Source organism: Anomaloglossus baeobatrachus, chromosome 11, assembly GCF_048569485.1.
Source record: "Anomaloglossus baeobatrachus isolate aAnoBae1 chromosome 11, aAnoBae1.hap1, whole genome shotgun sequence".
Taxonomy (NCBI): domain Eukaryota; kingdom Metazoa; phylum Chordata; class Amphibia; order Anura; family Aromobatidae; genus Anomaloglossus; species Anomaloglossus baeobatrachus.
In genome coordinates this window covers 104,603,998-104,664,945 of record NC_134363.1, presented here as the reverse complement: position 1 = coordinate 104,664,945, position 60,948 = coordinate 104,603,998, and the positions used below count along the sequence as shown (strand labels likewise).

Sequence of the window (60,948 nt, the reverse complement as noted above, 5' to 3'; positions counted from 1 at the left end):
TGCCACCTCATCTCTCCCGTGTGTCCCACGACAGCAGCGGTGGTGTCCAACTTCACCACACACCGTGGGTGGCGTCACAAACTTAATACGGCCAAGGCCGTACAACTACATCCCCCTTTTCATTTAGCGTGTCCGCATGACCCCCGGGTCGGGAGGATCCCTCGAGCCACACAGCGGGTCCGGATCCGAGCAGCCCGGCTGCTACAGGCGTGGGGGCAGCACAGATGTCTGAATGAGGCTTCACAGAAATAATATAAGCCGGACCTTTACTAGCCGAGGACCCCACCTCTGTTACATTATGTGGACTTACTACATATTTACAGTGAAAAATCTCAATTTCATTTGCCAGCTGTGTGGTGCGTGTGTCACATTCGGTAATATCTGTGAAGAAGATTCCCTAATGGAGCACTAGAGCAAATCTGCCCTCTACAAAGCTCAATTACGGTATTTCTTTTACTACTAACAGATGTGAGCAGCATCTGGAGAAAAGCCACCTCCACCCCTCTCATTGATTGGGTGCTGCAGTTACTCCCTAAACTTCTGAGAAATAGCAGCACCATAGGTCACTTAGTCCTGTGATCGCAGCAGACTGGAATACCTGCCCCTGGACAATGTGCACCCCCAGTGACTCGGCCGTCCTGCATGCCATATTTAATCCTAATGCTCCCTTCGGTGATATTTGTGAGGATAAAGACAACGACATACCAGAAGACAAGAATCTAGGTGAGTTCTTTAATACACAACCCATGATGATGACATAAGGAAACAGATATCAGTGCTTGTATGTTGTAGTTCAAAGGTGAGTGCGGCATCAGAGCGACTACATAGTGACTTATTTTTCTAGGCACTGCTAAATATTTTTTGCAGTTAAGGCTAGATTCACATTTCCGTTGTTTTGCATCAGTCACATGGGTTGCTTGACGCTTGTGACTGATGCATTGTACAACGGGTGACAAGCATTGGAATACATTGTCATGAGAAAGCGGATTCCGTTGTAAAACGAGAGAGAGAACGATCAGCTGATCGTTCACAATAGCCGGCCGCCGGCTTTTGAGAGCAATCAGATGATCTTCTGGTGGCCGGCTATTGTGAACGATCAGCTGATCGCTCTCATTAGCCATCCGCTGGGTGATCAGCTGATCGCTCACAGATGGCGGCTGCCGGGCGATCAGCTGATCGTTCGGACGCCGAGAGAGAGCATGCGCAGCGAAATCAAAAGGATTCCGCTGCTCAAAAAATGTTACATGCTGCGTTCCTGCCAACCAAAGGTCAGTCGTTCCACGACTGATCAGACGGTCGGCGGATGCAATGCAAGGGCATCAGTCAAAATCCGCCGCCCATACAAGTCTATGGGAAACAACGGAATCCGCCAAACGGATTGCATTGTTTATCAGAGCGGCGGATTGTGACTGATCATAAACAACGGAAATATGAACCTAGCCTAAAAGAAAATCACTAACAATTAAAGATTTGATATTATAAAATGAACTTGCTTGATATTGCAATGAGAAAAGAACAACTTTATTAGAAAAGTGATGTCCCATTTGAAATATGTTCAGACATATTTGAGCCGCCCCCGCGTCCGCAGCCGGGCTGCTCGGATCCGGATCCGTGGTGGCTCGAGGGGTCTCCGGACCCAGGGGTTGTGCGGCCACTCAAATAAAGGAGGGGGCTATGTACAGGGGATGGTGTGGAAAGTTCGTGACGCCACCCGTGGTGCGTGGTAAGGGTGAAGTACCACCGCATAGGCTGGGAGTACCCGGTGGCGATGGTGTGGATACCCAGGTGTTTAACCCCTCCACGGGTAGGGGGGATGCCCCGGGACTTGGCGATGGTGTCAGGAAGGTGCCGTTGGGCCGGTAAGGGTTAATTGCATACTCACTCAGTCCAATAACACTGATGCTGTCAACCGTGTCTTGATGCCACTGCAGCAGGGAGGGAGCACGCCTGGATCCCGTGCCTGTTGGTGTTGCTTGTTAGACTGTGACCTTGACCTTGGCACCTCTTTCTGTAGTTGGTCCCTTTCAGCTTAAAACTAAATAGGTCCCGCTCACGCGTATGGCTAACGGAGTGAACTTGCTCTCAGGGTTCACGCTTGGAATTTTCTGGACTATGCAGTGGGAAAGTCCTATCCCCCTCGTTGCGCTAGTACCCTGATTTTGGAGTGGGTGGAGAACGGATCTTGAAGGCTCCGTCCCCGTCGGGTGAATTACCAGGACACCTGAAGCTACTTCCTGGTCTGGGGTCCATGTACCCCGTCGTGCCCTGGCCCCTGCCCAGTGATGGCACAAGGCCGCCGGCTGTCCTCGACAGTCTGTGACCCTTCTCACGATCCCCTGTGACTGGGGTCCAGCTCCTACCAGGCTCAGACCAACGTCTGCCACCTAGTAAATGAGGAGCCCAGCTCCTGACCTTTCCTCTTGAGAGTCACTCCTCAACTGACTTGTGACCTCTCCTCATGAGAGTCACTCCTCAACTGACTGTCTCCTAACGCTCCTGACCTCCCCTTAACCAACCCCCCAAGTGGCCATTCCTATTCCCTTCAGGCTGTCCACTGGTGTGTCTGGTAGGTGTGGTGCAGAGTGCGCCTAGGGTTTTGATTAGCTTGTTCTTAGCAACACCAAAGGTCAGGGACCCGTAACCAAGGAGGAGGTGGATATCATGCAGAAGGGCAGATTGCACAATACCCTGTGACAACCTGATAGGCCAGGGCGTCACAGTCCCCCTTGGTTAAACGTAGCTCGTCCCCGAGCTACAGGACAACAGAGGTTTATTATTTATTTATTTTTTCAAAACTGTGGAAAAGGTAGAAAAAGGGGTTAACATTTTTATTAACATTTTCATCCCACGCAGGGGAGGCACTTTTCTTAAACGTTACTAAACCTTTTATGAGTTCATCTCTCAACCATGGGACGCCAGCGGTTTCAATGGTACCGGAGACTCAACCTGCCTCTACCCACGGCAGTCCAGTCCCAATGTACCGTATCCCGTTAACCCGCCACCCAAACAACCTGAACCCCTGCAAACCTATGGTGGGTCCGTGACCAGGTTAAGGTCCCGGGCGTTGTTTTAGACGGCTCATGTGGGCACAGGAGGTGCAACTATATACAATACACAAGTTTGTGTTGGTCACGCCAGTCCTGTGACCGTGGTCCATGTTTACTTATATATGAAACGTAATGAAGTCCATGTACCGGGTGTACACACTTTAGCAATTTTCTAGCAAATCTGGTTATTTTCACTCTATTCATTCAAGCTGGTCAATTAAGCACTTATTTACTAACATTTCTATATGGAAAATTACAAACTGTGGAAAATAACAAACGAAAACACCGATATCTAACAGTTGTATGGCATCGTTAAACTACTGGCATTTAAATTTTTCAAACTACTAGTACCGCTCACTGGGAGGCTGTTAGTCGACCGCGGCAGCTGGCACAACTTGCTCATTCACCATAGCGAGCCATTTCACATCGAGGGCGTACCAGCCTCGCTCGCTCCAGTGCCGTGTATAAGTGACTACCTCCCCTGGCTCCAGATTTCGACCCGAGTGATCCCTCGGGAGATGCTGCTCGATATCTCTTCTAGCCACAAACACCTCATCAGGGTGACTTGCTTCCCAGAGGAAACCCCACCCCTTCTCAGGGTTGAAGCGCCGCACGAGGCCGCTTCGTTGCGGCCCTCAAACTCGAAAGGTGGCCTTCCTCAGATTTTCTTTCTCTCTCTGTCTACGGGCAACGATCTCCCGCTGCCGCTGGTCTGGAATTGTCATCGCTGGTGTCAGTTGTCGCTGGTTTCGGGTCGTGATCTCAGCTTGTAATCATTGGTTGTTGTCATTTCCAGTAGAGGGCGTCAGCGTCTGGCCTCAGCTCCCTAACTGGTTCTGCTTTGATATGGACTCTTGCGGCCCCAATAGCCTTCGGGATGCTGCGTGGCAGTGGAACCGGTGGATCTTCAGGCTCCACTTCCGCATCTGCAGATAGAAAGACGGACTGCTCCTCAGCCGGGGTTGCAGGGTCCGGGTGCTCTGCCTCTGAGGACGGGCCAGGTGATGCGGCCGGGTCTGGTCTGGCCGGGATCCGGATGACCGCTGTCATGACAGGGATGAGGGATAGCACTGTGGTTTCTGCAGCTGGAGCTTCCTTTGAAGAAACTGAAGGTTCCGCTGCCGGGATTGGTGTGGGCAGCTCGGCGTCCGCCGAGGACGGGGTAGGTGACGGTGCAGGGCTCACTGCGAGTGGGGGCGGTTCGGATCCCTCAACCGCTGTGGCCAGATTTGGGCAATCCAGGGACTGGGTAACCGCTTACCTCTCTTCACGTGTGATCTCAATCTCACAGGCTCGCACCGCCATCACCAGGCTCCTCATCTCTTCCCTCCAGTGGTTTAGGATGAACAAGAACTGCGTCCGCATTCTTCTGCACAGCTGCTCTGTCTCTTCCTCTATCCATGTCGCGGTCCCGGGAACAGCACGTTCCGGTGACCAGTCTCGCTCCGCCATCTTTCCTCTGCGTTGTCCAGGAATGTTATGGCATCCCTGCTTCACTTCCGCTGTTGCTACATTCCGACACGCCCCCTCGGTTTTCACTCAGCACTCTTTTGCGCTGTAGCCCTCTGGGAACTTCCGGTTCCGGCCTCACATGCAGGATGAAGGGCGGGGCTTCTGCTTTGCGCATTTTCACGGTGAAGATAGCGTTTTGGCATAAAAAGATGGTGGAAAATGTCGGAATTGGCAGGAAGAGGAATTTTTGACTCGCCGTTTTCGGCTTCAAGGCGCACGTCACCCAGGTAACTGGGTCCTGCTCGGATCCTGTTTGTGACGCCAGGAAATTCGAAGTGTGCCGACCCCGCGTCAGCGGCTGCTCGGATCCGGATCAACGGTGGCTTGAGGGGTCTCCGGACCTGGGGGTCGTGCGGCCACTCAAATAAAGGGGGGCTTGTGACAACACAGACTTTTTCAATGTGTGTCGTGGGTTTAAATATCTTACATTACCAGACGTATTGTTCTTCTGTGTGTTAACTCATGCTTGCTAAGCTATTGTTTCTGCCAGGTCCCTCTGAGCATTCATTGTAATGTAGTTGTGTATTGCTAATCTAATCTAAATTACCTCAGTGGCTATTGTCTAGTCTGGGGATTGCAGACTACATGTAAATATCCTCAGTCTTTCTGTCCACAATATTTAAATTAACATTATCCATGCAGCTTGAAACTCATCCAATAAGAGAAGCAACCTTGTACAACCATTCCGATAAGGGCATAGTATATCCTAAAGGAAGGCTATGGCTATAAAAAGGGACTTCTTGGAGTCAACAGTTGATGGATGTTGCATGATCCAGTCTAAGCTCTTAGGAGCTGGCTAGGGGATCAGAACCAGGATGCCTTGTGGACTCGGTCTAGGGACTTTGGCTCCGACTAGAGGATCACTTGGCTACATGGCTTCAATCTAGGGACTCTGATTCCGATTGGAGACCATAACCGCAGTCTTGGGATTTCAACTCCGGCTGCCAGGATTATATCATAACATCATACCAGAGACTACTTAAGGAAGAAACCCAGGTTGGGACAATTTGGTCACCTGGCTACAGACTTTGCAGACGTCAGCCAGCTTCCTAAATCTAGAATAGAATAAACCTGGCTCAACCGTGTTTAGGAGGTGCTCTGAAGTAAAACAGTAACAGAATATAGTAAGATAACTTCGGCAGTCAGAGGTAATGGAAATTCATAGACAAAAAGATTCGTGTACTTATTTTATTGTGAGAAAATAATTTTTTTGAAAATAACTTTCCTATATGTTACCAACGTTTTGGCCTATACAAAATGGCCTTAATCACGGTGATAGGAATCTATCAGAAAAACAACTTAATATTCAGTGGTTTTTTTTCAAAACGAGAGTTGCTGGAAATATGTATCACAATTTCTTGAAACATGCATGTATGTAGATATTCAGGTGTGTCCACCAGATTAAATGTCACTGGAGTGTGAGCTATTTTGCGCCCACAATCATCAAAAGTGTCCTTGATGACAATAGTAAATTCTAGAGATATGTTTCTCTTTCCCAAAGGGATGAATAATATCCTTCTACTGTAATCATGTACGGGTTTATATATATTAAATGACAGTACTATGACAGAGCGCATATGAAAATATGGGATCTGATATGGTAGTGCATTAATATAATATAGTGGGAAATAGTCTACTCCACTGGCATAAATGAATAATGCAGTAAAATGGGAAATGTTATAGGGCCTATATAGTGCTTGACATGTGAGCAATAGAGCCTGAAAAAAGTGCTGCTGTATCACTTGTTTGGATGAAGTCCCACTGTTCAGTTGAATTATACCAGGTCCAGCTATAAAAGGATTATAGTGCCGGGAATAGTGGCTGCAGTGACTCGTCTGGTGTCTGGGGGAACCGCCTATGCCTTGTGGACTCGGTCTAGGGACTTTGGCTCCGACTAGAGTATCACTTGGCTACATGGCTTCAATCTATGGACTCCGATTCCAATTGGAGACCATAACCGCAATCTAGGGATTTCGACTCCGGCTGCCAGGATTATATCATATCATCATACCAGAGACTACTTAAGGAAGAAACACAGGTTAGGACAATTTGGTCACCTGGCTACAGACTTTGCAGACCTCAGCTAGCTTCCTAAATCTGGCGTTATTCCATTCTCGTTGGGTGCCCGCCGAAAGCGGGGTGCTGCTGGATTGGATTAAGTAGCCCTGGAAGCTCTGAGGCAAGGACATTCTAAATCCCTGGTGAGCCAGCGGAAGGGTGAGACTCTGTTGCCTGTTACATTTGTGTGTTTTGCTGGTTATGTGCTATATGCCGTTAATTGTTTGGGGATCCAATAAAGTCTTACTATTGTGATTCCCTCACCCCGTGTTGTCTGAGTAGTGTTCCGCCCACGGTTAAGGAGGTCGGGTGTTCAGTTGGGATGAGCCCTAGGCCATGCTGTCTTTCTAAAGGCGGCCGGGCCAGCGGACGAGAGCACCCACTGACCCCCGTGTCTCCACAATTTATGTACAGGGGATGGTGTGGAAAGTTCGTGACGCCACCCGTGGTGTGTGGTAAGGGTAAAGTACCACCGCTGCGGCTGGGAGTACCCGGTGGCGATGGTGTGGGCTGCCAGGTGTTTAACCCTCCACGGGTAGGGGGGATGCCCCGGGACTCGGTGATGGTGTTGGGAAGATGCCGTCGGGCCGGTAAGGGTTAATTGCGTACTCACTCAGTCCAATAACGCTGACAACCGTGGAAAACCAAAGTTCTTGATGCCACTGCAGCAGGGAGGGAGCACGCCCGTGCCCGTTGGTGTTGCTTGTTAGCCTGTGACCTTGACCTTGGCACCTCTTTCTGTAGTTGGTCCCTTTCAGCTTAAAACTAAATGGGTCCCGTTCACCCGTATGGCTAACGGAGTTAGTTTGCTCTCAGGGTTCACGCTTGGGATTTTCTGGACTATGCAGTGGGAAAGTCCTATCCCCCTTGTTGCGCTAGTACCCCGATTTTGGAGCGGGTGGAGAATGGATCTTGAAGGCTCCGTCCTCATCGGGTGAATTACCAGGACGCCTGAAGCTACTTCCTGGCCTGGGGTCTGTAACGCCCTGCGGCCTCAGCTGCGGCAGCCGAGCCGCTCAGATCCGTGCTCGCGTTCTACAGGTGGTGGCTCGAGCCTCTCACAGACCCGGGGGTCACGTCGCTCTGCAAGGGAGGTTGGCGCTCCGTGCGGGGGATGCGGGTATTTGGTTTTGGGATGATTGTTCGTGACGCCACCCACGGGTTGTGGTGATGGTGGACACCACCGTTGCGGTGAAGGTACGGGGACTCCCGGGAGCGGTGTAGTGGCGCAGCTAGGTGTTGACCCCTCCGTGGGTAGGGGATGTTGGTCCTGGGGCACGGTTGGCGAGGACCGGGGTGCAGGTGCAGGGCGCAGTGTTGTGGTGCAGCGCGGTGCGGTGCCTGAGGGCACAGGTGTACTCACGATTATATCACACAGAGTCACTGGTAAAAGAAACGGGGTGATGAACGGGGCCCGCAGCCGGCTGCAGCTTCCCAGTCTGGTTGGCAATGTCCGCCTTTCTCCTGCACCTGTGTATGTATCTTGACCACTGTGCCTGGCCACTGGTAGTCCGCTCCCCGGCGTATATGTGTCGTAGGAGCCCGTTTGCCCGCAGACGCTGGGCCTTTGGATCTCTGGCCTTTGGCGGTGGCTCCTATCCAGACGGGTTGGGCTGTTGCCTTCAATCGGGACTTTGGTGGGAATGAACCCCTGAGGTCCAGACCGCAATCAGTTGATTTGACTATGGTGGTGGCTTATAGCCTAGTTCAGGGTCTGAGTACCCTGCCTGGTGCTCCGGTATCCAGTTGGCTCCCCGGTTCGGTTCCATCGGGCCACTACCCTGTCCCGGTCCCTTACGGTTCCACCGGTCGTATTCCCGGTCTCCTGCAGGCGGCCACTACGTCTGCCTGCCTGACTGATCAGGGGTCCTAGGCTCCAACCCAGGCCCCGCGCAGAACTGTACTCCTCTCTCTCTCTCTCTCTTTCCCTTTTTTCTCTTTCTGCTTCGGTCTGTGTTTTTCCTGCCTCAGGCTAGCAGAATCCTGGGAGGGCGTGTCTATCCGCCTGACTCCGCCCACCTGGTGTGCCTGTCTGACTCTGAGGGAAGCAATCAGGTCTTTGGTTGACTGATGGTACCTTACTAGGGTGTATGTGGAGAGTGTAGTGACCTGTGACCCCTGGGTGTCCAGGGCATCACATTCCCCCTTGGTTTAATGCAGACCGTCCGCGGGCTGCCCGTCCATCACCGGTTTTTATTTTTCTGTAAAATAAACAAACAAGTGAAAAACATTCAAAAAGCATTTTATTCATTTCTTCCCTCGCGGGAGGCACATTACTTAAACTGTTGCAAACGGGAACATTTTTATTAAACATACGCGGAACGGGTCTATGTCCTTCCGCTTTCCCACCCAAGCAACCCAGATCTTGATGCTGCCCCTAAGAAATGGGCAGCACCCCTGTTCCCCAGTCCGGAAACAGGAACCTGGCCAGGCTACCCAAGCGGGAACGGGTACGGTGCTACGCACCTGGCAGTCATTCAGAGGCCCCACGTCCTGGGGACCCCTGACCCGGAGGATGGTCACCGGTTCTGATGGTGACCGAACCCCAGCCTGCTCTGCTGCGGGTCCCTCCTCCAACCAGCCTCTCCGGAGACTGGCAGTTGCGGGAAGGGCAGTTGGGAAATATTTACAAGCCCAATAGTTATTGGGTGGCTTGCTAGTTCTCAGCCTTGTCTTTGGGAAAAAAGGGGACAACATCAGTCCCAACAGGGACGGGCACTTCAGTAGCCAACGGGCCACCACAAAACACTGTTGGTCCCAACGGGGACTGTCCTTTTTGAATCAGGTGAAAGCCTCAGGTGATTAGTGCTCATTCATTCAGATATTTACACAATCAATACATCGCACCCCTAAATAGCAGTTTCCCTGTACCTAAGCGGGGGCCTACTTAGGTTAGGTCGTGTGGAGCTTCTGGGGCCAGTGTCATCAGTGGGAGGTAGTGGGACAGAGGGGATAACTGGCCCCTCTTCCCTGGTGTCAGGTATGGCAGGTAGAGACCTACGGGGGCGTAGTATAGGTGCATCCCTGGGCATTGGTTCGGCTGGTGGATGTCTCCGTCTCTCTTTCTTCCATGGGTTGTGGGAACGTTATCACGGGAACAATCACCACGCCATTCTGCATAGGCCAGTCCGCTGGCAAGTCGCCCATTACGGTATGAATCACCTCTTTCTTCTTTTTCCTGCTTGGCACGTAAGCCGGAGTCCCATCTAACAGCCTTAGGGGATCTGGGCATCTCTTCAGGTGGTCCCTGGAAATGGTAGCCGTGGTCTTCTGGTCGCGACTGATCAGATAAGTCTTTTCATTCTCCCATCCAGTGGGTTATACTACATATGGTGTCCTCTCCCACTGGTCGTCGAGCTTATGTGTCCTTCTCTTGCGCTTTAGCACCACATCCCCGGGTACAAAGGGTGCAGCCGGAGCCCGCCTGTTGAAGCGCTGTTCTTATTTTTCCCGGCTCTGGTGCAGATTCCTTTCCACATATTCCTGGATCTGTCGATACTGCATCTGTCGCTTGGCATCGCAGCAGTTAGTGGAGGAGAGGGCTTCGGGTGCTTCTATGTCCATCTCCAGGTCTACGGGCAGCCGTCCCGGTTGGGCTCTCATTAGATATGCCAGCGTGCACTTGGTGGAACTACAGGGGATGTTATTGTACATATCCACCAGGTCAGGCAACTTCTCAGGCCACAGGTTCCTTTCCTCCAGCGGTAGCATCTTGAGGAGTTTCAGGACCAGGTGATTCATTTTCTCACACATCCCATTAGTCTGGGCATGGTATGGCATAGTCCGGATCTTCTTACACCTATACAAGTGACAGAACTCCTGGAACACCTCCGCTTCAAAGGCCGAGCCCTGGTCTGTGAGCACCCTTTCCGAGTAGCCGTGCGGTCGGCAGAAGTAGGCCTGGAAGGCTCTGGCTGTGGTACGGCCCGTCAAATCTTTAACTGGGACAACCACCATGAACCTGGAGTAATGGTCTACGATGGTCAGGGCATATGTGTACCCGCTTCGGCTGGGCATGAGCTTGACGTGGTACAGGGCGACCAACTCTAATGGCTGGTAGGTGACGATCGGCTGAAGGGGGGGCCTTCTGGCTGGCCTCATCCCGCCTTCTCAGTGTGCAGGGGCCACATTCTCGACACCAGGCCTCCACAGACTCCCGCATCCCACTCCAGTAGAACTGCTCTCTCAACAACATCTCCAGCTTCTTCCAACCGAAGTGCCCTGCCCCATCGTGGTAGGCCTTCAGGACCCTGGGCACACTGGCTTGGGGGACCCCCACCTGGCGAACCTTCTCATGGGTCTATGGATTGATCATTTCCCGACACAGCTTCCATTTATACAGGTGCAGCCGGTTTCTCTCCTTCTACAACCGTTGGGCTTCTGAGGGGGCCGCGGGATCCATCCTGGAGGAGCCCTGCGTGATCATGGCTTTAACCAGCTGGACCGCAGGTTCCTGATCCTGGGCTTTCTGCTACCCCTGGCCGGGCAGTGGGTCAAGGTTCACTTGGTTAACGCAGGGCTTCTCATCTCGGGGCCGATGGAATGCGGGTAGCTCAATTTCTTCAAGGTCGTCGTTCTCCACCCCGTCATCAGGTAGGTGCGGCATTCGGGACAGCGCATCTCCATTGGTGTTCTTGCGGCCGGCCCTGTACTTGATAGTGAAATCGTAGTTGGACAGTCGAGCCATCCACCACTGCTCCAGGGAACCCAGCTTGGCCGTGTCTAGGTGTGTCAACGGATTGTTGTCCGTGTAGGCAGTAAACTTTGCCGCTGCAAGGTAATGCTTGAACCTTTCAGTTATTGCCTACACAAGGGCTAAGAACTCAAGCTTGAAGGAACTGTAATTTTTGGGGTTCCTTTCCGTCGGCCAAAGTTTTCTGCTAGCGAAGGCGATCACCTTTTCCTTCCCATCTTGCACCTGGGACAGGACCGCGCTCAGGCCCACATTACTGGCGTCGGTATAGAGGACGAACGGGAGACTGTAGTCCGGGTAGGCCAGGATTTCTTCGCCCGTCATGGCTGACTTCAACTGGTGGAAGGACTCCTCATGGTTCTCACTCCAGACAAACGGGGGCCCGGGGGCTCTCCCATTCTTGGTCTGTCCCACGAGGAGGTCTTGCATGGATGCGGCCATCTTCGTGTACCCCTTGATGAAACGGCGGTAGTAGCCCACCAGGCCCAGGAACTGCCTGACTTCTCTCACCGTAGTTGGTCGCGGCCAGCTCTGTATGTCAGCAAACTTCTCCGGATCCGGGGCTATGCCTTCGGCGCTCACCACATGTCCGAGGTATTGCACTTTGGGTTTCAGCAGATGGCACTTTGACGGCTTCAACTTCATCCTGTACTTGGAGAGGGCTGCGAACACTTCTGCCAGGTGCTCCAGGTGGGCCTCGTATGTCTTGGAATACACGATCACATCGTCCAGATACAATAGGACAGTCTCGAAGTTGAGATGCCCCAAGCAGCATTCCATGAGCTGTTGGAAGGTCCCCGGGGCATTGCACAGCCCGAACGGCATACTGTTGAACTCGCAGAGTCCCATGGGGGTAGCGAATGCAGTCTTCTCGCGGTCCTCTGGTGCGACCGCCACCTGCCAGTATCCACTGGTAAGGTCAAGGGTAGAGAAATAATTAGCAGTTTTTAGTGCAGCCAGCGACTCTTCAATGCGGGGGAGAGGGTAGGCATCTTTATGCATTATCTAATTGATCTTCCGGTAATCCACACACATCCTCATGGTACCGTCTTTCTTCTTTACCAGCACCAACGGAGCTGCCCATGGACTACAACTATCCCGGATGACCCCTGTCTCCTTCATGTTCCTCAACATGTCTTTGGCGCATTGATAGTGTGTGGTGGTATTGGCCTATACCTCTCCTTGATAGGTGCATGTTTGCCTGTGGGGATATGATGTTGGACCCCTTTAATCCTCCCAAAATCTAGCGGGTGCTTGCTGAAAACCTGCCCATACTCCTGTACTACCTTGCATACACGTCTTTGTGATGTGCCGGGGTAGATTTGGTGCCGACATGTAGCTCTCGGCACCACTCCTGTAATGGCGGAGATGGAGTGTCACTACTCATGTCGGGTGTAAGGGTAGTGGGGGCGGTCTCATGGATAGTGTGGGGGTCGATGGTGAACAGCTTAGCTATGGTGGCATAGCAGGGAAGCCTAACCTCTTTCTCCCCGCAGTTCAGCACTCTCACAGGCGCCCTCCCCTTTTTGACGTCAATCACCCCCCTGGCTACCATTACCGTGGGCCAGTGCTCCGAAGGCGAGGGTTCTACCAATGCCGGGTAATCCCGTCCCTGGGGGCCTACTGCTGCCCTATACCAAATCATCATCTCGCTCCTTGCTGGGATCACCAAAGGGGCGGCATCCATCACCCGCACTCCACCAATTTCTCCACCTGTCAGGTTCACCAGCTGCCGGTGCAGGAGGGCCCAAATCTCACGCTGCAGGGCCCTCTGCCGCCCTCCTCCTGCAGTGGCAGACAGTTGTTGCAGCAAGTTCAACATCTCTCCCATACAGTGCTCAATCACATTGGTTCCCAGGACCACTTTCGGGTTACGGTCACTGGACTCATTCAGCGCCACAATCATCACTTGGCGTTTCAGTTGGGTCCCTCCCACGGTCAGGGTCACTTCCCTGAGTCCCACTTGGGTCATAGGGAGTCCATTGGCCGCAATAACAGTCATGCTATCATCGGGAGGGGCAAGTTCACTATCGGCCCATTATCGCTGGTACAATGAATAAGACATAGTGGTTACCTGCGATCCGGTGTCCAGCAGGGCCATGGTCGGGACGCCGTCCACCGCCAGGGAGATGATGGGGTGGCCTCCTACAAACTGGTCCCTCCAATCACCCGGGCCATGGGGGTCTACTCCTGAGGATTGGCCCTTGGCCTCAGGGGTTGCTCGTTTAACGGACATCGCCTAGAGTAATGGCCAGGCTTGTTGCACCTGTAGCACACAGGTGGTCCATACCGCAGGTCAGTGTTCTTCCTCGGCTGCATCCAAGGGACGTCCTCTGGGCTGTCAGCGAGCTGGATCTTCTCCTGGGGCTTGACTCTCGTCGGGAGCTGGAGTACGGCGAGGATCCGGGTAAGATCTTCATTCATGCGTTGGACCTGCGAGGCCAGCGCTTCTATTGTCCCGACAGGTGTAGCAGGGGCCGGTAGAGCTAAGGGAGGGGGTGCCACTAAGATGGGAGCGGTTTCAACCGGCCAAGGGGCCGCGTCAGGAGCGCCACCAGTTGGTGTTTGCAGGGCCTTGATGGCCCGCTCCTTTAGTACTGTAAAGTCTAAATCGGCGTGCTCCAGAGTCCATAACCGCAGCTGTTTGCGATCCTCAGCAGACCCCAGTCCCTGTAGGAACTGCTCCACTAACATCTTGTTGTTGTCGGCGTTGATGATGGTGTCCACCCGCCTCAGGGTCCGGAGGGCCGTCTGCAAGTGCAGGGCATAGTCTCTGATACTGTCCGCGGGCCGCTGCCCACATTGGTAAAACTGCATCCGCAACTCAGCCTCGGTTCGGGTCTCAAAGGCGGTCTGGAGTTTTTCAAAGATAGTGGCTACCGAGGCCCGGTCCGCGTCGGTCCAGGTCTCCGTCTCCTGCTCGGCTGCGCCGGTCAGCTGCCTGAGTACCACCGTCGCCCGCTGTCTGCCAGTCATGGCATACAAGTCAAGAATTGGGTTTATCTTTTTCCGGAACACCTGTAAGGCGTCAGGCTTCCCATCGTACTGGGGTAGCCAAGTAGCACCGGGCATGTATGGCAGGGAGATCGGCATTACCTGGGCGACCGCTGGACCTGCAGCCTCCCCCGCTCCTGCGACCGGAAAGAGGGCTACCACGTTCCCATCTTTGGGCGCCGCCACTCCTGCAGCTGACGCCCCCCCCCGCCATCTCCGGTAGGCACGGACATCTTCTTCCCGCCCCCCCCCTTGGTTTTTCTACAGCACTTTTCTCTTTTGGGGGCGGGGTTTCACTTTCGCGCCTTCACTGCTCGGGGAAGACGACTTGAGCGAAAAACTTTCGCGCCCAAGATGGCGGATCTTCAGATTTTTCAGCGGGACGCCGCTGACGGGAACCACAAGGCACACTTCTACCAGTAAGTAGACTGGTTCTACCCTGTTCGTGACGCCAGAGGAGTCCACGTGTAACGCCCTGCGGCCTCGGCTGCGGCCGGCGAGCCGCTCGGATCCGTGCTCGCGTTCTACGGGTGGTGGTTTGAGCCTCTCACGGACCCGGGGGTCACATCGCTCTGCAAGGGAGGTTGGCGCTACGCGCGGGGGATGCGGGTATTTGGTTTTGGGATGATTGTTTGTGACGCCACCCACGGGTTGTGGTGATGGTGGACACCACCGCTGTGGTGAAGATACGGGGACTCCCGGGAGCGGTGTAGTGGTGCAGCTAGGTGTTGACCCCTCCGTGGGTAGGGGATGTTGGTCCCGGGGCCCGGTTGGCGAGGGCCGGGGTGCAGGGCGCAGTGTTGCGGTGCAGCACGGTGCGGTGCCTGAGGGCACAGGTGTACTTACGATTAAACCACACAGAGTCACTGGTAAACCAAACTGGGTGATGAACGGGGCCCGCAGCCGGCTGCAGCTTCCCAGTCTGGTTGGCAATGTCCGCCTTTCTCCTGCACCTGTGTATGTATCTTGACCACTGTGCCTGGGCACTGGTAGTCCGCTCCCCGGCGTATATGTGTCGTAGGAGCCCGTTTTCCCGCAGACGCTGGCCCTTTGGATCTCTGGCCTTTGGCGGTGGCTCCTATCCGGACGGGTTGGGCTGTTGCCTTCAATCGGGACTTTGGTGGGAATGAACCCCTGAGGTCCAGATCGCAATCAGTTGATTTGACTATGGTGGTGGCTTATAGCCTAGTTCGGGGTCTGAGTACCCTGCCTGGTGCTCCGGTATCCAGTTGGCTCCCCGGTTCGGATCCGGCGGGCCACTACCCTGTCCCAGTCCCTTACGGTTCCACCGGTCGTATTCCCGGTCTCCTGCAAGCAGCCACTACCGTCTGCCTGCCTGACTGATCAGGGGTCCTAGGCTCCAACCCAGGCCCCGCGCAGAACTGTACTCCTCTCTCTCTTTCCCTTTCTTCTCTTTCTGCTTCTGTCTGTGTTTTTCCTGCCTCAGGCCAGCAGACTCCTCGGAGGGCGTGTCTATCCGCCTGAGCCCGCCCACCTGGTGTGCCTGTCTGACTCTGAGGGAGGCAATCAGGTCTTTGGTTGACTGTTGGTACCTTACTAGGGTGGGGGTGTATGTGGTGAGTGTAGTAACCTGTGACCTCTGGGTGTCCAGGGCGTCACAAGTCCACGTATCCCGTCATGCCCTGGCCCCTGCCCAGTGATGGCACAAGGCCGCCGGCTGTCCTCCTCGACAGTCCGTGCCCCTTGTCACGATCCCCTGCGACTGGGGTCCAGCTCCTACCAGGCCCAGAGCAACGTCTGCCACCTAGTAAACGAGGAGCCTAGCTCCTGACCTCTCCACTTGAGAGTCACTGCTCAGCTCACTTGTGACCTCTCCTCTTGAGAGTCACTCCTCAACTGACTTGTGACCTCTCCTCTTGAGAGTCACTCCTCAACTGACTGTCTCCTAACGCTCCTGACCTCCCCTTAACCAACCCCCCAAGTGGCCATCCCTATTCCCTTCAGGCTGTCCACTGGTGTGTCTGGTGGGTGTGGTGCAGAGTGTTCCTAGGGTTTTGATTAGCTTCTTCTTAGCAACACCAAAAGTCAGGGACCCGTAACCAAGGAGTAGGTGGATATCATGCAGAAGGGCAGATTGCACAATACCCTGTGACGACCTGATAGGCCAGGGCGTCACATATTCCCAAGCTGAGCTTCACGTCCCATCTCCGAGGTCAGTGCTGCCACATCACTGCTGTTCCTGCCTTTGTTGATTGGCTACAGCAGTGTTGACGCTGCAACCAATCACTCAGTCCAGTGGCTCGTTTTGTCTACATCATCTGAGACCCTGAGTTGATAGCCTCAGGTGACAGCTCTGGAGTTCAGCCCGGTCTGTCCACAGCTGTCATGAACTGAACTGCAATTGTGACGCCCTGGCAAAACCAGGTTGTCACAGAGACTGCACAAATCTTCCAGGTGCAAGACTCCATCCTCCGTGGCATACTAACACAAACCCACACCCAGGTACACAACATCAGCCAGCAAACCCTAGTCACCCCCCATGACAATAGGGTCACACCAGTGGGCGGGTCCAAGTGGATGGTGACGCCCACCTAGGGGTCCTGAGGTGTTCTGGGAGGGAACACGACAGTCAAGCTTAGGAAGAGGAAGTGAGAGGAGTGTGAAGTGACAGGGTAGTCAGGGGTTGGGGCCTCTGGACTACCGGACCACTGACTAGGTGGCAGTCGGCAGACAGGGCCACAGGCGACGGAGATCTGGTAGGCGGGAGACTTTAAGCAGAGCGGGGCAGGGTTGTAGCCCGCCGGTGCCGACAGCGGGAATCCGGTCCGGAGGCCGAGCACAGTCGGGGTGCCTGGACCCTAGGGCGAGGACTGCTTCAAGCACCTTGTCAATTAGCCAGCAGGGGACAAGATTCCACGTCTTGTCCCACCAGCAAGCCCAGAGAGCGAGACAGAAGCCCAACGAGGGGGATCGGGCTCCGCAATTGCCTGCTAATATCCCACGGGTCACTTCTCGCGGGCCACAGCTTACAACACACAGAATCACCGGTGAGTGGACTTCCCCGTTTCAAGCGGAGTAGTCAAACTAAGACCAATACTAAGTGCAGGAGGAAGGGACCCCTGTTTGCTGTACCAGGGTGTGGGACCCGAATACACCCGCCGGAGGTCACTGGTCACTGGCAATTTGGTTTAGCACTTGGACTTTGTGTGAATTCTTCTAGAACTGTGAGTACACCAACACCACCCGGTCCAGCCCTGCAGAATACGCTCCGCGGCATTCTTCCCCGTACACCTGTGCCCTGGGACAACACCTCCCCTACCCGTGGAGGGGATACCATCCTGCTGCCCCACTCCATCAGTCCCGGGCGCCACATACCAAGGCAGCGTCGGTGTCACCAACCATCACCGCAACCCACTGGTGGCGTCACTGACAGTCTCTTCCCTTGTAAATACCCCTTTTTATTGTTGTGGGCGGCGGACTGCTGCGCGAGCCTCTGATCCGGCTGCCACTCGAGCCACAGCCATGATCCCGGATCCGAGCGCCTCGGGTAGCCTTCCCTGTCGTGGTCAGTCACCCCTGCCCGTAACAAATCTTTCCGTCACGAACAGGATTCGAACTCCATCCGATGATTTGGGGGAAGTGCGCCTTTTTATGAACTGTTGAACCGTGAAACGCAGAAATTTTTGGACCGCCGCCATCTTGTCGGCCATTCTTGGCGCCAAACACAACAACCTCACCATCTTCTTCCTTGAAAAGAGCGTGAATCTGAGGCCCCGCCCCCTAAGAACGCGGGCGGAACCCGGTGATCCCCAGAGCAGAAAGACGTCTGCTGGAAAATCAAGGGAGAGGGCAAGAAAAGTGGCATGTAACCAGAGAAGATAAAGTGCAGGGACACCAGGACTCTGCAGAAACCCGTTCCTGAACACCAACGCAGCAAGATGTCACAGCAGCCTGGCAGAAAGCGCTTGGAGAGCCCCGTTCCCGGAACTGCAGATTGGATTAAGGAACAGACAGAGAGGATGTCCCGGGGGATCCAGGCCCAAGCCCAATTCATATTGGTGAGGTGGACGACGGAGATGAAGGGCCTGGCTGCAGCTGTTCGGGCGCGCGAGATGGAGATGGCCTCGGAGGAATGGGTAAGCAGTGACCCATGCTCCTATCTTCCCCGGGAACCGGCCTGCTCGGCTGACGGGTCCAGTCTGCTCCCGTCCGCCACGTCGTCTCCCTCGTCGCCTGTGTCCGCAGCCAATGCCCCGACCGACCCGTTGCCTCGACTCGTGGCAGCGGAACCCGTACAGTCTGCGGGAGAGGACACAGTTCCAGGGTCCTTGGGCCTTGTACTCACCATCGCCTTGGCACCCGTCCCGGCCCCGAGCCAGTCCGTAGCCCCGACGACATCTCATCCGGCCCCAAGCCCGGTCGTACCGGTGATGACGTCGGCTCCGGCTATCCGCCCGACCGCAACGGAGGCGGCACCCGACTTTAAATCTACCCCGGCTGCAGCGCCAACCACTCCCAAGCATCCCGTCCCGGCTGAAGAGCAGCCAGATTGTACCTGCAGGGAAGTGGAGCAGGCGGCTGATCGGTGGGGTCCACGGCAGTATGTGAGGCCAGTTGTAGCCAGCGCCGAGGGCATTCAAGTGGGCCTGGCTCCTGAGCAGGAGGAGGAGCACGGAACCCCGTACTGGGAGCGGCAGCAGCAGCAGCTACGCAGAGAAATAGCTGCTAGGGAGAAAAGCAAGGCTGATGTGCTTGCTCGTACCTACAGGGAAAAAGACTGCCTGCGTCAAGCCACCTTCTGGGTCCGGGCCCGACCTACCGAGGGCAAGTCCGCCATTTTGACCCCCAAAATGGTGGGGATTCATGTACGAGCCGGGACTGGAAGCAGAAATTTTTGTGTCCCGGAGGGCTGTAGCCCCTCATTTGCCGACTGGCCATCCAGATAGGAATCTGGAACCCGGGGACATGGTCAGCTACACAAGGCATTGTAGAGCGCGGGGGTGGTTTGTTATCGACATAAAGAAATGAATCGTGGTCAACGAGCAGCCATGCTTCGCTTTGTTTTGATGGACCAAGGCGTCTGGACTGGTAGAGGCCAACGAAAAACTCTCTCTTGGGTCATTGTACATACCCCTATCAACCTTCTTGTTACCACACCACCAGTACTGTAACACCCGCTGGAGAGGACTGGTTGGAGGAAGGGCCTGCAGTAGAGTCGGCCGAGGCCCAGTCACCAGCAAAACCGGTGGCTAACCTCCAGGCCAGAGGGTTCCGGAACTTTGGGACTCTTTGGGGTGAACTGGTGGGTAAGGAACTTAAATTCTGTCACCAAGGACACCGTCAGGAACTTGGGGTAGTGTGACACCAGAGCTAGCGGTGGCACCAAGGGTTCAGGTGTTTTGGGTGGCGAGTTGAAGGGAGAAGGAAAGTTAATGCAACGTTTAAGAAAATGTGTCTCCCTGTAAAGGGATGAAATGTTTAAATGTTATGTTTTACTATGTTATGCTTTTACCTTTTTACAGAAGCAGTTAAAAATAAACGTCAGTGGCGAGACAGCCCGAGGATGGGCTGTATTCTATCAAGGGGGAGTGTGACGCCCTGGCAAAAACAGGTTGTCACATCTTCCAGGAGCAGGACTCCATCCTCCTTGGCATACCAACACAAACCCACACCCAGGTACACAACATCAGCCAGCAAGGCCTAGTGACCCCCCATGACAATAGGGACACACCAGTGGGCGGGGCGAAGCAGATGGTGACGTCCACCTAGGGGTCCTGAGGTGTTCTGGGAGGGAACAAGACAGTACAGTGCTGAGAAAGGAAGTGAGAGGAGTGTGAAGTGACAGGGTAGTCAGGGGTTGGAGCCTCTGGACTACCGGACTACTGACTAGGTGGCAGTCGGCAGACAGGGCCACAGGCGACGGAGATCCGGTCGCGGGAGATCTTAAGTGGACCGGGGCAGGGTTGTAGCCCGCCGGTGCCGACAGCGGGAATCCGGTCTGCAGGGCCGTGCACAGTCGGGGTGCCCGGACCCTAGGGCGAGCAGGGGACAAGATTTCCAGTTTTGTCCCACTAGCAGCCCAGATAGAGCGAGATGGAAGCCCAACGCGGGGCATAGGGCGTCTGCAAGTGCCTGCAAAAATCCCAAGGGTCAGATCTCGCTGGCCACAGCTCCCACAGAAAAGTCATTGGGAGTGGACTTACCCCATTTCATGCGGACTAGTCAATACATAAGACAGCAACACAGAAGTGCAGGAGGAAGGGCCCCTGTCCTGTCTACCGGTGTGCGAGACCCGAGCACACCCCTCCGGAGGCTACCGTTATCCGGCACTTGGTTTACTATCTAGACTCTGTGTGCCTTTATTCAAAATAGTGAGTACACCAGTGTCATCCGTTCCAGCCCTGCAGACTGCGTCCCAGCACTCCACCTACGCCTGGGCCTCGGGACAAAACCTCCCCTACCCGTTGAGGGGATACCATCCTGCTGCCCCGCTCCATAAGCCCCGGGCACCCCATACCAAGGCAGCGGCGGTGTCACCAACAATCACCGCAACCCACAGGTGGTGTCACTGACAAACTCTCCCCTGTAAATACCCCCCTTTTCTCAGTTGTGGGCGATAGACTGCTGCGCGAGCCCGGGTCCGACTGCCATTTGAGCCACAGCAACCATCTGGATCCGTGCGTCTCGAGCAGCCCCCCTGCGGTGGTCTGTTCCCTGCCCGCAACATCAGCGTTATTGGACTGAATGAGTATGCAAGTGACCCTTACCTCCCCAACGGCATCTCCCTGTCATCATCACCGAGCCCCGGGGCATTCACCTACCCGTGGAGGGGTTAAACACCTGGCTGCCCACTTCATTGCCCCTGGGTACTCCCAGCCGCAGCGGTGGTACTCCACATTACCACACACCATGGGTGGCGTCACGAATTATTCCATGCAATACCCCCTGTAAACACCCCCTTTTTCTATTCGAGTGGGCGCGATACCCCCGGGTCCGGACGCCCCTCGAGCCACAGCGGGTCCGGATCCGAGCAGCCCCGGTGAATACCACATGCGTGGTGAATAGGATACCCAGTACATCAGGCAGAGAATCAGATACTTTGTATCAGTGGTGGTGGTGGCCATGCCTGGCCCATCCATGCAGTAGATAAGGTACACAGTTCTGGCGCCCTTGAGGATTCAGGCGCCACAGGTTACTGCACCCCCTTTACGGTGTAGTACTTATCCCGGGTCCAGGGAAGGTCAGCACCGGTTTCACCAACACATACTGTACATACAGTTACAGTGGGTTGCCCTCCCCAAAGGGGACCGGGCCAGTGTCGGGTCACAGAAGGGGGCCACCACAGCGGTTGGGTTTACAGGACGCCACCGCACTTAGGGGCTCCCTATCCTCTGGAACCAGGACTCAGGGTCAGGGAGAAGAAACCACCAGGGGGAGTTAGGAGCACACAGTGGGAAAAAGCAGGTTTTTCTAGTGAGAGTAGTGAACCAGCCGGTGGCAGCGGCTGGGGCAACAGCTTCCAACACACAACACAACTTGAAGGAGAAGAGCTATAGACGCCGAGCAGAGCGGATGTGCCGCGAGGCAGCTCTGTGGGCCAAGGCGTTTCAACATGGTCGCTGGGGAGAAGCAGGAGGCTGCTTCCACAGGATCGGCACTGTCGGGGTACAGAACCCTAGGGAGGCATACTACAAGTTGTCTACCAACTCTGCATGGGTCGCGGGAACAAGCTAGAAAAGTCACTGAATCTGTCCCACTATTCCTGGAGCCAAATACTATAAAAGATCTGGGGCTGAGGTCTTCGACCGGCCCCATGGCAGAATCACGCTATCAGTGTGAAGCCCCACAGGTGTTGTGTCGGTGCATTACCTTCAGGGACTCCACTCGGCTGGATCTGGTCACAGGTAGGAGATCTTCTTCTTGTCGTGACGCCACTCTCAGTATTGCGGCCAGTAGGGACCGCCACTGCAGGTTGAGGGACGCCTGGGGCTGATGGTGTGTGCAGTTAGTTGGAATAGCCTCCTGAGAGTGAGGCAAGCCCCAGGGCCCGGTGTAGGTGCGTAGTACCACAAGGCGCAGAATGACTCAACACAGGCAGGATGTCTTTCAGGGTTTTTACTCACAGTTGATGGCAGGGTGAGTGACCCGGGCGTAGCTGGGATGAACCAAGTGGGAACCAGGTGTCCTTCAGGCTGACTTGTGAGGGTGACTACTAACTCGCCTTCCTTAGCCCTTGGTGGTTTGGGGTAACCCCGACTTTGAGTCCCTATGGGGGTCACCCAGGGAAGATGCTGCAGCCTCTCTCCCCTTCGTTTGCCGTGTGCTTGTTGCCTGGGCCAGATCACTCCAGCTTCTTGCCTCCTGTGAGCTATGGGCCCTAACTGTGGCTACGTGGCTGCGGCTTTTGTGGTGTTGTGGCGTGGGCTTTGAGAGCCCCACACCGGCAGGTTTAGCAAAAGAAAGCTGGATCTATCTCCGCTTCGGGATCTGCCGCCCGTTTGGGCCTGGTACTCTCCAGCAGTCTCCTTACTTCCCACTCCGTGCTCTTCTCTCTAGCTGAGATGGGTTTCGGGTAGCACTCCTAGTTGACCGTTCTCCCCCGTCGGTAGCCACTGCGCGGACGCTGTCAGACTACAGCAGCCCAGGGGAAGGGGTCAGCTCTCCTCAGAGCTCCCTGGACTCTGCTCTGAACCGGCTCACATCTGGGACCTTCACTGCTGCTCCTGTCTGAGCTTCACTTTCCTGCTCCTCACTCCTCCACACTCTGCTGCAGACTCTAGACTGTTTACTCCTCCTCCTTTCCCTTTTGTGCCTGCCTACGCCACCTAGCAACCAGATTCTCTTACCACACCCCTTGAGAGGAGATGGAGGCTTTTGGCCCCCTCCACTATTCCAGTGAAGGTGAAGGCTTTTCCCCCTCCTGGGATCCCCAGGGGTCCTCTCATGGGTACATGTGTGAGACCTGATCACTATGCGCCTGTGTACCACACCCCGGTCAGCCTTCTGGATTACCTGTGTTGTACTGTCCCCAGCATGGGTGCAGTACTCAGTGGTGCCTGACCAGGTCAGGGGCGCCACATTCCCCCTTAGTTATCACCAGCACGTCCTCGGGCTGCAAGACAACATTTTAAAATGCATAAAACATTAAAACATGTAAAACATTTTTAAAAGCACCAGGTACCATACATCACCACCCTCCACCCACAAGTCCGTTAACCCACCCAAAACCCTTTCACGTTGGCCGCGACTTCAGCCACTTCTGGCAGGATGTAGAGGCGGCTTACATGGGCTGGTGGTTTCAGGGTATACCTGGCCTGGTGGATCCGCGCCTTCAGCCTCTTCTGGCAGGATGCAGAGGCGGCCTCCACAGTTGGTGCTGACCAGGTACCCTCTTTGTGGTGGAGAGCCAGGCCCCATAAACAGGCATGCTCTCTGGTCGCAGGTGAGCCAAGGCCCTATATACGGACGGGCTCCTCCTGGTTGCAGACGAGCCAAGCCCCTAAACAGGCTGACTCTGGTGGTGGTGGTGCCCTCTGGTGTAACTATTTACACTGCGAGAGTTTGTGGCTATAGCCAGTTCATAGCCTTAAGGTTTATTTCTCACATTAGTTTATGTGGGCACATTCTTAAACTTGTAAACGTTGCAAAACTTCAAAACTGGTCAAAACTTGCTGTACTTTACTTTAAACTTAGGCAGATTCCTCTTCACCAGGGCTTGGGCCTGTAAGGCTGCGGCACCTGTTGCTTTCTTGACCTTTTTCCTCATCTGTAGTTGTCTCTTCATTAGGTCTTTGGTCTTTTCTTTCTTTATGGCTGTCTTTCCTTTCTTCTTTGGGACATGGCACTACATCTAGGGCATACCAGCCTCTTTCTCCTTGATGCAGGGTAAACTGTACGGAGTCTCCCATCTTTAAGTTTCTGCCAGGGTGTCCTCTGGGCAGATGAGCTCTCACATCTCTTCTATTGACGAAGATACCTTCTTTGATACCAGGTGCAACAATGAACCCGTATCCTGACTTTAGGCTGAAGTCCTCCACAATTCCTCTACAAAGGGGTCCTCTGACCTGTGCTTTGGCTCTTCTCAGGAACCGTTTTTCTTCTAGGTCTCTGGCCGTTATGTCATCTCTTTGCTCTGGGGATGGCGGAGCAGGTGACAACTGGTTTCGGCTACGGCGCCGTGTCTTGCGGGCTGGATTCTGCGAAGTGCAGCTTACAAGCTCCCAAGTGAGGCTTTGGGGCAGATCTTCCTCAGCAGAAGGTGTCAGGTCTTCCTCGTCCCAGCGGGAATACGGCAGCATCTCTGGCTCGGGGCATGGATCCACTGCTGGTGGCTCCTGAGTCAGCTCCTCAGTTTCCTGGCCTCCTCTCCCCCTTAGTTCTTCTTGGCACTCCTTTGATGGCAGTGCTGGGGATGGGCTTTCTTCAGCAGGCCCAGGCGGGGGACTCTTTGGCGTGGTTGCTGCAGGGGTTGCTGGAATCCTCTTGGGGGTATGCGGAGGGAGCATGTACCGGTCCACCAACCATTGTGGAAACTTGGCTTCCATGTCAGCCTTTAGCTGCCAGTATGCGGGGTCCTCCCCCAGCGTGGGCTTTCCAGCAGGGACCTCTTTGGACTGGGGAGCGGTGTCTGCTCTGGCCTTGCAGGCCGGGGTAAATGGTGATGCAATCTCTTGGCGGGCCGCGCCTGGCATGGTGGCGGCCTGGTCTTGGCGGGCCGCGCCCTGTATGGCGGCGGCCTGGTCTTGGCGGGCCGCGCCCTGTATGGCGGCGGCCTGGTCTTGGCGGGCCGCGCCCTGTATGGCGGCGGCCTGGTCTTGGCGGGCCGCGCCCTGTATGGCGGCGGCCTGGATCGGCGTCGCAGCTGCGATGGGATCTGTGCAGGCTGGGCTGGGCGTCGCTGCAGGGACCGGGTCTTGGTGGGCCGAGCAGGGCATCGCTGCGGCGGCCGGGGCTTGGCGGGCCGAGCAGGGCATCGCTGCGGCGGCCGGGTCTTGGCGGGCCGAGCAGGGCATCGCTGCGGCGGCCGGGTCTTGGCGGGCCGAGCAGGGCATCGCTGCGGCGGCCGGGTCTTGGCGGGCCGAGCAGGGCATCGCTGCGGCGGCCTGGGCTTGGCGGGCCGCACCTGGCGTGGCTGCGGCCTGGCTCAGCGTCGCCGCGCCGGGCGCCTCTTCAGGGACCGCGGGCGTGGCAGCAGGGGTCGGGGCATCCGGGCCGGCAGGGGTAATACTGGACTCACCCATCGGTGGCAGCATCGGGGTCTGAGTCGTCGCCGTCCGGTCTGGCACTCGTCGTGCGGTTCCCCTCTCATAGGCCTGAACCGCGGCAGCCATCTCCAGAAGTTCCATGCGTTCTTCCCTGATCTGCTCCACGACCCGGGTCTCCAGTCGGTCGCAGAACTGGGCCAGCTCCCGATACCACCAGGCAGCGGAGCCCGGTTCTGGGTTTCTGCGGTCAGACGCCATTTCTTCTGCGCCCTCTTCTGCACGATTTCCCAGCAGTGGACTCGCCGTTGCCTCTAGTAGCAAGCTGTTCAGTTTCTGCTCTGCCTCTTTCAGCAGCTCCTCTCCCAGCAGCAGGCTTCTGGCTCCCTTTCTGTCCCGACGTCTCTGAACGCTTCCGCTCTCTTCACAAGCGAGATCAGAACTCTGCAGGGGATCTCTGGGTAGCCACACCTCTTCGTGGGCGGTAACTTCTTCCAGCGCGGGCTGCTGTTGTTTTTCGGCGCGCTTTTCATGGTGGCAATATGGCGGCGCTTCCAATTTTCCAAGCGGACCGCCCAGGCACATGGTCACCTGTCTGGACAGGTCTAGTCCTTATCCTGTTCGTGACGCCAGATGTGAAGCCCCACAGGTGTTGTGTCGGTGCATTACCTTCAGGGACTCCACTCGGCTGGATCTGGTCACAGGTAGGAGATCTTCTTCTTGTCGTGACGCCACTCTCAGTATTGCGGCCAGTAGGGACCGCCACTGCAGGTTGAGGGACGCCTGGGGCTGATGGTGTGTGCAGTTAGTTGGAATAGCCTCCTGAGAGTGAGGCAAGCCCCAGGGCCCGGTGTAGGTGCGTAGTACCACAAGGCGCAGAATGACTCAACACAGGCAGGATGTCTTTCAGGGTTTTTACTCACAGTTGATGGCAGGGTGAGTGACCCGGGCGTAGCTGGGATGAACCAAGTGGGAACCAGGTGTCCTTCAGGCTGACTTGTGAGGGTGACTACTAACTCGCCTTCCTTAGCCCTTGGTGGTTTGGGGTAACCCCGACTTTGAGTCCCTATGGGGGTCACCCAGGGAAGATGCTGCAGCCTCTCTCCCCTTCGTTTGCCGTGTGCTTGTTGCCTGGGCCAGATCACTCCAGCTTCTTGCCTCCTGTGAGCTATGGGCCCTAACTGTGGCTACGTGGCTGCGGCTTTTGTGGTGTTGTGGCGTGGGCTTTGAGAGCCCCACACCGGCAGGTTTAGCAAAAGAAAGCTGGATCTATCTCCGCTTCGGGATCTGCCGCCCGTTTGGGCCTGGTACTCTCCAGCAGTCTCCTTACTTCCCACTCCGTGCTCTTCTCTCTAGCTGAGATGGGTTTCGGGTAGCACTCCTAGTTGACCGTTCTCCCCCGTTGGTAGCCACTGCGCGGACGCTGTCAGACTACAGCAGCCCAGGGGAAGGGGTCAGCTCTCCTCAGAGCTCCCTGGACTCTGCTCTGAACCGGCTCACATCTGGGACCTTCACTGCTGCTCCTGTCTGAGCTTCACTTTCCTGCTCCTCACTCCTCCACACTCTGCTGCAGACTCTAGACTGTTTACTCCTCCTCCTTTCCCTTTTGTGCCTGCCTACGCCACCTAGCAACCAGATTCTCTTACCACACCCCTTGAGAGGAGATGGAGGCTTTTGGCCCCCTCCACTATTCCAGTGAAGGTGAAGGCTTTTCCCCCTCCTGGGATCCCCAGGGGTCCTCTCATGGGTACATGTGTGAGACCTGATCACTATGCGCCTGTGTACCACACCCCGGTCAGCCTTCTGGATTACCTGTGTTGTACTGTCCCCAGCATGGGTGCAGTACTCAGTGGTGCCTGACCAGGTCAGGGGCGCCACATCAGCATACAGGATGGGACACTTTACTGACACCGGGATCCCCAAGTGCTTCACGCCACGGGGCTCCGATACTTAGCGCATCAAAGGAGGAAGGGCCCATAGGCTGACACACTGGACCTGACCTTGCACGGATTCGGGATCAGTTGCAGCCCATCATGGCGGAGACTGGTACTCTGAGGCAATGCCTGAACTACCAGTGAGATGAAGACCTGGATCTGCAGCCCCTGTCTCTGCCTCTCCTTTACAAGCACCGTCGCCCAGCGCTGCGGCGCCAACGGGGACTACCACCACCCCTGTCCGTCCTCCGTCATCCTCCCCGGGTAACCCCGCTTCGCCTGTGGGGAGTAACACTGTCCCGGCTGCGACCTTCACTATCAGCCCCAGAAAGCAGCACCCGCAGCGGCGGCCCATCTCTGGCCGCAGATTACAGGTGGCGTCACGATCTAAAAAGACTTTCCTTACCGTCACTAAAACCCCCATCCTTCATCCTTCCTCCCGTTCACCGTTTTCCCTCCTTCCTGTACGCCATTGGGTCACGAAACTGGGCCAGGCCACACCGTGACAACGCAGAGGATCTGCATCCCCGGCCCGGCGATGGTTCAGGTTAACTCCCTCGACCCCAGGGTGTTACACAGTTTCTGGGGGGTTACACTGTTATTATTGTCCCTATGGCATTCCCCATGACGTTGGTGTAGAGGAGGGAGACAGGAGAATCAGGACATACTTCAACAGTCAAACAGATGATCTTTTCTTGTTTCGCAGCAAGAAAGTACACAGCCATGATGGAAATAACAGACTCAGATGACACCGCTCCACAGACAGATAGCGACAGATGTAGGGAGAACAGTCACATAGGAGGCCTGATGGACAGCGACTGCAATCAGAGCCTATCCTGCTGACAGAGCTGACACGACAGAGGTGTTGCCTCCATCCCGCTAGAGTGGTATTCTTCAGCATACCCCAAAGTTCCAGTTCCCTCTGACCATCATGTGTTGTAGGATTCCTGTGTTCTCATCTCCCTTATGGGGACCCCAATTCAGGCTCGTACTTTTTTGCCCATTAAAATGACAGGTACCCTGATGAAAACAAAACCAACCCCTTATAGTCAATGGGGTTCACTTTATACCTTCATAAAATGCTCAAATAAAGAACATATGCATTTCTATGTAAAAATGACTTGCTGAGCATTTGTTAAGGCTTTAAGGTATCTTTTAACCATTTCAATTTTGAAAAAATGCCAAGCAGCTAAAAGAAGTGAGTATCTCTTCTTCAGATATTTCAGCTCATAAGACGCTCTATATGTTACCATACAAGTCAATGGAAATTCTCAAAAAGCACCAGGCTGTATTTTTAAGCATATTCCCATCATTTTCCCTTCAGAAACCAGTTGCGTTTTTTTTTATTATTGAATAGAGAAAAAATACGGTAGGTAAACGCCAGTGCAAGAGGGAACCCAAAAACGTCGAAAAATGCTAAAAACCACAACCTGCCGGAGTTCCAAAATGTTGCACTAACATTCAGAAAATGGCCAAAAATTGCAAAGACATTTCCCGACGCGTCTTCCTCTAGGAAAACTCCATGTTGTGCAGGTTGTGTGCTTAACCCCTGAGTTAGTTTTTAAAAAAATGCTCATAATAGTGTAAGACAAAAGTCAATTCTTGGCCACAATACTCAAGTACCCCCATATATTAATGAGAAAGACAATGGAGAAGGGACTATAAACTAATAAAATAAATGATATTCAATTATGTTCTTTATTAATTATGCATTTAACAATAAAAAATACATGTAAAAAGGTAGTGACGATAACCCCCATGTTAAGAGAATCATGATACCACTAAAAATGTCCAAAGCTCATATTATTTTGACAGAAAAATGGATAAAAGAAATAGCAAATATAATTATGGATATTAAATAATAATTTCCTTTATGTATTACGCATAGGTACACTAGGCTCACAAAATAATTATAATAATTTACATAGCGATAAATAAATTAATTAGGCTTGGAAAATATATATATATATATATATATATATATAAAAAATTTCTTAAAGAAAGTTAATAATATTATATTATAATATATAACTATCAAGCAGGGGTGTTTTTTTATTTTATTTTACTGAGTTCTATTGTATTACATTAAATGTGTAAAAAAAGACGTGCATAGATGAAAGTGACCTGGGAAAAAAAGTATATTATTAAAAAAAAATATTAAACAGTCACCAAATATACATTTTTGTTGTGATATTGAATTATATCAACTATAGAAAATCAATAAATTCTATCAGCTGCAAATAATAAATTATATCAACCATAAATACATATAAAATTAGTACTGGTTGATACAAATTACACAAATTATTTATTAGTTGATATTATACTACCATCTAGTGGAAATTATACAAATTACATGCACTATTCTTTATTCGTTGATATTTGCTGCCATCTAGTGGAAATTATACAAATTACATGCATTATTCTTTATTAGTTGATATTTGCTGCCATCTACTGGAAATTATAAAACTTACATGCACTATTCTTTACTAGTTGATGTTATGCTGCCATCTAGTGGAAATTATTCAAATTACATGAATAATGTATTATTATTAGTTGATGTTATGCTGCCATCCAGTGGAAATGATTCAAATGACATGATTTATTTATTATTAGTTATTTGCTGTCATCTAGTGGAAATTATTCAAATTACATGTACTATTCTTTATTAGTTGTTATTTGCTGCCATCTAGTGGAAATTATACAAGTTAAATGCACTAGTCTTTATTAGTTGATATTTGTTGCCATCTAGTGGAAATTATACAAATTACATGCATTATTCTTTATTAGTTGATTTTTGCTGCCATCTAGTGGAAGTTATACAAATTACATGCATTATTCTTTATTAGTTGATATTTGCTGCCATCTACTGGAAATTATGAAACTTACATGCACTATTCTTTACTAGTTGATGTTATGCTGCCATCTAGTGGAAATAATTCAAATTACATGAATTATTTATTATTAGTTTATATTTGCTGCCATCAAGTGGAAATTATACAAATTACATGCACTATTCTTTATTAGTAGATATTTGCTGCCATCTAATGGAAATTATACAAATTACATGCACTATTCTTTATTAATTGATATTTGCTGCCATCTACTGGAAATTATAAAAATTACATTCACTGTTCTTTACTAGTTGATGTTATGCTACCATCTAGTGGAAATGATTCAAATTACTCAGATTATATATTATTAGTTGATTTTATGCTGCCATCTACTGGAACATATTCAAATTACTTAAATTATTTATTATTAGTTGATATTTGCTGCCATCTAGTGAAAATGATCCAAATTACATGAACTATTCATTATTAGTTATTATGCTTCCAACCAGTGGAAATTATTCAAATTACATGAATTATTTATTGTTAGTTGGTGTTATGCTGCCATCTAGTGGAAATGTTTCAAATTACATGAATTATTTATTATTAGTTAATATTATGCTGCCATCTAGTGGAAATGGTACAAATTACATGAACTCTTTATTATTAGTTGATGTTCTGCTGTCATCTAGTGGAAATGATTAAAATTACACAGATTATTTATTATTAGTTGATATTATGTTGCCATCTATTGGAAAAGATTCAAATTACACAAATTATTTAATATTAGTTAATATTTTGCTGTCATCTAATGAAAATTATACAAATTATACAAACTAATTATTATTAGTTGATATTGTGCTGCCAACCAGTGGAAATAATTCAAATTACACAAATTATTTATTATTAGTTGATATTTTGCTGTCATCTTATGGAAATGATTCAAATTACACATATTATTTCTTATTAGTTGATATTATGCTGCTATCTAGTGAAAATTATACAAATTACACAAATTATTTATTATTAGTTAATATTTTGCTGCCAATTACACAAATTATTTTTTTTATTTGATATTTTGCTGTCATCTAATGGAATAGATACAAATTACATAAACGAATTATTATTATGCTGCCATCTAGTTGAAATTATACAAGTTACACAAACTATATATCATTATTTGATATTATGCTGCCATCTATTGGAAAAGATTCAAATTACATTAGTTATTTCTTATTAGTTGATATTTTGCTGCCATCTAGTGGAAATGATACAAATTAAACAAACTATTTATTTTTAGTTCATATTTTGCTGTCATCTTGGGGACATAATACAAATTATATTATTTATTATTACTGGACATGTTTCAAATTACACAAATTATTTATCTTTAGTTAATATTTTCTTGTTATCTAGTGGAAATTATTCAAATTACATGAATTATTTATTTTTAGTTGATATTATGCTGCCATCTAGTGAAAATTATTCAAATTACACATTTTATTTATTATTAGCTGATATTTTACTGCCGTTTAATGGAAATGATACAAATTACACAAACCATTTATTATTAACCATTTAGTGGAAATTAATGAAATTACATTAATTATTTATTATTAGTTTATATTATGCTGCCATCTAGTGGAAATTATACAAAATACACAAACTATTTTTATTAGTTGATATTTTACTGCCGTTTAGTGCAAATTATACAAATTACATTAACTATTTATTATTAGTTTATATTATACTGCCATCTAGTGGAAATTATTCAAATTCCATAAATTATTAATTATTAGTTGATATTATGCTGTCATCTAGTGGAAATGATACATATTACACAAACTATTTATTATAAGCTGATATTATGCTGCAATCTAATGAAAATTATTGAAATTACATGAATTATTATTAGTTGATATTTTATTGCCATCTAATGGAAATTATTTTAATTACATGAATTATTTATTATTATTAGTTCATGTTATGCTGCCATCTAGTGGAAATGGTACAAATTACATGAACCTATTATTATTATTAGTTGATGTTCTGCTGCCATCTAGTGGAAATGAGTAAATATACACAGATTATTTATTATTAGTTGATATTATGCTTCCATCTAGTAAAAAATATTCAAATTACATGAATTATTTATTATTAGTTATTATTTTGCTGCCATCTAGTGGAAATGGCATGCACAGTTATTAAATTCTCACAGAACCTAGTTATCAGTTAATCACAGAAGGTATTTATTACAAGGTTTATTGAGTTTACAGACATTAAATTTTACATATACAACCACACTAACATTTTATCAAAAAGGGATCCCCGTGACTAAAACCTCCTATTCTTTCCCTATTTGTTCTGTTTCTGCCTATCTTGTGGGGGTCGGCACCCTATTAAAGCACTAGTGAGATTGGTGCCCCCACTCTGCGGCGACTCTCCCTGCCTCTTTTTCCCTCTGTTGTCTACCTGGATTTATTACAGTTTTTTAGAAGAGACAGGCACCAGTGCAGATTGGTTTGGAGATTTGTGATACAGAGGTAGAGGATAGAGTTATATCTTTCCACTTATTGACAGGGAAGGTATAGATTTTCATTAAAAGTGTTGACCCACTTAATGGATTTCCCAAATTGAATGCCCCGACGCATTTCTCCCCACACCTTGTGGCTCATCAGGGGTCTTAAAAACAAAGACAACACTTGTTATATCTTGATAGGGGTTATCCTTTCTTTTTGAGAAGAGTGATTTTTCAGATCCAATTATTGATAAAGATCTTATTCAAATTCACTTCTCTTCTCCCCCTTCTACTTTAAGGTTCCCTCTTTTGATGTGAAGGACATGATATTTATTGTTGTAATGTTCGGCTTTTACTACAGTGGTGGGCTGCACCGGAGAAACGAAAAGGAGGTGCCCTTTGTAAATCGGCAGGATACCAATTCTGCAATGCAGCAGATCCCACAGGGAAAATAAACAAGAGGGATATTTAACGAGAAGGAAGATGGTTAAAAAGTAACACAGAAGACTATTACTGAAGAACTAAAAAGCTAGAAAATAATATACGGAAAAAAACTGAACAATAAATAACCCCCACTGTTAAAATACAGATACACAAGTTTTAAGAGGCTTTGACTAAGAAAAGCCAAACCCCAAATTTACTGGGGAAGAGAGGGGAGCCCCACAGAGGAAAGGGGAAAAAACAAAAACTGGGACTAAACCAAGACATCTTATAAAAGCCTAACCCTGCAACAATAAATATCATGTCCTTCACATCAAAAGAGGGAACCTTAAAGTAGAAGGGGGAGAAGAAAAGTGAATTTGAATAAGATCTTTATCAATAATTAGACCTGAAAAATCACTCTCCTCAAAAAGAAAGGATAACCTCTATCAAGATATAACCAGTGTTGCCTTTGTTTTTAAGACCCCTGATGAACCCCAAGGTGTGGGGAGAAACGCGTTGGGTCATTCAATTTGGGTAGTCCATTTAGTGGGTCAACACTTTTAATGAAAATCTCTACCTTCCCTGTCAATTGGTGGAAAGATATAACTCTATCCTCTACCTCTGTATCACAAATCTCCAAACCAATCTGCACTGGTGCCTGTCTCTTCTAAAAAACTGTAAAAAATCCAGGTAGACAACAGAGAGAAAAACAGGCAGGGAGAGTCGCCGCAGAGTGGGGGCACCAATCTCACTAGTGCTCTAATAGGGTGCCGACCCCCACAAGATAGGCAGAAACAGAACAAATAGGGAAAGAATAGGAGGTTTTAGTCATGGGGATCACTTTTTTTGATGAAAATGTTAGTGTGGTTGTATATGTAAAATTTAAAGTCTGTAAACTCAATAAACCTTGTAATAGAGATCTTCTGTGACCATCTAGTGGAAATGATACAAATTACATGAACGATATACCATTAGTTGATATTATGCTACCATCTAGTGGAAATGATTCAAATTACACAATTATTATTAGTTGATATTATGCTGCCATCTAGTGGAATTGATTCAAATTACACAAATTATTTATTTTTAGATCATATTTTCCTGTCATCTAGTTGAAATAATGCAAATTACAGAAACTATTTATTAGTTTTTGTAATTTGTATCATTTTCATTAGATGACAGCAAAATATCAACTAAAAAAAATATTTTGTGTAATGTGAAACATTTCCACTAGATGGCAGCGTAATATCAACTAATAATAAATAATATGTGTAAATTGAATAATTTCCACTCGATGGCAGCATAATATCAAGTAATAAGGAATAATTCATGTAATTTTAATCATTTCCACTAGATGGCAGTATAATATCAAGTTATAATAAATAGTTCATGTAATTTGAATCATTTCCGCTAGATGGCAGTATAATATCAACTATTAATAAATAATCAGTGTAATTTTAATAATTTCCATTAAATGGCAGCAAATATCAATTAAAAAAATAATTTGTGTAATTTGAAACATTTCCACTAGATGGCAGCATAATATCAACTAATAATAAATAATCCGTGTAATTTTAATCATTTCCATTAGATGGCACCAGAACATAAACTAATAATAAAAAGTTCATGTAATTTGTTCTATTTCCACTGGATGGCAGCATAATAATAACTAATAATAATAATAATAATAATAATTCATTTAATTTGAATCATTTCCACTAGATGACAGCAAAATATCAACTAATAACAAATCATTTCTGCAATTTGAATCCTTTCCGCTAGATGGCAGCATAATATCAACTAATAATAATTTGTGTAACTTGACTTATTTCCACTAGATGGCAGCAAAATATCAACTTATAATAAATAATTATGTAATTTTAATCATTTCCACTAGATGGCAGTATAATATCAACTTATAATAAATAGTTCATGTAATTTGAATCATTTCCGCTAGATGGCAGTATAATATCAACTATTAATAAATAATCAGTGTAATTTTAATAATTTCCATTAAATGGCAGCAAATATCAATTAAAAAAATAATTTGTGTAATTTGAAACATTTCTACTAGATGGCAGCATAATATCAACTAATAATAAATAATCCGTGTAATTTTAATCATTTCCATTAGATGGCACCAGAACATAAACTAATAATAAAAAGTTCATGTAATTTGTTCTATTTCCACTGGATGGCAGCATAATAATAACTAATAATAATAATAATAATAATTCATTTAATTTGAATCATTTCCACTAGATGACAGCAAAATATCAACTAATAACAAGTCATTTCTGCAATTTGAATCCTTTCCGCTAGATGGCAGCATAATATCAACTAATAATAATTTGTGTAACTTGACGTATTTCCACTAGATGGCAGCAAAATATCAACTTATAATAAATAATTATGTAATTTTAATCATTTTCACTAGATGTCAGCATAATATCAACTAATAAAGAATAGTGCATGTAATTTGTATAAATTCCACTAGATGGCAGCAAATATCAACTAATAATAAATATTTTGCATAATTTGAATCATTTCCACAAGATATCAGCATAATATCAATCAATAAGAAATAATTCATGTAATTTGAATTTTTTCCAATAGATGGCAGCATAATATCAACTAATAATAAATAATCTGTGTAATTTGAATCATTTCCACTAGATGGCAGCAAATATCAACTAATAATGAATAGTTTGTGTAATTTCTATCATTTCCACTAGATGGCAGCATAATATCAACTAATAATAAATAATTCATGTAATTTGAATAATTTCCACTCAATGGCAGCATAATATCAACTAATAATAAATAGTTTGTGTAATTTGAAACATTTCCGCTAGATGGCAGCAAAATATCAACTAATAATATATTGTGTAACTTGACGTATTTCCACTAGATGGCAGGAAAATTTCAACTTATAATAAATAATTATGTAATTTGAATCATTTTCACTAGATGGCAGCATAAGATCAAGTAATAAAGAATAGTGCATGTAATTTGTATAATTTCCACTAGATGGCAGCAAATATCAACTACTAATAAATAATTTGTGTAATTTGAATCATTTCCACTAGATGGCAGCAAATATCAACTAATAATAAATTATTCATGTAATTTGAATAATTTCCACTCGATGGCAGCATAATATCAGCTAATGATAAATCATTTGTGTAATTTATATCATTTCCACTAGACGGCAGTAAAATATTAGCTAATAATAAATAGTTTGTGTAATTTGAATAATTTCCACTAGATGGCAGCATAATATAAAGTAATAATGAATAATTCATGTAATTTTAATCATTTCCACTAGATGGCAGCAAAATATCAACGTATAATAAATAATTATGTAATTTGAATCATTTTCACTAGATGGCAGCATAATATCAACTAATAAAGAATAGTGCATGTAATTTGTATAATTTCCACTAGATGGCAGCAAATATCAACTACTAATAAATAATTTGTATATTTCGTATTATTTCCACTAGGTAGCATAATAATAATAATAATAATCTTTATTTCTATAGCGCCAACATATTCTGCAGCGTTTTACAATTCAGGAGGCTCATATACAAATACATATCATATACATAAACATATACAAACAAGTAACAATTATAGAAGATACAATATTTAAAGGGAAAAAAAGGCAACCCTGCTCGTGAGAGCTTACAATCTACAATGAGATGGGGGGAGGGGCAAGGTACAAATGCTTATTTACAATAACAATCCAGGCATCTCAAGGAAATAGATAGATAATGGCTTCCTGGACCAATAGGCCAGAGCCTTGAGATGCATTTGGGTGCCATGGAGTTTGACGTGGGGTTATGTTCTGAGAAGTTGTAGAGGGATTAGGTGAAATTAGTTTGGCTAGGGAGTGTGATAGGCCGCCTTAAAAAGATGCGTTTTTAGGGATCAACTAATAAAAAATAAGTCATGCAATTTGAATCTTTTCCAATAGATGGCAGCATAATATCAACTAATAATAAATAATCTGTGTAATTTAAATAATTTCCACTAGATGGCAGCTGAACATCAACTAATAATAATAAATAATTCATGTAATTTGTACCATTTCCTCTAGATGGCAGCATAATATTAAATAAAATAAATAATTCATGTAATTTGAATCATCTCCATTAGATGGCAGGAAAATATCAACTAATAATAAATAATTTGTGCATTTTGTTTTATTTCCACTAGATGGGAACATAATATCAACTAATAATAAATAGTTCATGTAATTTGAATAATTTCCACTAGATGGCAGCAAAATATCAACTAATAATAAATAATCTGTGTAAATTTTAATCACTACCACTAGATGGCAGCAGAACATCAACTAATAATAAAGAGTTCATGTAATTTGTTCCATTTACACTAGATGGCAGCATAATATAAACTAATAATAAATAATTCATGTAATTAAAATTTCCCCTAGATGGCAGAAAAATATCAAATAATAATAAATAATTCATATAATTTCCACTAGATAGCAACATAATATTAACTAATAATAATAATAAAAAATAATTCATGTGTTTAAAATGATTTCCACTAGACGGCAATAAAATATCAGCTACTAATAAATAATATGTATAATCATTTCCACTAGATTGCAGCAAATATCAACTAATAATGAATAATTTGTGTAATTTCTATCATTTCCACTAGATGGCAGCAAAATATCAGCTAATAATAAATAATGTGTAATTCGAATCATTTGCACTAGTTGGCAGTATAATTTAAAGTAATAATAAATAATTCATGTAATTTGTATCATTTCCATTAGATGTCAGCATGATATAAACTAAAAATAAATAATTCATGTAATTTGAATAATTTCCACTCGATGGCAGCACAAAATCAGCTAATAATAAATAGTTTGTGTAATTTATATCATTTCCACTAGACGGCAGTAAAATATTAGCTAATAATAAATAGTTTGTGTAATTTGAATAATTTCCACTAGATGGCAGCATAATATAAAGTAATAATGAATAATTCAAATAATGTTCTCTAGATGGCAACATAATATCAACTAACAATAATTAGTTTGTGTAATTTGAAACATTTCCGTTAGATGGTAGCATAATATCAACAAATAAATAATTCATATAATTTGAATCATTTTCACTAGATGGCAGCATAATATCAACTAATAAAGAATAGTGCATGTAATTTAAATCCTTACCACTAGATAGCAGCAGAACAGCAACTAATAATAATAAATAATTAATGTAATTTAAATCATTTCCACTAGATGGAAGCATAATATTAACTAATAATAAATAATCTGTGTAATTTTAATAATTTCCACTAGATGGCAGCAGAACATCAAGTAATAATAAAGAGTTCATGTAATTTGCACCATTTCCACTAGATGGCGGCATAATATAAATTAGTACTAATAAATAATTATTGTAATTAAAATTTCCCCTAGATGGCAGAGAAATATCAATAATAAATAATTCATGTATTTTGAATCTTTTCTAATAGATGGCAGCATAATATCAACTAATAATAAATAGTTCATGTAATTTGAATAATTTCCACTAGATGGCAGCAAAATATCAACTAATAATAAATAATCTGTGTAAATTTTAATCACTACCACTAGATGGCAGCAGAACATCAACTAATAATAAAGAGTTCATGTAATTTGTTCCATTTACACTAGATGGCAGCATAATATAAACTAATAATAAATAATTCATGTAATTAAAATTTCCCCTAGATGGCAGAAAAATATCAAATAATAATAAATAATTCATATAATTTAAATAATTTCCACTAGATAGCAACATAATATTAACTAATAATAATAATAAAAAATAATTCATGTGTTTAAAATGATTTCCACTAGACGGCAATAAAATATCAGCTACTAATAAATAATATGTATAATCATTTCCACTAGATTGCAGCAAATATCAACTAATAATGAATAATTTGTGTAATTTCTATCATTTCCACTAGATGGCAGCAAAATATCAGCTAATAATAAATAATGTGTAATTCGAATCATTTGCACTAGTTGGCAGTATAATTTAAAGTAATAATAAATAATTCATGTAATTTGTATCATTTCCATTAGATGTCAGCATGATATAAACTAAAAATAAATAATTCATGTAATTTGAATAATTTCCACTCGATGGCAGCACAAAATCAGCTAATAATAAATAGTTTGTGTAATTTATATCATTTCCACTAGACGGCAGTAAAATATTAGCTAATAATAAATAGTTTGTGTAATTTGAATAATTTCCACTAGATGGCAGCATAATATAAAGTAATAATGAATAATTCAAATAATGTTCTCTAGATGGCAACATAATATCAACTAACAATAATTAGTTTGTGTAATTTGAAACATTTCCGTTAGATGGTAGCATAATATCAACAAATAAATAATTCATATAATTTGAATCATTTTCACTAGATGGCAGCATAATATCAACTAATAAAGAATAGTGCATGTAATTTAAATCCTTACCACTAGATAGCAGCAGAACAGCAACTAATAATAATAAATAATTAATGTAATTTAAATCATTTCCACTAGATGGAAGCATAATATTAACTAATAATAAATAATCTGTGTAATTTTAATAATTTCCACTAGATGGCAGCAGAACATCAAGTAATAATAAAGAGTTCATGTAATTTGCACCATTTCCACTAGATGGCGGCATAATATAAATTAGTACTAATAAATAATTATTGTAATTAAAATTTCCCCTAGATGGCAGAGAAATATCAATAATAAATAATTCATGTATTTTGAATCTTTTCTAATAGATGGCAGCATAATATCAACTAATAATAAATAGTTCATGTAATTTGAATAATTTCCACTAGATGGCAGCAAAATATCAACTAATAATAAATAATCTGTGTAAATTTTAATCACTACCACTAGATGGCAGCAGAACATCAACTAATAATAAAGAGTTCATGTAATTTGTTCCATTTACACTAGATGGCAGCATAATATAAACTAATAATAAATAATTCATGTAATTAAAATTTCCCCTAGATGGCAGAAAAATATCAAATAATAATAAATAATTCATATAATTTAAATAATTTCCACTAGATAGCAACATAATATTAACTAATAATAATAATAAAAAATAATTCATGTGTTTAAAATGATTTCCACTAGACGGCAATAAAATATCAGCTACTAATAAATAATATGTATAATCATTTCCACTAGATTGCAGCAAATATCAACTAATAATGAATAATTTGTGTAATTTCTATCATTTCCACTAGATGGCAGCAAAATATCAGCTAATAATAAATAATGTGTAATTCGAATCATTTGCACTAGTTGGCAGTATAATTTAAAGTAATAATAAATAATTCATGTAATTTGTATCATTTCCATTAGATGTCAGCATGATATAAACTAAAAATAAATAATTCATGTAATTTGAATAATTTCCACTCGATGGCAGCACAAAATCAGCTAATAATAAATAGTTTGTGTAATTTATATCATTTCCACTAGACGGCAGTAAAATATTAGCTAATAATAAATAGTTTGTGTAATTTGAATAATTTCCACTAGATGGCAGCATAATATAAAGTAATAATGAATAATTCAAATAATGTTCTCTAGATGGCAACATAATATCAACTAACAATAATTAGTTTGTGTAATTTGAAACATTTCCGTTAGATGGTAGCATAATATCAACAAATAAATAATTCATATAATTTGAATCATTTTCACTAGATGGCAGCATAATATCAACTAATAAAGAATAGTGCATGTAATTTAAATCCTTACCACTAGATAGCAGCAGAACAGCAACTAATAATAATAAATAATTAATGTAATTTAAATCATTTCCACTAGATGGAAGCATAATATCAACTAATAATAAATAATCTGTGTAATTTTAATAATTTCCACTAGATGGCAGCAGAACATCAAGTAATAATAAAGAGTTCATGTAATTTGCACCATTTCCACTAGATGGCGGCATAATATAAATTAGTACTAATAAATAATTATTGTAATTAAAATTTCCCCTAGATGGCAGAGAAATATCAATAATAAATAATTCATGTATTTTGAATCTTTTCTAATAGATGGCAGCATAATATCAACTAATAATAAATAATCTGTGTAATTTAAATCATTTCCACTAGATGGCAGCTGAACATCAACTAATAATAATAATAAATAATTCATGTGATTTGTACCATTTCCACTAGATGGCAGCATAATATTAACTAATAATAATAAATCATGTAATTTGAATCATTTCCACTAGATGGCAGCAAATATCAACTAATAATAAATAGTTCATGTAATTTGTATAATTTCCACTAGATCGCAGTAAAATATCAGTTAATAATAAATAATGTGTAATTTGAATCATTTCCATTAGATGGCAGCAAAATATCAACTACTAATAAATAATTTGTGTATTTTGTATTATTTCTAATAGATATCAGCATAATATCAACTACTAATAAATAATTCATGTAATTTGTACAATTTCCAGTAGATGGCAGCATAATATCAACTAATAAAGAATAGTGCATGTAATTTGTATAACTTCCACTAGATGGCAGCAAATATCCACTAATAATAAATAATTTGTGTATTTTGTATTATTTCCACTAGATGGCAACATAATATCAACTAATATGAAATAATTAATGTAATTTGAATAATTTCCACTAGATGGCAGCAGAACATCAACCAATAATAAAGAGTTCATGTAATTTGTACCATTTCCACTAGATGGCAGCATAATATAAACTAATAATAATCAATAATTCATGTAATTAAAATTTCCCCTAGATGGCAGAAAAATATCAACTAATAATAATTAATGTCATTAAAATTATTTCCACTAGATGGCAGCATAATATAAACTAATAATAATCAATAATTCATGTAATTAAAATTTCCCCTAGATGGCAGAAAAATATCAACTAATAATAATTAATGTCATTAAAATTATTTCCACTAGACGGCAGTAAAATATCAGCTACTAATAAATAATGTGTCATTTGAATCATTTCCACTAGATGGCAGTATAAAATAAACTAATAATAAATAATTTATATATTTTATATTATTTCCACTAGATATCAGCATATCAACTAATAAGAAATAATTCATGTAATTTGAATATTTTCCACTAGATGGCAGCATAATATCAACTAATAATAATAAATAATTCATGTAATTAAAATAATTTCCATTAGACGGCAATAAAATATCAGCTACTAATAAATAATCTGTGTAATTTGAATCATTTCCACTAGATGGCAGCACAATATCAGCTAATAATAAATAGTTTGTGTAATTTGAAACATCTCCGCTAGATGGCAGCAAAATATCAACTTAATAATAATTTGTATATGTTGACTTATTTCCACTAGATGGCAGCAAAATATCAACTTATAATAAATAATTATGTAATTTGATACAAGTAAAATATATCTTTGTACCGTGTTAGCCAGTAGAGATAAAAAAATTGTTTAAAAGAACAGAGAGTCCTCAGTGGTTGATACCTTTTAATGGCTAACTGAAAAGATGGTAATAATTGCAAGCTTTCGAGACTACTCAGGTCTCTTCATCAGGCATGGTATAACACAAAATCTGAAGAGTCACGTATTTATACACAACAGGACTTAGAATAGTGCAGTAAAAAGAAAAAAAAAAAAAAAAAAAAAAAAAAAAAAGAACAAGTTATATGAAACAGAACTATCTCTATGGCAGGGGGACAAGCTGTTCTAGCCATAAATACTGCTGCAGTTCAGTGTGAAAGTTTTATTGTCCTTTGATAAGGGTCTGGTCCAGGGCTGGGACACGCTCGGATGGTCAGAGGAGCACATCTTTTAACTGATGTAAAAAGACATGAATCCATGAGACACATTCATTCCTTCTCTGAATGTGTCAAAGGTCATCATAAGTTTGTACTCCCATAGTCTCCTGTCTCTCTGGGACTTGAAGTTTCCTTTCAATACCAGCAATTTCATGTCCATGATGCTGTGGTCTGGGTTACAAAAATGTTTGGCCACAGGTAGATCCATCCTTTTTTCTCTAATTGTGTGGCGGTGAGAATTCATCCTTGTCCTGAGCTGTTGTCCTGTCTCCCCTACATACAGACCCCCAGTTGGACATTTGGTACATATAATTAAGTACACCACATTGGTTGTGGTGCAGCTGAACGTACCTGGGATCTTGTAGTCCTGATGTGATCTGGGAATCTTTATCTTGTCCGTTGTCAATATTAATGGACAGGTCTTGCATTTTTTCTGGTTGCAGGGAAATGTTCCTGTTGATGTTGGAGAGGACAGGGAGCTTCTGACAATGATGCTTCTTAGATTTGGGGGCTGTCTAAAACACAGAAGTGGGGGGTCTGGAAAAATAGATTTTAACCGGGCATCTTTTTGCAGTAATGGTTGTAGTTTCCGTGCAGCTCCTCTAAACACCTCCAGATGTGGATTGTAGGTGACTACAAGAGGGACCCGGTTGTTCTCTTCTTTGGTTTTATAATGTAGAAGATGGTTTCACACTGAACTGCAGCAGTATTTATGGCTAGAACAGCTTGTCCCCCTGCCATAGAGATAGTTCTGTTTCATATAACTTGTTCTTTTTTTTTTTTTTTTTTTTTTTTTTTTTTTTTTTTTTTCTTTTTACTGCACTATTCTAAGTCCTGTTGTGTATAAATACGTGACTCTTCAGATTTTGTGTTATACCATGCCTGATGAAGAGACCTGAGTAGTCTCGAAAGCTTGCAATTATTACCATCTTTTCAGTTAGCCATTAAAAGGTATCAACCACTGAGGACTCTCTGTTCTTTTAAACAATTTTTTTATGTAATTTGAATCATTTTCACTAGATGGCAGCCTAATATCAACTAATAAAGAATAGTGCATGTAATTTGTATAATTTCCACTAGATGGCAGCAAATATCAACTACTAATAAATAATTTGTGTATTTTGTATTATTTCCACTATAGATGGCAGCATAATATCAACTAATAATAAATAATTTGTGTATTTTGTATTATTTCCATTAGATATCAGCATAATATCAACTAATAAGAAATAATTATTGTAATTTGAATATTTTCTAATAGATGGCAGTATAATATCAACTAATAATAAATAATCTGTGTAATTTAAATAATTTCCACTAGATGGCAGCTGACTATCAACTAATAATAATAAATAATTCATGTAATTTGAACCATTTCCACTAGAGGGCAGTATAATATCAACTAATAAAGTATAGTGCATGTAATTTGTATAATTTCCACTAGATGGCAGCAAATATCAACTAATAATAAATAATTTGCGTGATTTGAATCATTTCCACTAAATGGCAGCAAAATATCAACTAATAATAATTAATTTGTGTAATTTTAATAATTTCCATTAGATGACAGCAGAACACAAACTAATAATAAAAAGTTCATGTAATTTGTTCCATTTCCACTAGATGGCAGCATAATAATAACTAATTATAATAATAATAAAAAAATAATTCAATTAATTTGAATAATTTCCACTGAATGGCAGTATAACATCAACTAATAATGAATAGTTCATGTAATTTGAATAATTTCCACTAGATGGCAGCACAATATCAACTAATAATAATTTGTGTAACTTGACTTATTTCCACTAGATGGCAGCAAAATATTAACTTATAATAAATAATTATGTAATTTTAATCATTTTCACTAGATGGCAGCATAATATCAACTAATAAAGAATAGCGCATGTAATTTGTATAAATTCCACCAGATGGCAGCAAATATCAACTTATAATAAATAATTAACGTAATTTGAATAATTTCCCCTAGATATCAGCATAATATCAATCAATAAGAAATAATTCATGTAAGTTGAATCTTTTCCAATAGATGGCAGCATAATATCAACTAATAATAAATAATCTGAGTAATTTGAATCATTTCCACTATATGGCAGTAAATATCAACTAATAATGAATAATTTCGGTAATTTGAATCATTTCCACTAGATGGCATTAAATATCAACTAATAATAAATTATTTATGTAATTTGAATAATTTCCACTTGATGACAGCATAATATCAGCTAATATTAAATAATTTGTGTAATTTATATAATTTCCACTAGACGGCAGTAAAATATTATCTTATGATAAATAGTTAGTGTAATTTAAATAATTTCCACTAGATGGCAGCATAATATAAAGTAATAATGAATAGTTCATGTAATTTTAATCATTTCCACTAGATGGCAGCAAAATATCAACTGATAATAAATAATTATGTAATTTGAATCATTTTCACTAGATGGCAGCAAATAACTACTAATAAATAATTTGTATATTTTGTATTATTTCCACTAGATATCATAGCATAATATCAACTAATAAGAAATGTCATGTAATTTGAATCTTTGCCAATAGATGGCAGCATAATATCAACTAATAATAAATAATCTGTGTAATTTAAATAATTTCCACTAGATGGCAGCAAATATTAACTAATAATAATAATTCATGTAATTTGTACCATTTCTACTAGATGGCAGCATAATATCAACTAATAAAGAATAATGCATGTAATTTGTATAATTTCCACTAGATGGCAGCAAATATCAAATAAAATAAATAATTCATGTAATTTGAATCATCTCCATTAGATGGCAGCAAAATATCAACTAATAAGAAATAATTAATGTAATTTGAATAATTTCCACTAGTTGGCAACATAATATCAACTAATAATAAATAGTTCATGTAATTTGAATAATTTCCACTAGATGGCAGCAAAATATCAACAAATAATAAATAATCTGTGTAATTTTAAGCATTTCCACTATATGGCAGCAGAACATCAACTAATAATAAAGAGTTGATGTAATTTGTACCATTTCCACTAGATGGCAGCATAATATAAACTAACAATAATAATAATAATAATAATAATAATAATAATAATAATAAATAATTCATGTAATTAAAATTTCCTTTAGATGGCAGAAAAATATCAAATAATAATAAATAATTCATGTAATTTAAATAATTTCCACTAGGTAGCAACATAAAATTAACTAATAATAATAACAAAAAATAATTCATGTAATTAAAATTATTTCCACTAGACGGCAATAAAATATCAGCTAATAAATAATATGTGTAATTTGAATGATTTCCACTAGATGGCAGCAAATATCAACTATGAATCATTTGTGTAATTTCTATCATTTCCACTAGATGGCAGCAAATATCAACTAATAATAAATAATTTGCATAAATTGAATCATTTGCACTAGATGGCAGTATAATATAAAGTAATAATAAATAATTTGTGTAATTTGAATCATTTGCACTAGATGGCAGTATAATATCAACTAATAATAAATAATTCATGTAGTTTGAATAATTTCCTCTTGATGGCAGCAAATATTAACTAATAAGAAATAATTACTATAATTTGAATAATTTCCACTAGATGGCAACATAATATCAACTAATACTAAATAATCTGTGTAATTTTAATCCTTTCCATTAGATGGCAGCATAATATCAACTAATAATAATTTGTGTAACTTGACTTATTTCCACTAGATGGCAGCAAAATATCAATTTATAATAAATAATTATGTAATTTGAATCATTTTCACTAGATGGCAGCATAATATCAACTAATAAAGAATAGTGCATGTTATTTATATAAATTCCACTAGATGGCAGCAAATATCAACTAATAAATAATTTGCGCAATTTGAATAATTTCCACTAGATGGCAGTAAAATATTAGCTAATAATAAATAATTTGTGTATTTTGTATTATTTCCACTAGATATCAGCATAATATCAACTAATAAGAAATAATTCATGTAAGTTGAATCTTTTGCAATAGATGGCAGAAAAATATCAACTAATAAATAATCTATGTAATTTAAATCATTTCCACTAGATGGCAGCAGAATATCAAATAATAATAATAAAAAAATAATTCCTGCAATTTGTACCATTTCCACTAGATGGCAGCATAATGTCAACTAATAATAAATAGTCTGTATAATTTTAATAATTTCCACTAGATGTCAGTAGAACATCAACTAATAATAAAGAGTTCATGTAATTTGTACCAGTTCCACTAGATGGCAGCATAATATAAACTAATAATAAATAATTCATTTAATTAAAATTTGCGCTATATGGCTGAAAAATATGAACTAATAATAAATAATTCATGTAATGTGAATATTTTCCAATACATAGCAGCATTATATTAACTAATAATATTAAATAATTCATGTAATTAAAATTATTTCTACTAGACGGCAGTAAAATATCAGCTACTAATAAATAATATGTGTAATTTGAATCATTGCCTCTAGATGGCAGTATAACATCAACTAATAATGAATAGTTCATGTAATTTTAATAATTTCCACTAGATGGCAGCATAATATCAGCTAGTAATAAATAGTTTGTGTAATTTGTATAATTTCCAGTAGATGGCAGCAAAATATCAGCTAATAATTAATAATATGTGTAATTTGAATCATTTGCACTAGATGGCAGTATAATATAAAGTAAGAATAAATAATTCATGTAATTTGAATCATTTTCACTAATATCAACTAATAAGAAATAATTCCTGTAATTTGAATAATTTCCTCTAGATGGCAGTAAATATCATCTAATATTTAGTTGCTATTATACTGCCATCTAGTGGAAATGATTCAAATTACATAAATTATTTGTTGATATTATTCTGTCATCTAGTGGAATTGATTCAAATTACACAAATTATATATTTTAGATCATATTTTACTGTCATCTAGTGGAAATGATACAAATTACACAAACTAATTATTATTAGTTGATATTTATTGTCATCTAGCTGAAATTATTGAAATTACATGAACTATTTATTAGTTAATTTTATACTGCCATCAAGTGGAAATTATTCAAATAACATGAATTATTTATTATTAGTTTATATCCCATGCATGATGCAATACAATCACAATGCTAATGTAAAGGAGGGGAAAAGCTGCCCACACTCCCCCTCGAATATCTTGTGATTATATAATGCATTGCTATGTTTAAAATGTGGTTTTGTCTGTGTGGAGGTTTACCTACACTTAGAAATAGGCAGGAACCAGATCAGGATCGGAGCAGACTCAGATGGAATTTCCTTTTAGCAGATAGTGATTATTGTTAAGAAGTAACAAGACTTGGCTCCTTGCAGATTCACTAGAGACCATGTTTGATGCAGGAGGGGGGGCACCATATATCAGATAGTATATTCTGAAGGAAAGCAAACATCAAGTAGTAGCAGGATTCTAGATGTCAGGCAGTGGGGGCCCTAGTGAAGAGAAAGAGCAAGACAATGTCCTTATTACAGCCGGGAGCTCTAAGGGTACGGAACATCGCTCAGTGGGACGAGGTCCTTATTACAGGTGGCAAGAAGGCCTAACTAGCTGTATGGAACGTCACTCGGGGAGCAGTGGGGTGAGTTCCTTATTACAGGCAAGGAGGCGTTACTAATGTTATGGAACAACGCTCGGAGAGCAGTGGGAGGAGGTCATTATTACAAGCAAGAAGGCCTAACAGTAAGGAACATCACTCGGGGGAGCAGTAGGACGAGGTCATTATTACAGGCAAGGAGGGCTAACTAACAGTAAGGAACATCACTTGGGGGAGCAGTAGGACGAGGTCATTATTACAGGCAGAATGTGTAACTAATGTTATGGAACAAAGTCCTTAACCCCTTAAGGGCGAAGCCAATTTTGTACTTAATGAACGGGCCATATTTTGCAATTCTGACCAGTGTCACTTTCACAGGCTATAACTCTAGAACACTTCAACGGATCCTGGTGATTATGACATTGTTTGTTCGTGACATATTGTAGTTCAGGAAAGTTATAAATTTAGGACAATATTTTTTGCTTTTATTTGTGAAAAAATAGGAAATTTGATGAAAATTTTGAACATTTTTATGACCTTAAACCAGAGACATGCCACACAAAATAGTTAATAAATTACATTTCCCACTTGTCTACTTTACACCAGCACTATTTTTGAAACAATTTATTTTTTTTGTTAGGAAGTTAGAAGGGTTCAAAGTTTTTCAGCAATTTCCCATTTTTTCAACAAAATTTACAAAATAATTTTTTTAGGCACCACATCACATTTGAAGTGACTTTGAGAGGCCGAGGTGACAGAAAATACCCAAAAGTGACCCCATTCTAAAATCTGCACCCCTCCGAGTACTCAAAACCATATCTAAGAAGTTTATTAGCCCTTCAGGTGCTGCACAGGAGTTAAAGCGATGTGGAATTAAAAAACAGAAAAATTATCATTTTACCTAAAAATGTTGCTCTAGCCCCAATTTCTTCACTTTTAGAAGAAAACATACAACAAAATGGAACCCAACATTTGTTACCCAATTTATTTTGAGGGTGCTGATACCCCACATGTGGACAGAAAACTCAGTTTGGACAAATGGGAGGGCCTGGAAGGAAAGGAGCAATATTCGAGTTTTGGAACACAAATTTGGCTGAAATAGATTGCGGGCACCATGTTGCATTTGGCAGGCCCCTAAGGTACCTAAACAGCAGAAACTTCCCACAATTGACCCCATTTTGGAAACTAGATCCCGCAAGGATTTTATCTAGGAGTATAGGGAGAATTTTGAACCCACAGGTACTTCACAGAATTTGATAACATTAGGCCGTCATATTGAAAATTTTCATTTCTTTCACAAGAATGTTGCCTTAGCGTCAAATTTTTCACTTTTTCAAGAGGTATTTCCAAAAAGTGGACCATGCAGTTTGTTACTCACTTTCTTAAGAGCGAGGTGATGCCCTACATGTAGTCAGAAACCTCTATTTGGACAAATGGGAGGTCTCAGAACGGAAGGAGCAATATTTGAATTTTGGAAAGAAAATTTGGCTGAAAAGATTGCGCTTACCATGTAGGGCCCCTAAAGGTACCTAAAGAGCAGAAATCCCCCACAAGTGACCCCATTTTGGAAACTAGACCCCTCAAGTAATTTATCTATATGTTTGGTGAGTACCCTGAACCCCCAGGTGCTTCACATAATTTTATAACGTTGAGCCGTGAAAATAAAAAAAAAAAAAATACATTTTTACCACAAAATTGTTACTTCAACCAGATAGCTTTTTTCACGAGGGTAACAAGAAAATATGCACAATAAAATTTATTGTGCAATTTCTCCTGAGTTTGCTGATACCTTATATGTGGTGGAAATCAACTGTTTGGGTGCACGGCAGGGCTCAGAATGGAAAGTTTGCCATTTGACTGCAAAATTGGCTGGAACCCACAAAAGGACCCCATTTTAGAAACTAGACCCTTCAAAAAATTTTTTCAAGGGTATAGTGAGCAGTTTGAATCCACAGGTACTTCACAAAAATGTTGCTGTAGAACCAAATTTCTCACTTTTAGGTTATGTGCCCATGATCATTCGACATTACGTCTAGAACACAATGTCAGCCCTCCTGTGGAGACGCAAGTGTTGTCCATGGGAGAACGCAGCTGCCTGTGCCCATGATCCGGGCCTCTGTGCACTTTAGCTCTATTGAGAACATGCTCGTCTCCACAGCATAAACCGCAGCATAAATTGACATGCTGTGGCTCAGGAAGCCGGGCTGCAGGCCAGTTTATGCTGCAGAGAAAAGAAGCACAGTTGGGAGGAGATTTCTAAAAATCCTTCCACTGCACTTGTACTGCACAATGCAGCGTTATGGACGCAGCGAAAACAGTCTACATCCAAAACGCTGCAATCCCCAATCATGGGCACACAGCCTAAATAGCTAGGATGAATGGATGGATGGCTAGATAGATGGATAGATTAATGTCAAACACATATATAATGTCCCACCCCCTGCATATTCTAAGCTGGCACCATTTAGTGTCTTTCATGTGGCAGTAAAGGGTGTTTTAGGCTTGTACTTAGCCAAAGAAATGAATAAGAAAAAGACGTGGGGTCCCCCCCATTTTTAACAGCCAGCTAGGGTAAAGCAGATGGCTGCAGCCTGCAGACCGCAGCTGGCAGCTTCACCTTGGCTAGTTATCCAAAACGGAGGGCACCCCAGGCTGTTTTTTTAATGACTTATAAATAATTAAAAAAAAAAAACTTGGGGTCCCCCCAAATTGGATTACCACCCAAGGTAAAACAGACAGTTGTAGTCTGGTATTTTCAGGATGGGAAGAGTTTGGTCCTTCCCAGCTTAAAAATAGCAGTTCTTACTCCAATTAAAAGTTTATGAGATTCATTCTACGACGGAGATGGGAATGAAAGAAATACGTAGGCATGAGATTTCCAAAGCTCTCCAAACTAATTTATTGAGAATCAGTTCTTTTATATTCTTTAGATATATAGGTATACCATGCATACAATTAGGTGTTTCTTACATGATAGCAAATAGTAGAATACATAACTGCATAACAAGTAAAGACACTCCCAGTATCCACCCAGCTTAGCCACACCCCCTAAACAAGTCTGTTCCAAAAGTGAAATTCCACACCCTAAGAACTTTTTGCTTTGTGGTTCAGGCAAATAATTAATTAAAATGTTCTTATGCAGGGCAAAGCTCCTTAGGTAAGGTGGTAACTAGAGATGATCGAATACCTCAAATATTCGGCAACGCCCATATTCGACGAATAGGTCGCCGCTATTCGACTATTTGCGAATATTCGAGGTGCAATGTAAGTCTATGGGAAACCCGAATAGTTGCCGAATAGCAACTATTCACGCTTCCCATAGACTTACATTGCGCATCGAATATTCGCATAGCGGTATTGATTGAATATTCGCGAAGCCGAATATTGCCAAATATTTGTGATATTCGATCATCCCTAGTGGTAACACTATATAAAAAAACCTCTCATCTTCGCATTTTCCTTACAGGCTGTAGATTCCCTCCTGAGGTTTTGGAAGAGGCTCTTAGACTGGAGCTGAGTGGTGTGAAGGCAGCAGAATCTGGAGATGTGAAGACGGCTGTACAAAATTTCAGTGAAGCGATTTCACTTCTTCCTGATTGCCCATCTGCATATAACAACCGTGCGCAGGCTCTGCGACTTCAGGGTGATGTGACAGGTGAAATCTTACACCTACTATAATACATTATTAGCTAAATTTAGTGTGACGCAGTGGATCTGGAGCCCCCTATGTACCGCCAAGAGCATATGAGCACCAGCACTCTAGCAAACACACTGTAGACTTTGATTTAGACAACCACATGCCCTATGATGGACCACCGTTGCTTGTTTCATTATGTCAGGTTATTCCTCACAACCATTATCTGTAAATCTAAAATTATCTTAAAGGGAACCTGTCAGCAGAAATTTCCCCTAAAACCTAACAGATTCCCCCTCTGCAGCTCGTGGGCTGCATTCTAGAAAGATCCCTGTTATTATTGGGCCCCCTTTCTGACCAAAAAAAAGAGTTTATAAAGAGGTACCTTTTTGGCTTCGGATTCTATAAATCAGACACGGGGGCGGGCAGCCTGATGGCCGTTATTCTGCCCCCTGGTCCTGTATGCCGCCCCCATCGCTGATTTCCATACTTTTGGACGCCGCCCACTGCTCCAGCCATCCCCGCGCATGCCCAGTGCCAGTCTCACGGGACTGAGCACTGTGACTGCTGGTGACGTGTGCGCAGGCAAGTGATTATGGGCGGGGCTGTGACTGTTATCAGCAAGTACCCGCCCATAATCTCGTGAGCGCGCAAACCTCTCCAGCGTCACACTGTGCTCAGTGTAGATGCTAGACTGTATGGGCTGCTTCCAGGGATGACGTCCCTTTGTCACGTGATAGGGGCGTGTTCAAAATACTATCACGTGACAAAGGGATGTCATACCTGGAAGCAGCCCATACAGTCTAGCATCTACACTGAGCACAGTGTGACGCTGGAGAGGTTTGCGCGCTCACGAGATTATGGGCGGGTACTTGCTGATAACAGTCACAGTCCCGCCCATAATCACTTGCCTGCGCACACGTCACCAGCAGTCACAGTGCTCAGTCCCGTGAGACTGGCACTGGGCATGCGCGGGGATGGCTGGAGCAGTGGGCGGCGTCCAAAAGTATGGAAATCAGCGATGGGGGCGGCATACAGGACCAGGGGGCAGAATAACGGCCATCAGGCTGCCCGCCCCCGTGTCTGATTTATAGAATCCGAAGCCAAAAAGGTACCTCTTTATAAACTCTTTTTTTTGGTCAGAAAGGGGGCACAATAATAACAGGGACCTTTCTAGAATGCAGCCCAGGAGCTGCAGAGGGGGAATCTGTGAGGTTTTAGGGGACATTTCTGCTGACAGGTTCCCTTTAATAAAAATATAACTAAATTACTAAAGCAGTAATCTTGTTACGTATCCTGCACCATATAAAATAATATGACATAGTCTGCAGTGGAGGCTAAGGTAAGGTCCCATGATGAGTATTTGGGGCATTAATTCCACTGTGTATGCCGCTTATTACAGTCCAGGCAAAGTGTATGGGAGAATTTTGTAAGTCTCCTGCCCACTGTACTTGTTTTTACACTGCAGAAACTGACCTGTGGTGCCATTTTTGAAATCTGCAACAAGTGAATTTTTCTTGCTGTAAATATGTTTTATTTGCGGATTTTCCCATAGATTTGAGCAATAATGCCCTCCTGATACTACTGCTTTAGTGAATATTTAGCCTTGGGAATAAAATCTAGAGCATCTTTTCTTAGAAACTTGTTTTGTGCTATTGAAAAATATGAAGACGTACAGACACTCCTGATATCCTTACATGTAGATCTTGTATCCAACTTTAAGTTGCATAGAGGAAATTAGTAAATTTTTAGCAGATTCAATAAATAAGGAAATTCAAAGTTTGTTTGTTTTTTTTCTCCACTAGGGGCACTGCAAGACCTGGACCATGCTGTGGAACTGAGTAAAGGAATAGGCATCGCGGGACGTCAAGCTCTGGTCCAAAGAGGTCTAATATTACGACTAAAAGGAAAAGACCAAGCGGCTAGAGAAGACTTTCAGAAAGCTGCACAGCTGGGAAGTGATTTTGCCAGACAGCAATTAGTTCTCCTAAACCCATATGCTGCTCTTTGTAATCGCATGTTAAGGGACATGGTGCAGAAACTGCAGGAGCCGGACATGCCGGAGTCGTAACAGTAGACTGCGTTTAAAGGGAATCTGTCGGCCGGATCTTAGACCCCAAACCAATGTAATCAATGTAACGCTCCTGTAATGTAGATTACATCCATACCTTTGTTTTATAAGACCGTGTCTCCGTTTTATAGAGTTGATCAATAAATGTCAATGCTTAGGCCTGCACTTTCAGCCCTTCATCTTCTCTTCCTTTTTCCATGTTCTCCACCAGACTTCTGTCAGTGACAGAGCAATCTCTTCTCTGCTTCCCTGCCTGAGATCTCAAACAAGACCAGACATTCTCAGGTGCATACGGAGTTCGATAGTCCAGCTCTTGCCATAGCAAGAGGTCCTTCTTGTGCATGCGCCGCCCCTGGGAATGTCAGAGATCAGGCAAGATGGGAGAGTAGATTACAGGGAACACTTACCTGTCGGTCACTTAGAGGATGGACCACTGGCAGGTGGGGAAAGAGGGACAGCTGCGTGTGTAGGGCCAATCTCCCTGCTCTTTCTGCTCAGATGTAGTGGGGCAATAATGGAGACCACACCAGGTTGTCTTTAACAGTCTCTACTCACTGTGGACCCAGGGATTGCTGGTTCAGGTCCCAGGAGAACCAGTGCCAATGTAGTGACCCAGGTTGCTCTGTCCCCGGCATTCTCTGTAGATTGAGTCCCCGTAGCATGGAGCATTTGGGAACCCTAACTGTCCCTTTTGAGGTGCAGTCTCATTCTCCGTACGGCGGGCAGTGAGGACCCTGCTGGGAGGTAAATGTCCGAACCCCGATCCTAGTTTACTGCTGATGCCCCCCCGGATTATTTGGTTTGATGAAGTCCATGAAGGTGTCCTCACCGGGCAGAGGTATTTATCAAACCGTTTGAAACTTGACATTTGACCAAGGGCCCTGTGCCCCGTTCGTGCTCTGGTCCCAGCGATATCTCGGTCCCATCCTGGTGACTTCTCTCCTGTGCCCCCGGGATTACCGTTACACGGTCAGGTGAGCAGTACATAAATTATGAACTATCCAACGATAATGCTGCTTAAGTCACCTGACCGCAATTACAATTACATGAAACGGTGGTCCGGCAGCTGATGATCCAGTGACATGGCCGCTTCCGATGTCTACGCAGACCCCAAAAAAAGCCTGCGCTTAGTCTAGGTACGGGCCGACAAGCAACTATGAGTTTTTCTTTTGTATCTCATCCCCTGGGTAAAGTTTTTTATTTTGCCTGGACAACCCCTTTAAATAGAACAATTGTTACATAATGTTTATGCAATTAAACTTAGTTTTGATACTTTTCGTATGTAAATTCAGAATTGATTAGGTGAAGAACACAAGTCTGAGTATTTACTGATCACTCTCACTATGTTAGCTAGGCTATTACTTTAGGCAAAGATACAATTTGAGAAGCCAAACATTCTTACCCATGCAGAGTTTCTGATTGTCGCCAGCCCCGGGATATATGACTCAACTGCCCCCATCTAGCCCCTGTGTTATTTAAGTTTCATTTAATCACTTTACATGAAAAATCTCAAGATTATATTTGATAATTACAGTTCTTGAAAGTTAAATACTACAAAAGCAAATCCTTACTTATAGATCAAAGACGTTCTCAGAAAACCTGTCCTGAAATGTTCTATTCTAGACAGCACAAGTACCTTAAAATTTCCGTAAAATGTTTCTGGAATTGCATTTCAACATTTAAGACACAGAGAACAGCAGAGTCAGCGCCAGTTATTTGTAAAAATATTTTTTTATTTAATTTATAAACATACAATAGAAGCTATTAAAAAAGTAATTATCTTCAAAATATGATCCCAATCAGTATGAAACTTTGTCTGAGTTATACAAAGGGAAAAACATTATTTTCCACCTTTACACTAGTATATGGAAATTCCTCCACTGTGCAGTTCACATGGACAACCAAAAGGCATATATTTAAATGGTATTAAATTACACTCAAATGCCAGTTACTTAATGATTATATCTGATCTTATACAAATACTTTTTTTATAACAAATACCTCAGCCCACCACTAGGTGGCACTCTAGTTAGGATGGCTGTCAGCAGGATTACTCTGCTCTCATTTGGCCAGTATTCTAAATCACCATCAGATGACAATATAGCATGCTAAGTAATCAATTAGTTTATCACATTGTAATACAATCCCTCATTTTGAATATTTTACATAGATCAATGGACCTTCATATATCCATATTCACAAAAGGTAATCAGTTCTTATAAGGGCCACAAGATGGCAGCATAATCCATATCAAAAGCATACATTCAGAGTGAATACATATAATGTTCGTACACCTGTCCCTCCTATCTACATAGCAAAGTCCCCATTTATTATTATTATTTATTATTATAGCGCCATCAATTCCATGGCGCTTTACATGTGAAAGGGGTGTACATAATAGGAACAAGTTTCTATTAGTTACATTCAAATTCTGTCAGCTAAAGTTACAACATTATAACAGGAGGTTAATATTTACCCATAGCAAGTGAGGATCTCAGGCAAATCCCCGATGCATGTTTCGCCGCTCGCTTTCTATATTTATCCATAGCAAGTAAGGATCTTTCAGAAAATCCCCGACGCGTGTTTCGCCCCTTGAAAAAGCGAGCTGTGAAATGCGCATCAAGGTCTATTGATGTGTGTAAAATATTCAATATGAGGGATTGTATTACAATGTGATAACTAATTGATTACTTACCATCAGATAACATTATATCATGCTGATTTAGAATTCTGGCCAAATGAGGGCAGAGTAATCCTGCTGACAACCAGCCTAATTAGAGTTCCACCTAGTGGTGGGCTGAGGTATTTGTTATAAAAAAAGTTTTTGTATAAGATCAGATAGCATAATTATAAGTACCTGGCATTTGAGTGTAATTTAATACTATTTAAATATATGCCTTTTGGTTGTCCATGTTGACTGCACAGTGGAGGAATCCCATATACTAGTGTAAAAGTGGAAAATAATTTTTTTCCCTTTGGATCACTCAGACAAAAATTCATACTGATTGGGATCATATTTTGAGGCTAATAACTTTTTAATAGCTTGTATGGTATGTTTATAAATCAAATAAAAATGTATTTTTTACAAATAACTGGTGCTGGTGCTGACTCTGTGTATTAATCTATAGTTGGCGTAGTAAGGTATCAATACTGTTAAAATGCATCTGTGGAACTTTTTTGAGATGTTGAAAACATTTGTAGAGATTTCTCAAGCTAAAAAAGTAAACTAAGTCAAAAGTGCAATAGACTAGACAGTCTCAAAACCCTCCAGACTTGTCAAAAGGATGTTACTCTACGATAAATGCAGCATATATTCTGACAGTCTGGTTTAAGTTTGCACTAAGAATTAGATAGTACTGTTAAATCTACATCCTTGCACTGTATTTTATAATGTTTCTATTTCTCTATTGGCTTCCATGGAACACAAGGTATAGTAGTAAAGACACGGGTTGCCAGTCATCACTGTCAGTTTAGAAACCAGTTAGGAAATCCCATTTTTGGTTACCATTCACAGTGGCCAACGGAACAGATCTATTTTATTTTATTCTCCACCCTCCGCATCCCACAAAGGAAGTGAAGAGTATGGAGCAAATGTTCTCCACAAGTTTCTTGGTTAGTTTTCATAAAATTTTGATCTTTTATGGGAGAATGTGAAGCGTTAAATACTATAGATTTAAAGATTAAAAAACCAAGTAACACACAATACCACAATACTTCATGTGGAACATGTCATATGACTAAATGCTAAAAGTCAGCTGCACATTTCAGGCTCAAAGTCTGTAAAATGCTGATACCTAAAAGTTTACCTTAGGCCTGAAACACACTTCCGTTAAAAAAACACACGTGCCGCGAGACATGTATTTACCCTGCGTGTTGCGTGTGGTAAGTACGTGTCTCGGGTACGTGCGGTCTATGTGTGTTCTACGTGTGCTATCCACGATAGCACATGTAGAACCGGTAATTTGCATACTCACGTGGTCCGCGCTGCTGTCTGTGGTGCTGATCTTCGGTCTCCGATCCTGCCGACTCCCCGCTGCTGCTGCTTCCGGCCGCAGTGGAGTGAATATTAAATGAGCATAATGAGCGGCGGTCGGCAGCAAGTGGCAGCAGCGGCAGAGACAGGAGGGCTGGAGAAGGTGAGTAAATGTTTTTTTCTTTTCACTGACTCGTGTGTTTTCCCCGGCGCGTGTCACACGGGACCGCATCCACACTACATCCGTGTGGTACGGGTGCGGGCCGTGTGACACCCGTGCTGCCGGAGAAAACGTGGACATGTCAGCGTGTAGAAAAACGCACACACGTACAAACGCACACGGACAGACATTCCGTGTGGTTTTACGTGTGTGTGCCTGCTACAATAGGGTAGCATTGCTGAACATGTCTCCGAGCCGCCGGTACGTGCAAAAAATGGCAAACACGTACCGGCGGCACGGATGTGTGTCGGAGGCCCTAGTGAATATGCTTTGAACATAGTGCTATGTGTTATGGTTCATTGTGATCTTTTACTGGGCAATGTGCAAATATCCCTTAACCCCTTCAGCACCCTGCCTATTTTGACCTTACTAGAAATATCTAAAAAACTGACCCGCACATCCAACAAATGTGAACAGGTGCTAACTGAAAAAACATAGTAACTATAAAATGCATACAGCTGCACACTGAAAAAGTAAAAAATGTACAAGGGAAAATATGGCACTGCATTACTGCAAAAGAGAGATATTTAGTTTATGTATTGGCCAATGCATGTAAGCCCGGAAACCAACGGCAAGGTATATCTCTGTAATCCGGGAACCTATCTTAAATGCCACTATCTAGGTTAAAAACCTCCGTGTCTGGGCAAAATGCCACTATTTGGACTCCAAACCTCCATGTATGGGCGGCTAGGCTCCTGCTACAATGGTTATGAACACAGCCAGATTTTAAGGCGGAGTGCTCAGCCAGAAAAAGACTCACTAGAAATATAAAAAAAACTGACCCGCACATCCAACAAATGTGAACAGGTGCTAGCCGAAAAAACATAGTAACTATAAAGTGCATACAGCTGCACACTGAAAAAGCCAAAAATGTACAAGGGAAAATATGGCACTGCATTACTGCAAAAGAGAGATATTTAGTTTATGTATTGGCCATATTTCAGTGTGCAGCTGTATGCATTTTATAGTTATTTTGACCTTACTGACCTCGCCATTTTGCGCAATTCTGACCAGTGTCCCTTTATGAGGTTATAACTCGAACGCTTCAACGGATCCCCGCAATTCTGAGATTTTTTTTTTTGACATATGGTACTTCATCAAAGTGGTAAATTTAGACCAATTTTTTTGCGTTTATTTTTGAAAATTTTGGAAATTTGTCGAAAAGTTCACAATTTTCAAACTTTGAAATTTTATGCCCATAAATCTGAGAGATATGTCACAGAAAATAGTTACTGAATAACATTTCGCACTTGCCTACTTTACACCAGCGCAATTTTCGAAACAAATTTTTTTTACATTAGAAAGTTAGAATGGGTCAAAGTTCATCAGCAATTTCTAATTTTTTCAACAAAACTTACAAAAAAAAACTTTTTTAGGGACCACATCAACTTTGGAGTGTCTTTGAGGGACCTAGGTGACAGAAAATACCGAAAGGTGATACCATTCTAAAAACTGCACCCCTCACACTGCTCAAAACCACATCCAAGAAGTTTATTAACCCTTTGGGTGCTTCACAGGAACCAAAGCAATGTGGAAGAAAAAAATAAAATTTTTCTTTTTTACACAAAAATGTTACTTTAGCCATAATATTTAGCATTTTCACAAGGGTATCAGGAAAAAATGACCAATAAAATTTATTGTGCAATTTCTCCTGAGTACACAGATACCTCATATGTGGGGGAAATCAAATGTTTGGGCACACAGCAGGGCTCGGAAGGCAAGGAGCGCCATTTGACTTTTCAAACTCAAAATTGTCTGGAATCATTAGCGGATGCCATGTTGCGTTTGGAGACCCCCTGATGTGACTAAACAATGGAGCTCCCCCACAAGTGACCCCATTTTAGAAACTAGACCCCTCATGTAATTTATCTAGATGTTTAGTGAGCACTTTGCACCCTTGGGGGCTTCACAGAAGTTTAGAACATGGAGCTGTGAAAATAAAAAAAAAAAAAATTTACCACAAAATTGTTACTTCATCCAGGTAGTTTTTTTTTCACACGGGTATCAGGAAAAAATGCACCATAAAATTTATGGTGCAATTTCTTCTGAGTACACAGATACATCATTTCTGGGGGAAATCAAATGTTTGGGCGCACAGCAGGGCTCACATAGCAAGGAGCGCCATTTGACTTTTTGAATGGAAAATTAGCTCCAAAAGTCAAATGGCGCTTGATGACCGGCCGAATTTTGAACAGTCTAACAAAATTTGGGTCATCGCGGGGAAAGCTGTCCGCATTGTCCCTAAAATGGAGAAACTTATGAATGACCTCAAACTGTTTGTGGGTCATGACTATGCCAAATATTGGTGTTTGATATAACATATCAGTACTCCAGTATTGGCAAATTTCTGGTTTCTTCACAATGCCCATGTGAAGGACCAGGCCCCAATATAT

The 60,948-nt window shown here is 43.4% G+C and overlaps 1 protein-coding gene across 1 annotated transcript; it reads left to right on the top strand.

Moving 5' to 3' along the window:
• Positions 1-564: 564 nt before the first annotated feature.
• TTC36 (tetratricopeptide repeat domain 36) lies at positions 565-54,949 on the top strand. The gene is made up of 3 exons (XM_075327887.1): positions 565-723; positions 52,124-52,312; positions 54,097-54,949. The coding sequence occupies exons 1-3, from the start codon at positions 612-614 to the stop codon at positions 54,360-54,362; spliced, it is 567 nt and encodes a 188-aa protein (XP_075184002.1). The 5' UTR covers positions 565-611; the 3' UTR covers positions 54,363-54,949.
• The last annotated feature ends 5,999 nt before the right edge of the window (positions 54,950-60,948 follow it).

What these genes read in the sequence shown, in the direction of transcription:
- TTC36 (XM_075327887.1), top strand. Translation starts at nt 612, where the DNA reads ATGTGCACCCCCAGTGACTCGGCCGTCCTGCATGCCATATTTAATCCT. An exon ending in ACCAGAAGACAAGAATCTAG is followed by an intron (nt 724 to 52,123) that starts GTGAGTTCTTTA and finishes TTTTCCTTACAG; the next exon opens with GCTGTAGATTCCCTCCTGAG. An exon ending in ACTTCAGGGTGATGTGACAG is followed by an intron (nt 52,313 to 54,096) that starts GTGAAATCTTAC and finishes TTTCTCCACTAG; the next exon opens with GGGCACTGCAAGACCTGGAC.